Source organism: Emydura macquarii, unplaced genomic scaffold (assembly GCF_026122565.2).
Source record: "Emydura macquarii macquarii isolate MOO-44397 ecotype Brisbane River unplaced genomic scaffold, CSIRO-AGI_Emac_v2 contig_2422, whole genome shotgun sequence".
Classification (NCBI taxonomy): domain Eukaryota; kingdom Metazoa; phylum Chordata; order Testudines; family Chelidae; genus Emydura; species Emydura macquarii.
This window is the reverse complement of record NW_027132559.1, coordinates 36806642-36867589: the sequence shown is the minus strand read 5'-3', so window position 1 is coordinate 36867589 and position 60948 is coordinate 36806642. Positions and strand designations below refer to the sequence as shown.

The window sequence follows — 60948 nt, the reverse complement described above, 5'->3', positions numbered from 1 at the left end:
TAATGTTGTGGGTTGGGTTAAACCTAATTTAAACTGTGATGACCTCTATCCTTCATATAAGGTAGCTATAAGCCACCCAACCTAAAACAAAGGGCATATGCTTGCCTACTCAGTAATTTTGACCATGTGGGCAGAGGGCTCCACAGAGTTTTGTCTTTGGGTAGGGGTGTGTGAGTGTGAGTGGAGAAGCAAGACAGAGATAGACAGACAGACACTGCCTGAACAATCAGCTGGGAGCACAATCCTGGAAAAACCTAGAGAGAGAGATTTGGGGACGTGCCAGCCTGGAAGAGTTTTGGATGCTGGAGGCGAGGACACTGTTTCCTGTTTGGCTCCTCCTGTGTTCAGGGAAACAGGACATTATGCATTCTTTGTAAATAAACAAGACTGCATCAAAGGTACCAGACTCCATCTTTCATTTCTTCTTCCAACCCGCAAGGCTCTGAAATTTGACTAGCTGCTCAGATCAAAAGAGGTAGCAATAATAATAATTTCCATCAAAACACTTGTAACCTTGTGTCCATGAACTTCAGAGAAATTGTTTTTTTTAAATAATCCAAGGGAGAAAAAAATCAGCTGGAAGAATGCACAACATTACTTTTCACTGATGTCAGTGGGAGTTCTGTGCCTCGAGAGGCTACAAGAATCAAGTCCTATCAGAAAGTTTGTCCTAGCTTATTGTAAGGCAGAGCAAGCCTTAAAGGAAAACTCCAATGTAAGAGAGAAACTATTCTAATCACTATGCGATGACTATGATGGATTGGACACCCAGTCAAAAAATATTTGAAATGAAACAGGAAAGGATGACATACTTTTGCAACAATAACAACTGAGCCAGGTAGTACAGACTCACCCAGGGATTGGGGAGGGTTACACGAATCTAAAAGATTCACACTTCATCCTGAGCTAATAACATCTAAATGGACTGTTCCAGAAGGGGAGAAGCCATTTTGGGGGCAAAGCAGGTAATGTTTCTCCAAAAGGTTCAAAGGAACATTTGCATTAATGTGTGTTAGAAGACAGGAGATGGAAACAGAACTATTGACTCAGGAAGGCGAAGATCCATTCAATACTGCAGTATTTCCCAAGGGTTTGAAAGCTACATGTAATGGGGCATATAGGCCCACACTGGCAAGGAGGGGGTTAATGAAGGCTGGGGACTCAACTGACCCTGCCCTGCTACACTTGCAGCAGATATCAGGCATGGAGAGGGGAGTTAAAAGGAGATGGCCCAGCTCATTTTGGGGATGACCAGGAAGGAGATCAGTGCGCTGCTTCTCCCTTGATGAGAGAAGCCTGGTTTCAGCCGAGAGTCTGAGACAGCTTGCTGCCTAGATGAGCCTCCTGGTAGATGGGATGATTGGGCCCAGGCAGACCAACTAAAGGACTGGCTTCATGAAAACAAGCCCTGAGTAGAAGGGTGGGGTCCTGCCGAAGACTCCTTGGTTTACCCTGTTCTGAGTTCTTAGCATGCTTCTGTTTTTGGACTTTGAATACCACAGAAGAGGTAGGACTCAAGTGTGCCTTCGCCAGAGCCTAAAACACCACTACATCAGCCCCCAGGAGAGATGGTAACTGATCATCAGAGGTGCAGTGAGAGTGAGCACTGCCCTGTTGCATCACAGTGGGCTCACTAGAGGCAGGCGCTGTCACACGGCCCCGTTAGGAAAATGGAAACCACCTGCATCCTCCTTCTACAAGCTGGCCATGTCATGTGTCAGGCCTCCACATCTGAACACACACATCCTGTACACTCCTGGCCCCTGAGGTACACTTTCCTCTCCTTCCCTACCTGCTGCGATAAGAAGTGAAATGGTTATTTATATTGACATTTAAAACACTACCAATGGCATTGGAGTAAACAGCCATTGAAATGGATGCAGGCGTCCACACCTCAGAGCTATTGTTTCAGGCTCTTGGTAAACTCAGGCAGACACCCCTGCATTGGCTACGCTCAGGCCTGAGATCCTGGAGAAGGACTGAGAGTCTGTCTGCGTGCTCCTCTCCTCCACGCCTGACCTGGGAAACACTGCAGTACTGAACGAAACTGGAACATGCAGTGGAAAGAGGCTCTAATGTAGACAGGTTCAGAAGTCACTTGGTAATAAGTATTGTTCATGCCAAATACTGCAGAGTGCAATTGGCAGGGCTCCACACACCTCAGAGGGCCTATAACATGGTGACCAAGAGCTCTGGGGTTCTGGTCTGCTGAGTCTGTGTCTTATCGAACCTTTTTGCCTCTAAACATTTCCCATCCTTTCTAACAGAGGGCATACTGGGGTTAGCAATGGTGTGAGCTCTACTGTAAACACAGCTTCCATGGCCACCAGTGTTTTAAGCACTTTGTTAAATAACCCTGTTAAGAGCAGGTCTGTATCATACAGACAGTCCTTGAAACAAGGGGGGGGGGGGGAAGGGGGCGTACTGTGTCTGTGCTAGAGCTCCCCCTGCTGGAGGAACTGAACCAGTGGCAGCAGTGGTTGGAAATAGTAACAAAACTTTCTAGTGCCGGGAAAGTCAGATAGAGAGAGAGGGAGAGCTGCTGTGAGAACTGGAAAATGAAGACAGGATCAATAAGGATGTCCCCATTTTTCTGTGACTTATTTCTCCTGTAATTAAGTGTTAGGCCAAACTGCGTGAGGTTGGATGGAGTCTTACACCTAGATCTGTTTAATATTGTTTAAGGTATTTTTGTTCTGAGGCCTTGGCCTCCTTGGAATATTTACTATAGTTTGATCTTGGAGACAAGGAAAATAAATCTCTTGACTTACGCCGATTGGCAGAATGGGCAAAACAGTTCTTGGAGCACTCGCTCTGAAGCATATAAAAACCCATCACTAAGAGATGTTTGCAAGATACTTGCTGTGGTCAGTAAATTGCATGAGAGGAAAGTGTGATATCAAGTTGGGGTGAGAGGAACAGGAGACCCCACGTACTATTTAGGGGCAGCTGGTGACACAGGCTGCAGTGAACCCCAAATCCAGGCAATCAGAGAAAGAAACATGAGAGGAGGAAAAAGTGAGGAGATCTGCTAATTAGTTTCCTTATTTTTCTTGTTGTGATGAAAAGAAGGTGACATGCTAGCAGACAAGATGAGAGATGAGACCTTAAAGAAGCAGCCACTCCAGAAGCTATGCAAAGAAAGTGATATTAATTATAAGAACCTCAAAGACCAAACTGAGGGAGGTGTTGATGCAACACAGTCAGGCGGAGCAGTTAGTTAATGGGTCACAAGCTGTGTCTAGAAGCAGTGGGGTATATCACATACCTGAGACCCAGACACACATGCTGTGCCTAGGAGCAGAACACAGACAAGAACAGAGAGCCAATCCACAGAGAGGATGAAGCCAGGTAACACTCCGGCAGTGACTGGAAAGGGAACCAGACACAGGCCAGTTTAGAGAGAGCACATAGCAGCATGCTGGGTAAACTGGCAAATGCAGCCTTTCACCCTCCCCCTCTCGTGAATGTGTTTAGCACTTCAGATAACCCAGTCTTATCTTCATATGTTAGTGTAATTTATACTTCACAGACAGACAAGGTGTTAGGAAGGGAAACACTTCACTGAGAAAAAGCTCTTCTGTGTGCCCATTCAGCTACGGCGTTTATTCTCCATATCTGAGCATTTAATTGTACATGTTAACATTTTGGTTTGTCTTTCTTGTTTTGATTTCAAAATATTCTTGGGGGTGGGGGGGTAGGGTCATGAGGGGATTTTCTTTTGTTCTCGTGACGTATATTTTGCAGCTACTTTCTGCTTTTTGTTTTCTTGTTGCTTTTATTTGAAGCAGAGTAACAGTCAGGCTCTGATGGTCTATCTTTGTTGTAAATTGGGCCATGAAATCATGGCTGCAGGTGAAGCACCTTCTCGATAGTTCTGGTCATCTCTTTACATTACACCCCCAATGCTGCCCCTTTATTCTACACATTTAAGAAATGTATATTGTTTAACTCACATCACATAGAAATGTGGGAAGCAAAAGAGCTGCTTAGAAGGGACCAGTGGAAACCAGAGTATATGTATTCCTGGTGTATATATTTCTATTTTAGCTACACACAGGATGCCTGTCTAGGCTCAGCGTTCAAGGGTCCCTGCCATAACAATGAAAGAATATGGCAGCAAATCCCACTCATACAAAGCCACCAGTCAACAAGAAAAGACTCTGCCCAGTGTCAAATTGCCACAAACTGTTTTATCTCCTTGAGTCTCCCCAAATGCCTTACTACAAGCATAGAGATATGCTGGAGGTCTTGCAAGAAAGTACTTATAAACTCAATCATTTGGATATGCCTTATTGGCCATGTCACTGACATGTCTGACAGGTGGCTCCCCCTCCTAGTCACACTGGGCCAGTGATTCCACTTCCAAGTCATCTGCTGTGGCAGGGAATGTTGACTATACTGGAGGTCAATCCGATCTTCTTGGATTACCCATCAGCAGCACTTGACTTTTGCTACAAGTACAAATACATTTGGACTCAGATTTCCCACAATGCTCAGCTCCCATTTAGGCACCTACATGAAGTGGCTAGCTTTGAAATAGTACTGAGCAGCCACCTCTTATTCAGGTGTCAAGACTGGAGCTTTTGGATGCTGAGTAATTTTGTAAATCCAGTCCTGATGTTCTCATTATAACTCAGAGAGGCAGCATGACCCAGAAGCCTCAACACTGGGATGTGAGTCAGGCTTTTCTGAGTTTTAAGCCTAGCTTGTCATATGGCCTTGAAACAAATAACTTCAACACACATCAGTGAAGTGGGGCTCATAATGCTTACATTATGATCCCAGAGGGGTGCTATGAGAGGTAATTAGGTAACATGTATATGACACTGAACATGTAAACTACTAAGTAATGGACTCAATGAATCACCACATTAAGATCTCGCTGTAATTACCCCCAATCAACACCCATCTTCTACTGCTTTCAGTGGGAGTTCCACCACACATAAAGGGCTGCATATGGCTCATATTTTGGCATGACTGACAGCTAAACAGTCCAACACTGAATAGCTATGTTGTTACAGATAAGGATCAAGATTCATGGAGAGAGCTTCATGGTGAAATTTGCAAAGCCCCTTCCTATTCTGTGAATGTTTCTGGCCATTGCTGTCTTCAGAAGCACTAAATTTTGCCATACATTTAAAAAAAAAAGTTAAAAAAATGTACAAACAGATGAATTGTGAATGCTAACTGATGACAAATTAAAAGTTAGTGGGAATATGGGAGGATGTTACTAACTAGCTTAAATGGCAAAAGTTTCCACATATGAAATGATGCCAAAGTGAGTGGGTGACAACGGAGGTCCAAACGCCTGCAGAAAATAGTAATGTTAATATTACTTACCAAACAATTTAAATCATTTTCCCCATTTAACCATAATCCGCCATTAATTGATTTCCACTGCAAATAAATTGACAGAAAGAAATGGATTATTTTCAGCTGTTATTGGACATTAGTGTGTATTATTCGTAGACATGTTTTCTTTACAAGGTAGCTCTAGCTATAGAAGTATTTATATGCCCCCATTACCATAGTATACTCAAATTCAATAAATCACTTTAAGTATTGTTGTCCCCATTTTACAGATGGCGAACTGAGGCACAGAAGTGATTAAGGACCAGATTGAAGTTCAGTGGTAAGCAGATATTCACATTTATAATCCTGGTGACTTCAATGAGAAAACTTGTAGGGGTAACTACTCACTGTTGTGAGTAGGCAGTACACAGGCCACACCTAAATCACACAAGAAGGCTGTGATAAAACTGGTAATAGAACCTGGGAGTTCTAAAGCCACCGCTAGTGGCTTAACCACAAGACCATCCTTTTTCTTGTAAGAGAAATATGTAAGTTGTTAAGGGTTACGTCTCTTCCTTTATATTTATTTAGTAAGAAAGAGTGATTAATAATCAAAGGGGCATAGATCTCAGTGTTATTTGCAAAGTTGAGGCCAGGATCATCCACTGATGAAATGACCATAAAGGATGCACCATGCGTACTGATTGTCCGCTTTCAGTGTAAAAAGGAGGCAGTTTGATTTCTGCTGCACGACCGTCTCTGCTCAGCTTTCCATGTGACATTCCAAGAAGGAGGTAACCTTGCCTTTCCGGGTCTCCTCCAAGCTGCCACTGCCAGATAAAGGCAGCCCCGCTCCTGCAGGAGTAGGGGTAAACAGAGCAGCAGTCATCTCTGGTTCCTGGCTATATGGAAGGCATTCTCTTCCTTGTGACTCACCAAGACCCCCCAGTGTTGGAAGGGGACAAGGTCTACAAAATCCCTGATTCTCCAAATGCCTTCCACTAGAGTAAATAATTTAAAGACAACTCTGAATGGGATTTTACTGTAAGAGGGGGGAGAGCTGAGCCTGAGAAATTAAAATAGCTAGTAAATCCTTGATCATCTCTTCGGAGAATATGTATATAGGCTTTGATCTAGAACTGAGTGTACCACGTCTGAGGATTAATCTGAGGATTAAGATCATGGTTTGTAGTTAAATGGACATTTCAAATTTAGCCGGCTGGAAATCTAGTCAGTTTTAAAAAATTATTTAAAAGTGGCATCTGATATTCGAATGGCCGCTGAATTTCTCTGCCAGTTATCTGGCTTTACATCAAATAGTTCTGGTTTTTAAATCAAAATGTTTGGGAGTTAAATGATTAAAATCCCCTTGTCCCCAGTTTTGACAAGTTTTCTCAACCAAAGTGCTCTCAAAGAGCACAGAGCTCTCAAACGACAGAAAAATTGAAACTATAGAAAAATCTGTGTCTCTAATCTCTATTATAGTTATATGAGGTGTTATTTTAACTAGAGTAAGCACACTGTGCCAAATCCTCGGTTGGTGCAAATTGAATGGAGCTATGGCAATTTTTACCAGTGGAGGATCAGGCCCAATATTTTTAGCCAAAGCTTGATTTTTAACGTAACGGTTCTCCTTTTAATATACGTGCATTAAAATAATATTATTGCACTTTTTTATTGCAAAAGAAAGGCAATTACTGGAGAAGTGGCTTGCTGTTGATTTCTACCTTCTACTTCAAAAGCATGCAAGAATTGCCCATGATGTTGAAAGAGATACTTGGCAAAGCAATGAACTATCTTGTGATCTTTATTATCAGCCATATAGTAGCACAAAAGCAAAACTTTAATGGAAGAAAATACTAAAACAAAAACAAACTCTGGCGATTGTGTGAATAGAAAAGTGTTTTCAGATTCCCTGAACACATTCCGTGTTGGTTGGATGACATGACATTAAAACTGCTGGCACACTTGGAGCTAGGCTGCTTGTTTATAGTGAATTGAAATTCAGAACCATATTGTGTGAGCTGTGATAGCTGCTGAGAATTTGCAGGGTTGTTTTTTTTTCCCCAGACCCATTTCTCTATCCATTTATTTTCCTCTTCTAAAAACAATAGCATCAACCTCTGCTAGCCACACAAAACTGCATCAGAGCCAGCAAATTTGGCAGCACAAGCAAATTCAGTGGCATAAAGCTGTGTTAAAAACATCATGCCATTTTATTTTCCATTCACTGAAGAAAGCCTTCCAAAAGACAGACCGTCTGATCAGGTTGATGGGCCATCAGTTGTGCCAGACCGTATTAAAGACTCAGGACTCCATCTCTTGGTCATTAGCGGCTAAGCAGAGGATGTCTCTTTGAAGTGATACTGTTGGACTCAAGTATGGGGCAAAGAAGGGTTTCTGACTGAGTCACTATCTGCAGCTGATTAGGAGAGAAACTACTGACCTAAATGTCTCATTGTTTTGCATGTCATTTCTTAAAGTAAATTCCATTTTTATTTGTTCAGACTTTTTCTTGTTTTACTTAAATGAGACAGTCTGGAAAAAATAATTAAGTGATTCAGGCTGTATACTGAATGGCTAAAGATTGCTAAACACAAGTACAAATCCGACAACTTTCCATTGCTTTTATAGTCTGAGAGGATGCAATGTTGTTAATCTTAACCAAATTTGAAGGCAAGATTTTTACAATTTAAGATGTTTTTTTCTTTTTGGGATTGTTTTTTTTTTTTTTTTTTTTTTTGCACATTGGAGCTTTCCATTTTTACTAGTATAATACTTGCTGTCCTGGAAAATATGTATATTTATTCTAATTTATTCAAACAACTATACAATATCAGTTTATGCACAGCTATATTTGAGCATGTGTACCAATATCCATGCACGTAGGGTAATGCTATGCAATTCATTATTGAGATCACATATACCTATCAGTGTAGACTGCTCATTTTTCTGAGCTTTCATGCAGAAATGGATTATATGAAGAAACTCTATTGTAAGTAGGCTATTTTTGTGTAGTTTCAAAAAAGCCCAAATTGGAACACGTATAAAACAATTCACAACTAGGTGTTGCATAGTTCATATTTGGAAGTATCAGAAGACACTTTTTTTCTCTCTCTCTCTCTTTCTTGTGAGTGATATAGAAGGAGAGTTGCTGAAGATGTAAATAGATAGGTGCACATTGTATTAGGATACATGAACATTTGAACATCCTAAAGGTAGAAGGCTACAACTTGCGTCCCTTTTTACTTGAGGCAAGCCAAATCTCTCACACAATAAGATGCATGTGTCCTGTATCACTAACGTGAAACACGACTCTTTCGGGCATCATATAGAATCCTATAATAAAAGTATTGTAAACATTTCATACTGATCCCCAAAATCAAAATGCTTGACTTCTCTAGTCAGGAGGTATACTGCCATTGATTTCAGTCCAACTACCCACAGAGTAAAGTGGTATTCCATGTGACTACAGGTTGCAGAACTGGGTCCCCATGTATTTACTCAATCCCTGCTAAAATCAGTGGGAGTTTACCTGTGTGCAGGCTCCAATAAAAACTGAGAACCTCAGTAGTTGGTCCAAACATATCCGTGGCCCCTAATAGGCTTGTTCGAATGGAACTCCTATCTATGTAATTTGCTGAAACCCAACTGACACTCCTCTTTGGATAAAGTTGTACTATCTGGGACAGTTCCTCAGATGGTGTAAATTGCAATTGGTCCACTGAAGTCAATGGAGCCTTAACAGTTTGCACCAGCTGCTATGTATCTGTATAAAATAAAAGCAATAACAACTTTGATATAAGAAAACCCAGAGTGAGCTCCTTGCATTGCTTGTAACTAAAGTCCCATCACTCCTATGAAAGTGAAGAAGTTTAAAAATGGCTGTAAAAAAAGGTTATAACCGTGCCATGTTCTAACATGTTTTATTTGCCTATACATGGGAGAAAACATGTTATTACTATGTTTGGAAGCATGTTTTACTCCAGTCTGGGAGCTTTTGCCAACACATGCTCTGTGGGCTCTCAGCGCTAGTCTTACTGGCCCCCAAAAGAAGTCACACTGAAGTACATGAACATTTTTAATATGGTAGTTCAGCATAAAGCGCTGACTGCAATCTCACAATAGAAGTTGTCATGTTCCCCCTGCCTATTTAACTAACTGGTAATTTACGAGCCTCTTACTTTCATGCCACAGGCTCACAGAACGGTGCATGATCGCCATTGTATTTCTGATTGATTTTTCATGCCTAGGGGTATATATATAAAATCCGCCTCTATTTACACACAGGCTTCCTAGTTTTAGTCATGGATTATATAGTGCAACTATCAGATTGGCAGTTAATATAAACATATATCACGAGTGTGTTTTTAATTCTCTACCTCCTCCATCATCAAACATGGCTTTTATAGTGCTTCCATTACAGCCGTGCGGACTTTAACTCTCCTGACAGAGCACCGGAGACTTGGATGTGCCCAAAACCTAGCTGTAGTCAATGCTACAGTTTTTCACTCTCACAAATACCAACATTTTCAGTTTTCACTCAGAGGCCTTAAGTTTTCAAGTCCTTACGCAGTGCACAGAAGGATTGTTGGGGGGCAGGGTCAGTGCTCCAGGCTGACAGTATCACCTAACGGTGATGGTCCGGGATATAACACCTAACAGTGAGAGTCCAAAAGCCACTCCACCTTGCGACTACAATTCAGGGGTAGCATCTCCTAGTGGCAAGAGTTCCGAGGCTGCTCTGCCTACTGGCTACAGTTTAGGGGTTGCGTTGCCTACTGGTGAGAGTGGGGAGGGTAGGAGAACCTGGGCCTACCCTATTTCACTGGGTCCTGACCCAGGGTTCAAAACAATGGACCCTGATGCAGGGTTCAGGTCCCAATACCCCCAAGTGTGTTCCCTGGGTCACGTCCTACCCTTGTTCCAGTCCCTCTAGCAGCATCTCTAGGCTTGGACGTGTGGCTCCTCTCGTGTTCCCTCTGCTTTGTCTCCAGAGGCTCCTCTGCTGGCAACAGCAAGTCATCCCCTTTGACTCCCACAGTCAGCTGGCTTCTTGCAGCGTGGCTAGGAGGCTTGACCCCAGCACCTTGGAGTCCCAGCAGGCGACTGCTGCATACAGCTGCTCTCCTCCTCAGTCTGCCCAGGCTGAGCTCAGGAGCTGAACTGCTTCCTTTTGACTGCTCCCTCCCCTGGGAGCAGGTCCAGCAGGGGCAAAAGGGTGTGGCCTCATGGGCCCAAAGCAGTTCGTTAACCCTCACCTCTCCAGTGCAGGGTCAGTACACCCCATCACAAGGATGCACGAGACTGTTGTGCTGCAGAACAGCTGTGGCTGGAGGCTAGCATGAGTGTTAGAAATAAAGCCTGCTACTGACTTCACTTCACAATCCTCTGCACTAAGCAATAATAAATCTCAGTTCCTCGATGGGCTGCCTCCAGACTCAGAAGGGCCAACGGTAAAAAAGTAGTGGGACAGGAGTGGAGAATGGCTGTGTCTAAAGAGACATGGGCTTAAGTATCATTGTCATCCTACTAATAAGGAATTTAGCTATGAGGAACTGTTTCCCTTTTAGGTCTTTCTCCTCCTCTGAAAGAGTAATAATTTGACAGCTGCTGTTCATTAATAAATATACTGAATAGCATTGGGTCAAGAACAGATTCCACATTAACAATTACTTTTTGAGATCTATCAACCTATAGCTATTTTAAATCTATTTAATATGTCCTACACTGATTTTGTATAGTTTTACATATTTTAAGACAATGTAATGTGCTAAATCAGGAAGCTTTAGTACATCAATAGTTATCTTTATCATCCAAGCTTCTAATCTCATCAAAAATAGTATCATTTCTTTTGTCAAGACCTAATTTTCATAAAACCAATCTCGGTTGCCATTAATTTTGCTTCCGGCTTTTATTCCTTAATGACTGCATCAGCTTTTCTATGATTTTGCCGATGTCATGCCAACCAGCCTAAAGTTACCCAGGTCAGCCTGTTTACCCATTTTGACTACTTCCCCTATGTTAACATTTCACCTGTGCTTATGTGTGCAGTACTCCACAGCTGCACTGTGCAGAATAAACCCAAAGTACCAGCGTGCAAAGGTAGGTACTGGTCAGAATTACCTGCTTCCGCGTACAGATGCTTTTCGGCATGCCAAAAATGCACATGCACATTTTATAAATATAGCTGAACCAGTGAATTTTGAACATGTAGCTCTTTAGATATTGTTGTACCTACTGGCTTCTCTCTCTTCCTTTATGTTGCCACTGGCACGGGGCAGCACATTCTGATGTATATGTACATTAGTTAATACTGGACAGTGTTTTGGAGATGAAAAAAAGGATGTAAGGACTAAGCATTGTTAAGCCTTAAATAATGTTGATCGTTCAGTACAAGTCAGTTAGAAATGTAGGTCATTTGGGGCAATGTAAAAACTCAGTGACCAAGCATATAATCCTAGTTCAATACCGATAGCTCTGGTTTGACAAGGTGGGTCTTGACTTATAAAAAAAACAAAAACCTAGAGATAAATTGTAGTTAGCTTTTAGTCAATATAGATGCTTTATGAAACACATCCATTTCAATTTTGTAGCATGACGAGACAAAAAGATGATATGCGACGGTGCCCTAAGCAAATTAATCTAATATTGCTACATAGCAACTGTCCTTGAATTGTAAATGTTGTAAACTACTAAAATTGTCTACTTATTGAAGTTTGTACTATAAAATTACAAGCCATCAAATCAGCATATTCTCACTGAATCCAGCCACCCTGATATTTGCATCATTCCCATTCAGTCCATCTGGCCTGCTAATATTGTCATCTTCACCTGTTTATCTTTCTCCATTCACCTTTTTCCACTAACTCCATTTAGCCCATTTCTTCCAATTTAAACATTTTGTCCTAGCCTGAAAGGCACTCCACATTGCTGCTCTGTCTTGCATCTCTCATCACGTGTCCTGATGCATCCTGCCCTGACACTCCACTCTGCCATAGATCCAGTTTTGAGGCCCCATTGTCTCCTCCTAGTCTAGCCTTCAGGTACCTGGAATGCCCTTCCTGTCCCAGTTTGTCAAGCCACAACCCTCTTCTCATTCAAAGTCAGTCCTGATAACATTTCCTGTAAAATAAGTAGTGCCTTTTGTCTCTTCTGTGATTGTGTTTTTAGATTGTAAACTCATTGGGAATTGTAAACTCATGTAAGCTTCTTCCATGACTTTAGTCAAAGAAAAGTTAATAGCTCAATACAGGGGTAACTGGGTGAAATTTATTGGCCTGTGATATATAGGAGGTCAGCCTAGATGATCTAATAGTCCCTTCTGGCCTTAAACTCTATAAATCAATTAATTGTATGAAGTCCCAAAGATTTGCAAATTCTTTCCTCTGCATCATTCAAGCCATTCTCATTAACCCATTTTTGCAGCATCTCCTATGAAAGAGAAAGTACTTTAGAAACAAAGTAATAAAATGTGTTAGTCATTGTCCCTTTTGTACCCCTGTATCTGATTTGTGTCTTTCCTGGAAAAAGGGCCTTCATGTTTGTATAAGAACTAGTACCCTATGGGCACTGCTACAATACATATAATATATATAATTAAGGCCCTACTTGAACTACGGAGTGATTGTCAAATAATTGCAGCTGAGTTGCAGATGACATGGAAAATCACAGAAAAGTAATAATGGACCTTTATTAACTGTGGTAATTAAGAAAAGTCAGAAAAAGCCTATTTGTTTAAAAAATATTTGCTGAAACAATATACACACTCAAGCATTATGTTATGCCGGCTACTTTTTTGGTAATCAGACATTTTGCTGCAACGATATTACAGTCATTAATGTGCAGGGCTGAGAGCAGAAGCCCTGTCATGTGAGGGGCTGACAGCCCGAGCCCCAGCTGTCATCAGTTCAGATAAATGGGGTTCTACTGTACTACTGTACTAATGTATGTGTTGCAAACTTCAAAATGTATGCAGAATTGTGGCGTGTGCAAAGTAAGCTAATTAAAACCAAAACTGCAGTGGAAGCCTAATATTGTGGAATCCGCAATTTCCGCAATATTGCAAATTAATTAGGGCCTTACCTATAATAATAATAATGTGGACAGGGTCTGTTCTTTTGTGATTTGTATGCATCATATTCAAAATTACCCATATATAAAACCTTCTCATATGGATGCTAAAGTAGGGATTGTCATTTTTCAAATAACACTTATCTGTCGTTGTGACACATTTTTATTTTTAAAACTACCTACCTTGTGAACCTAGTCATAGTTCTGGCAGTGACTGCAGTGATTTGACTCAAGTCTCATTAGCAACAATGTTTTGCCATTAAACCTCACTTGCCTTTTTCTCTCCCCAACTTCTCCAAAAGGAATGAGCTGTGGGATATTTTGAAAATGTCAATGCAGTGGGTTGTTGATTTTGAGAACGTCAGTAAAATCTATCTTTATGAGATATGTACAGGGTCCCCATTACTGTAATATCTGAGTGCCTAACAATCTGTACTCTATTCATCCTCACACCACCCCTGTAAGGTAGAGAAATGCTATTATCCACACTCTACAAACGGAGAACTAAGGCACAAGGAGCTCAAGGCCCAGATTTTTTTTTTAGGTATTTAAGTGTTGCTCTGCTCAGCATTGTCATGTCTAAGTGACTTTGGATTCTAAGGGCTTGTCTATTCCAACATTTAGTTTGCGGCAAGCTGGGGTGTGAACGTACCCCGCATTAACCTGCTGCAGGTTAACTGTCCAGGAGGGTCCTGCTGACATGCACTAACAGTTCATCAGTGCTCTTTGACCTACCCTGCTTCAAATGTGAGTAGATTAAAGTGCACTAGCTAGCTTTTAGTGCACATCGGCAAGATCCCCACGGACGGTGCATGGCAGGCTAATAGGAATAGATTCACACCACAGCATGCTGCAAACTAAATGTTGGGGTGCAGTCAAGCCCCAAGTCTGATTTTCAAAAGCGGTGTAGGCACTTAAGAACCTGACTCCCATTGAAAGTCTTAGGCTAAGTACAAACACAGAACAAAAGCAGTCCCTGAATGATGGATCAAATGGAATGGTCTGGAGCATTCAGATGCATGAGGCAAAATAGTAGTGGAAAGGCACAGCTACCAAAGCAGGGCATCTTTTTTTTTTTTTTTTTTTTTTTAATGATGAGGGGAAAACACACAACTGGCCATTTAAACTGCAATAGCTGTTCCTCTACATTGCTCATAGTGCTAACAGATGGCACGGTAACTCCTTTTTTGGTATCGGAAGAATTAATAGTGTCTTTTTTTGCATTTTCTGATCTCTTTTTAAGGATAAGGTGGCATTCGTATATCTATGGCTCCTTTTCATATGTGCCATAATGATATTGTCAGTATATAGCACACATTATCATATGCTATAGGCACTTTCCCCATTTTTGTAGATGATACTGCTTTTCTGCTGGGTGGGGTTTACATTAATCTTCAAAGGCAAGTCTAGGTGAACAGGTAATCATTCCCATGTGGTCGCCAATCAGTGCTAATGGCTAGAGAGTGTAAGTAGCAAAGCAGAGTACAATTTAATACTGCTGCCAGCTCATTCAGATTTCCCCTGTGGACTTGGCTACAGTATAAAATAATCTCTTGTATTCTTCTCCATGAAAGAAGTTTGTCAAAATTATGTCATAGTAGATTTTCTTTTCTGGGTCAGATATTTCTGCCAAAGCAGTAAGTGTTATTTGGAAAAGCCTAGGTAAATTTCAAGCTGTAATACTCTGTATGGAGGCCTTCCATATCAGCTGCATAACTGACCATAATAGGAAAATAGCTTACAGATCCTCTGTGATATATTTAATTGACCTGCTGTGATGTTATTCTTCCTGTAGAATCTAGATGCTCTTTGCAGAATGCTTGCAAGACCTGCCATCCTAGATAAATGCTCATTGCAGAATAAACTTTACTTGCTCTTTGACTGTGCACTGGATGTAAATTGAATTGTTGCTTGGAGCACATACCCTCTGGCTCAGTGGCCATTCTAAAGTAGAGACTTTGCTGTGCAAAGATAATCTAAACTCTTTGCATAAAGTGTACTTGATCATGCAAAAGCTAAGATATAGGTCCCAATTCTGCAAACACTTAACTACATGTGTAATTGGATTCATGCGAGTGTTCCCTTAGGCTTCCATCCAATTTGGAACAAGGCACTGCCTTCTGGCCTTTCTGTTTCTAAGTGATTTTTTTTTTTACAGTCCCAGCCATTGCTCTCAGCAGTAGCTGAATCCACAAAAGTTCTCTTTATAGTAGTTGGAACTAAACACTGCAAAGACATTTTGTTAACATCTGTCTGCTTCAGTTTAAGGAGAGGAAATTGATTCATCAGAGGAAGTGCTGGCAACAGACATATAGGAGAGCTGAATTGCAGCCAGAGTCGAAATCACAAAAATTCACTGTTTTGCTCAGAGGAAAGACTTTTATTGTTATCCATGCCAAAAGCAGCATTCAGTGACAGAAATGGATAAAATGGAAATGGAGCATTATCTTATCCCAACATCTAGTTAGTCATGTCACAGGTTTGCAAACTTTCCTATGTTCGGTCTGATCCTGCAAAGGCTAGAAGACAGAGCTGTGTTCCAAATTCAATGGAAGTGTCCCGGTTGTGGAGTACCTTTGAGAACTTGATATCTGATCATCCCTTCTACTTCCCTGTGTGGAAAGGAGTCAGGCCAGGTACACCTAGGATGGGGCATAAAAAAGAGGGGTGTGCCAGATCTGCGACATCATCCCCTCTTTCCCTTACTCCTGTATAAAGTCTTCTGATGGGTTCAGGCTCCATGGGTCAGGCGATGAGGGCCTCAAGTTTGACAGCCCCACAGTGACAGTGACATCTCAATGAAGTCTCCCTTGGGGTTCACACAAGACTTCATGGAAACCCTGCTCATGAGGTAGCCACTTACCATGGAGGCAGATGAAGCCTAGACATGTGCCTGGAGGCGTCCATGGGTGTCCAAGATCTAGCTGGTTTAGAGGCCTAAGATCTTATGCCTAATTTTGTGGTGGGTGGAGAGAGAGGGCAAACCTTTCCATTTTCCACAATAGAATGATTATAAGGGGACTCTGTGAGTAGAAACTCTGGGATTCCTGCCAACTACGTGGGTTTTTCACACATAAGGGCTAGTCTCATCATAGATTTTTGCTAGGTTTGGAGAGTTTTGTTTTTTGATTCATTGGGATTGAGGTCCTGCTAGCTAACATTATACATACTGAGGTAACCAAAGGGAAAAATAAGTCTGAAAATGCTCTTCTAGATTTCTTTGCATCTCAGGAATTCCTGCAAATGCCAGCTTTCTGTGTGCAGGTTGTTTACAACTCCTGGGGGAGAATTTTAACAAAGCAAAAACAATTAGGAGGCTCTAAGAAATTGCCAGCAGTGGTGTACCGAGGGGGACCATGCCCCCGGGCTCTGGCCTGTGTGGGGCACCAGCCAGGCCCTCCTTGGAGGAGCTGCCTCCTGTCGCAGGCAGCAGAGCACCAGGAGGGAGCTGCGAAGACCAGAGCCGGTCACGGCCCCACCGGCTGCTGGGCAGCCCCTGCCACCCCCACAGTGGGGGAATAGCAGGAAATGGGCCCGCAGATCCCTCCTCCTCCACCTTCCTGTCTGAGGACCCTGGACATTGGTAATCCCCTCTTACTTATCTGATTTGGACTACCACAACAGGGAAAAGCCCTGGACTAAGTTGACTGGGGAGTAATGAGAGCAGGTGGCCCAGGGAGGGCAGCCATAAGCAGGCTTGGTTGCCAGCGCATTGGTAGCCCCAAAAGGTGCTCGGTCAGACCTTGATGGAGTGGGAGGGCCTTGGCTCCCCTCTCCACAAACCCCTGTTGGTCATGGATTGTGACCTTGACCACTAGGCCACGCCTCCCTACCAAATCCTGAGGTAGGACCATTACGAGCACATGCAGTCAAAAATGCAGGACTGTGTCAAATAGGTAGCTGAATTTTCAGCTCAGATAAAGGTGTTTATTAAGAATACAATTGCGATTAAAATATGCTTGAAGATGATAGACAGGCAGCTTCATTCTAGAACTGTGAGAGCTATTGGAATTCTAGCAGCTAAAAAGACTCTGGACATTGATTTTTAGGGGTATGTATTATCTTCAGTTTTTTGAGCTAAATGATAGATTATCCAGTTGATATTTGCCTCTATAACTGGTTAGGTACCAAGAGATCTTTCCAAATCCCAATGAAAAGATTTGGAGGTAAGAGAGGCTTTGGGATCCCATCATCGTTAAAACCTGCTCAGATCACATGGTAAGAATATATCTTGTTTAGCTTATTTTGCAGTGATTCATTATGTATTTGCTTCAGCACGTATGTTATCCCTATACGTATTTTACAGTGGCTTAACAAACCATATTATACTCCACTGCTCATATACTTGACTGAGTCTGTTGTGACACAAAGCGTGAACCAAAACTGGGGTCCTGAAAATGTTTGCATATGCATTTTTGGATATTGTAAGTGATGGAGTGAGGATTTTGGGGATGGCTACTTTTATTTGTTAAATAGTCTCAGTTGGTTTTGGTTTTTTAAATGTATTCTGCTGAGGAAAAAGCATATTAGATCCTCTTAGTGAAGTTAGGAGGACTATCTATCAGTGAAAGTTACCACTGTGAACAAGGTCAGGGCACCTCTGGAGCCATGCTGGAAGACTTTTATGGTGCATGTGTTTGCACTGGCTCTCTGCAGAAGGAAGAATTTCATCCTGTGTTCAGTGTTCTTCTATTTTGTGTTCAAAATGTGAAAATACAGCTTTACATATTTTTAAGTAGACATAAACCTGAAGCTCAAATGGTAAATTTTATTTGTTGTGAAATGTTCTCACACCAAATAGCTTCCACTCCCAGCCTGTGTCAAGTGATATGATATTACAGTGGAGTACAACACACACTACTCTTCATAAAACCCAGTCACTTCCATATGTTTACTGTAAAATTGTTACAATATAAAAACTTTAGCATCTAAACAGTTAGAGCATCTTAACTCTTAGGGTACTTCTGCCCTAGCAACTGTACACATGGCCATGTGTGTGGTTGTGCCATAACCTCCCTGTTGTCCACACCTGTACTCCAGAAGCATGTGTGTGAAAGCAAGTAGAGAACGAGTAACTGGCATGCCTAAAGGGTGTAGGTAAGTACATGTCTCTGGTTGTGGCACAGCCCTGAGCCCAGGCTAGTTTACAGTGTGGACTGGGGTAAGGGGCGTGAATCAGGTCTTGAGTTTAAATGAACCTTTTTCCTGACCCTTACCCAATCTATAAAAGTTCCTGTCCCCCTGTTTTCCCTGGCAGTAGTGTTATGCACTGACCACATGAGAACAGCTTTCCATTCCACTCTTTCCAGCTCAATACAGGTGAACATGGATCCTGCTCCCAGAGCAGTTGCCTGGTCTGCCAACTGCACCCAGCTGCTGATCAGCGTGTGGTCAGAGTACACCATCCTCCATGATTTCTCCTGGAGCAGCAGGAATATAGACTGGTATTGAGAAATTTCACAGAGGCTGGAGCAGACAGGCACTCAGTGGGCTCTGGGTCAGCGCCAAGAACACACACCACACTTGAGGCTCCTGTACAGGAGGGTAAAAGACTCCAACAGTTATTCTGGCTCATTGTACATGCGCCATCTCTGAGAAGCTTTGCCAGGTGCTGCCAATGGCCTGCAGCACCGAGTCTGAAATGGGTCATGATCCCCTTCTCAACCCTACGAGTCTCATCGTCCCATGGGATGCCAATGAAGGCCAGGGTGAGGAGGCAGCAGAGATGGTGGAGGATGCTCCAGAAGATCCAGAGGATGAAGAGCATGTGAATCTACACTTCTATGCAGAGGTAGCACGCTGATGAACCTGAGCCACGGCCGGAAACAAAACTGAGGCTGGTAAGTTACAGTGGACCCCCCAGCTTCCCATCCAATATCACCTCTTGCTCTGGTGCTACAGTCCTGATTTTAAGTTCAAGGGCTTTGAAATACTGTGCACTGACTCTTTCTCTATGGATAATAAGCCCTGCATTGCTACGTCTCTGTGAGTTTGAATGCCTGGTGCTGAAGCCATAGGATTGCCACGCCCCACCCCCTTACCAAACTCCTCCAACTTCCCCCACTTCATCCAGCCCCCACTCCACCCCTCAATGGTCTCCAAGCAAACCACTCCTGTAAATCAGTGAGTTTATTGATTTCTGATGAACTCCTATTATACACTTGGCTAAAGCTAGATCTTAAAAACAGATTAACAAAAACTCTTTGTGCCCCTGTGTCTGTGCACATCTCAGCCAGCAGTCAGGCAGTGATGATCCTGGGGCCATGCAAAATCAGGGAAGAGAGGAGGTGGGTAGTAAGGTCCAGGTTGGGGACAGAACAATTGTAGAAAACTTATAGTTGGCTGTCAAAAGTTAATAATAGCTGCCTTTTGCCCCTTGATTACCCAGTTTCAGTGTTCCCACTTCTCTGGTATTCCTGTCCCCTTACAAACAGGAGCTATGTGGGATGGGGGAAAGCAGGTCTAGGAAGGGAAAAGGAACAGAACACATGAGTGGGATGTGGGCAGTTATGCCCAATGGTCAGAGCAGGAGTTGGTTGCCAGGAATCGAAGCCCAAGGTCAGAACATGGTTACCTGGAGTGAGGCAAGGCAGGAAATACACAGCCAGCCATGGGCAAATGCTTTGAGCAGCCACTGAACAGTTGCTTGGTTTAAGAGCCAGTCTGCTGTCTTTCCAAACCAATCTGGAGGTGGAGCCAATTAAGCAGCCTGCCACAGGCCAGCTGTGCTCGTTAGGTTGCCCCAAGATTGGCTCTGCTGCAGGCCCTGCTTCCTGACAGACTTTTGTTGTCTGAGGAACAGTTAGTTACAACAGTTCTTTCTCCCTTGGAAGACTACCACAGTTTTACCATCCTTCTTCCTGGTGTCTGACTTCTCCCTGCCTGAGCCAGGCTACACAAGCCGGAGAAGCAGGCGTGGGAGAAGGATTGGGTCTGGTGGTTGGATAAATACAGTGCAGTGTCCCTTTGCTGTGGAGAGGCAAGTGGCTTGTGGTACTGATCTGAAACTACAAAGGATGAAATAAAGTAGTGGTGTCTCTTTCTTTCCCTGTCCATATGTCCGCTGTTAGGTGGGAGGGAGATAGGATTTTCTGGTGCTGCCAGTACGGTGGGGAATGTTTGTGGTTCACTCCTCCCTTTGCATGGAAACTCCATATGCTAGCTGAGTGGTCAATTTCCAGTTGAATGGTCTTCCAGTCCTGCAAGCATATCTCAGCAAACTCCAGCTGACTCTGAGGTTCAATGGCAGTGCAGATCTGTTTGATCTAATTTTGTAACTGACCAAACCCCTCCATTCAGCAATAAGTAGCAGTGTGCCCATTAGCAGAAATGTCTTTCTGGAATATGTTGTTGCATCTCCTCTTCAGGACTGGAAAGCCAACTTTTTTCCATTCTGGTAACTTGAAAAAGAAAACCTTTTGAAAGAAGACATTGCAAACTGGTAATGTAGCCCTTGAAAGGAACTGCACCCCCTTCTCCCCTGCCTTGAGACACTGAACATTTTACATTTTTGAAAACATTAGTACTTTTGTTCTGTTAGTATCTTCTGCTCCTTCTTCATGGCTGCAAAACTGCATGAAAACAAAGGATAGTCTAACATCCGCATTCCTGGAATGTTGAAAATGATCAAAATTGTGATTTTCTACAGCAAAGTTATGTTATGTGGAGGGGATTTCTTGACTTCTCACAAAAAGAAAAAAAATGCTACCCTTGTCTGTGAATTGGCAGGACCTTTGGCTCCAGCAAGGGAAACTGTCCCAGCAAGAGCAGCACTGCAGAGGCAGTCAGAGAAGAACCCTGGAAGAACTTCTCATAGGGATGGACAGGAGAAACCAGATGCAGTTTGGGTTCCTCAGGGCACGGAGGAGTGGGCTCTTCAACAGGAAGAGACACTGATGAACTGATTCATGGAGGAGCAGGCATGCCATAGGAAATGGGAGAGGCACACTGAATTGGTGGCCGAACAAGTTCAGGATCTTCCTGCTCCCAAGGCTATTCAACCTGTGTGTGATCTGTCCATGCCTAGGGTAGCCACCTGAAAATGCCAAGGTCAGGTCAGGCTGCAAAAGGAGAGCAGATTCTCCCAGCAGTGGTGGGTGATACTGAAGTCAGACTTCCCAGCCAGCCGCAAACCATGCTTCTGATTCCCCACACTGGTTATCAGGAAGCCAAAACAAAAATATACACAGCCCCCTTCACTGCATTTCAGTCTCTGGCTCCCAATCAGCCACTAGGTACAGTAAAGAGATCAGTTTTCCTGACCCAAGAGGGTCAGCCACAGTACCAGATCAATATGTTTGGATCTTACCCAAAATACCACGCTGCCAGCCACTCCTTTAGTACATAAAACTAAAGGTTTATTATAAAAAGAAAGAAACAAACTATAAGAGAAATGTTTAAGGATTAAAACAATCAGACACCTACAATTGATTTGAAAGTCCATATATATCAGGTTTCTAATAGAATTGTGGAGTTTGCAGGCTTGTATAGTCCCTCTGGTATACATCCAGTACCTGGATGGGTCTCAGTCCTTTGTTTCACAGCTTCAGTTCAGTTGTAGATGAGTTGATCCGGAGGCAGGCTGAAGACTGAAGACCGAAAACAAAATGGATGTGGTGCAGCTGCCTTTTATGTCCTTTGGCCTTTGCCATGCTGCTTGTGGAAATTTACAGGAATAAGATGGAGTCCAGAATCACATGAGTAAGTCCTGGTGATTCATCAGGTATATCCCTGGCTTCTCCCCCTGGGCCCCTTGTACCTGTGAATTTCTTAATGGGCCATTAAGGAGGCTAGTGCTACAGCCATGCTGTCTGGGGTGTCGCCCAGACACAGCACAAGTTGAAATACAGATATATCAAACATATCCATAACTTCCATTACACATATAACACATGAACATAAACATCATCAGCTTACTTAGCACATTATAGCCTTTCTAACAGTACCTGACATGGCATATCTCACATCAATTACTATGATTTTGACATATTGATGTTAAGCAACATAATAAATGCGCCTCCCCAATCCAGCCAGCATGACACTGTGCATGAACTGCCATCTCCTCCTCCTCCCACTGCTGCCCAGGGTGTTGCTGTGCTGGAGGATCGTCTATGAAGGACCTTTGCCCCCTTATCTGAGTGACCAGGAGGAGAACATGGAGCCTGAAGGTAGCGGTGTGCACAGGAGGGGGGACAAACAGGGGGCACAGAGATCTTCTGGCCCCCAGTGGGGGGGAGGAAAGGGAGCACAGAACATGCCCCTCCAAAAGTGGCCATTTTAAATTCCTACACATGCCCCTGCCTGCAGGACTCCCAGGACCTCACCTCCACAGCAACTGAAACCCCTAATAGGAGGACCCCCTAGCATCTAGGAGAGGAACAGTGATCCTGAGGGAGTCCCAGAACCCCAGCCCAGCCCAGCCTTCAAACTCTTCACCGGAGTTGTCTCTGGTTTTCCCAAGAGTGATTTCCCCCATCCCTTCCATTATCCCTTTTGTCAGGAGGAGGACAAGGAGACTGGTGCAGAGCCAGTAACATTTGGTTGGTGTTCCTGGATGCATTCCCTTAATATTTTAAAGATTTTTGGTTGACCTCTTATTAAAAAAAAAAAAAAAATTCCATTACACATTCCATCTAGTACTTTTAATAAATGTTATTGTTTCCTTGATCTGTGTGTGGCCCCTCTTTCCTAAGCGTGCTGAAGTGAAGATGGTTTCAGGTTTGGGATTAAGCAGGCCATGATTTACAGCGAATGGTGTATGGTACTGCAAAACACTTTTCTGTCTGTCCCTCACCAAGAAATATCCCAGCTCCCACAGGAGAGATGGGGAAAGTGCCATTTGTGTTACATTTGTGCAATTTGTGTTACATGCTAGCAGAAAACACTACTAGTTTTCAATGCAGCAGAATTCTCCAACACAGAAAAGGGGTAGATGAACATGAACATATTTGTGGTTAGGTTCAGATGCTGAAAATTGAAACAATTCCAGCAACAATATGGGCAATTGCTGCATCTGCCACTTCCCAATGCATAAGCTGCCCCTCCTTCCCCCCGAAAAACCTTAACCAGTTTCAACTATAGTAGAAGTGCTGGAATCATTTTGTATAGCGGGGGGTACTGAGAGCCATTGAACCAAACCATCCTGTGTGATGGAAACAACTTCAAGTTAGAGGGTCTGGTTTTATGAGCCAAGTTAGGAGCAGGTGGGCAGGGTTCCCCCAAAAAAGCAGGGACCACAGACACACTCTACAGAATTCCATAGTTTCTAGGAAATAAAATCTCTTCTTCCCCATTCAAGTACAATCCTGATCTCCTCAGCACCCTGGTGTCACAAATCTTTGCAGTGTTTCTCACATTTGTATTAATACAAATATTAATACATCTCTCTCTGTGGTCCATTAAGGCTTGAAGAACAAGATAAATTTGTGCTTATTTATGTGTTTTATAGTCACTTTGAAAACCTGTGGGCTCATTTGGCATGTTGTAAGTAAGTGCCAGTGTGGAAGTGTATGGCTCAAGATTGGGTTTTCTTTTGTGATGTAAAGTGGATGAAGGGTTTTAATTTAAAAAAAAAAAAAAATCAGGCCCACGTTAACCATTTACACCAACTGTGTGGGGTAAACACCATCACATCTTGGGTCTCTTTCCCCCCCCCCCTTTTTCTTTTCTAAGGACTCAAGGGAGAGTCATGTCTCACACACACACACACACACACACAAGGGAGAAAGGGAAAGTGTGAGATTCTGTGCTTCACCTGTAACACTACGGTGTGCAAACTGGAGTGCTGTGTCATGTACATCTCATGCCTGCACCCCCTACCTATGCTGAGTGTCCACATACGCTGGCAGGACTCTGGTATAATGCTGTGGCTGTGGTTATATGTCTCCCATCCTAAGCGAACGCATAGAACCAGGAAGGGATAGGGGAACTGTACTTATCTCCCCTGTGCCAAAACCTTGCCTGGAGCTAGCTCAGCCGGATGGCTCTAACTGCTCTTCCACCCACTATTTCATACCTATGAAGCTTGGAGTTGCCCTCCTGATTCGTTGCCTCAGTAATAGACTTTGCAGCATTGGCATCCATAGATACCTTAGCTGCCTCTTGGGCCTCTATTTCCTCTGCCATCTGTGTGTGGAGCAAATCTATTTCCCAAAGATAGATGAGCAGAGCGGACAGAAGCTACAAAGGAAGGAAGGGCCAACTGAACCACGTCAGAGTCCTGCAAGGCAGATGCTGTCCCACTGGCTCACTGCCAAGCGTTGGTCATAGAGAGGGCTCCATCCCTTTCCCCCCCATTCTCTATCCTGTACCAAAGCACAAGAGGCTTTAGGAACCCTGTCCTCACCCACCATAACTACCTCAGAGGCTACACACCCAGGGTATGACTTGCATGCTGTTAGGCTGTTTGTGAGAGGCCCAGGTTGGGAGTCACCTCACCAAAGCAGGCTCTGACACAACTTGTGAGTGATCTAGATTGCACCCCGGAATGTGACAGACTATTTTACCATTTCCCTCCAGTAGAGCTTGCTCTGTCTGCTCCATATCAACCCCTCCTGACCTTGCGCTTGGGGCAGTGGCTATGCTGCTCCAAGCAGCTGACTCTGTATCACCTCTCTCTGTTTGGCTGCCTCTGTTACTGCCAGCAATACACGACATCAGTGTCTCCACGGGCCGGTTGTGGGACATCCCAGGGTATGTCCAACCGTCAGCTGTTGCTGCCCACTCCAGGTGTCAGCCACCAGTAGGCAAGTCGCCTTCCCAGCTGACCCCTACCCGACAGCAGTTCCCACAACTACCAGTGCATGCTCCTGCTTTACCAGGGGGTTCCCCACGTGTCCATCTCATGTCTGAATTACTTACAGTCACCAACCCATGGTCCTTTGTGGCTGGCAAAAGAGTTGCAGCCCCTTTGGCTACTTCCAATGCTCCTGCCACAGCTGTTTCCACTTCTCATCCTCCCTTAGTACTGTTCTCCCAGCAGTCATTACTGGAGCTCTCTCTGGTTGCTCAGGCCCCCCCAACCTCTTGATGGTCCTGGCCTAGGGACATTCTAGGGTGGCCAACTCTGGTTGGCTGTATTCTGGGATGTTTCATCACATGACGTAATGGCTTTAAGGACTCAGCTATTCCGAAACTCATTTACTGTGGAGTAAGCAGTTTGCCCACAGTTCATCCCCAGTGGCAAATAAGGACCAGTGTGTGTGACAGATTTTTCAGGTGCACAAAAATTTCAAAGCACGTTCAATAACAAAAAAATTAAGAAATCACTCGCTGTGATCACATGAATCTAATTTTTAAAAAGGTGTTGGGGTTTAGGCAACTTTACTTTTAATGAACGTTTAAATAGTTGTGTGTGCATGCATGAGAATTCCGTTATTTAAAAATGATTAAAGAAAATAGCAAACCATAACCAAATGACTGAGACAGCAAAAATTCATTCATTAGATTTTAAAAAAATAAATAAATGTTATTACATGGACCTTATAAAAGTAAGGTCTCCTGTAGTTGAGGGTCTTTGTGTGTTGTTTTTTTCTTCTTAAACCTGTGCGTAAGCTGGCTTCTTGCTGCTTTCAACCATCTGAAGACTTTTTGATCTATTCATAAAAGTTAGTGCAGGACATTCTGTAGTATAGCTGCACCTCTAACTCTGCTTGCTCAACACTTTCACTTAATCGGTTTCTTTCTTTGTTCCAAAGCTGACTCAAGCTGAAAATCCTTTCACAGTATGTGTTTGCAACTGGAATTGGAAGTGTGAAAGTTATGAAATAAAAATTTGTCTCTTTTTACTTTGTTTGAAAGTTTCCCCCCATTTGTCCTCTTTTTTTGCTATAAAATGCCATGATCATCATGTAGCTCATCAAAAATCAACCTCAAGGCAAAGAATTTTAGCCAACTTCTCAATAGCAAACCATTCCATTTCCTTGTCCAGTGAGAGGATTGACATTTGTCTGCAAACTGGTGTCTTGAAATCATACCATTTCTCAAAGTATGCGATCCCTCTTGACAATGCCTTATCTGCTTCCTCCTCAAATTTTCTCCTAGTACACAGAGAGATTTTGTGCAAAATAGCCTGACCGTAATGCCCATAGAACTTGTCCTTAAAGGAAATAGGGAGGCCAAAAGAAACACTTTAAAGACACCCTCAAAACAAACATCAAGAGATGTGGCATTGACATCACACACTAGGAGAGACTGTAGCCCAAGATAGGGCTATATAGCGAAGATTTGTCAGAGAAAGAACAACCACTTCTGAGGAAGATCGCCTTGGCCTGGTTGCAGAAAAACACCAGAAAAGAAAGGATAGACAGCTTGCCTTCCAACATCACCTGTAACATCTGCCAATGAGTCTGAAGCTCAAGGATTGGACTCCTCAGTCACCAAAGAACCCATATAAATAAAACCCATGAAAGAGATCATCCTCGACCACCAATGGGATTGCCAACACAACATCTTTAGTATAAAATGAAAACCTTCCATGACTCAGTTTAGTTCTGTGCGGTTGACATCATTGCATTCTATGTTTTTGAGTGCCTAATAAAATGTCACCATTAGCTTATGTAGGAAGTAAATGTAACAAAGGGGAAGAGACTACTTGTCATCTTTTCTGAATGCTTCCCATTGAATCATGACACATTCTTCCCCCCTTCTCCAATCAATATATACCTTTAATGAAGGCCAGGACTCCAAGACTCATTCTATTGAAGCAGATGGGACAGCCACCTTGTTGGCACATGACACAGATGTTCCTTATTCTCAATTTCTACAAAGTCAAAAAATGAACAAAGAGATGCTCTCTTTTGGAGGAAGAGAACTGTCTATATAATTTCACAATAAGACATTCTCCATCAAAACTCAAAGCTTTCATTCCGTTTTTAACAATTACGAATTACATGGCATTTGTATCCAATCCGAATCTTTCTTCTCATTCAGTTGTTTCAGCTTCTGATAAATTGGCCTGCATTTCCCAAAATTATCAAAGGTGTTATCAGCTACATAAAACAACTCACAGTTTATACTAAAGCCATTTTCATCTATAATGTTTGACATATGTGCAGCAATGGCTTTACTTGTCTCATCATTACAATGGTAAAAATCAAATAAGTCATTTTTAATCCCTTCAGTCTTTGAAAAATAATGAACAGTTACTGGGAAAATCTTATTTCCCTCATTTGAGGCATCTGTTCCAATTAAGAAAAAAAACCTTAATTCAAGATCATTAACTAAAAGTGCTGGTGATTTCAGCACCAGAGCATTCTCAGTAATGCTAGTTGCTTTTGCACTTTCACAGACATTTTTGTTTGCAATTTCTGAATCCAGTAGAAACTTTGGAAGCAATTTGTTACCACAGTCTTGACTAGAATAACTTTAATGATGAATCACACCATGGTAAATTTCTCCTGCTTCCGCTACAGTCACTAGATTTTCCAGAGATGTGTCCTTTTTTGAAAAAAGAGAAGGTAATAGGAAGTATTTATTTCTGATTTTTCACATCTTTATGGTTTGTACATTCCACATGAATGCCAATGGGTTTTCTCCCTTCATATTTAATGGAAAATGCTTGATGACACAAAATGCATTCAGCCATAAATTCATCAACTTTTCAAAGCCAATTTTTATACATCTTACACCAGTTGTCATGGTAAATACAGTAGTACATTTTCCTTTTCAAAATACCTTCACAGCTGAAGGTTTGAAGATCCACTGCCAAAATCATCCAGTTTGAAAAGTGGATCTGTTCCTTTTGTAAATGAAAAAATGCTGTATTGCTTGTGAGTGTGATGGGTGGTGCTTGCTGGTGGTGTTGCCTAGTGGTTAGGGGTTTAAGAATCCTCCTATCACAACTCTAGTCTTTCTCCTGGGCCACCATCATGCCCTGTGGCAATCTGTCTTTTGATAGATGTTCTCCTATCTGTCTTCTCTCCCTGGTGTCACAGGGTTCCAAGGAAGAAAAAAGGTCATATATTGACCCTCACTGATTTCCAGTCCCAGGCAGAGGTTTCCAAAGGTCTTTATCCTTTCCTTCCTGCCCTCAGAGACAATCTAGACATGAGGGTTATGCCCCTCTTAAAAAGGTAGGGGATCCTGAGCCCTCCCACTCCACCAACCTCCAGCCCAGGGCCCCATAAGGAGTACCAATGTCCAGCACCTTAAGGCTCTCTCCCTGGGCCATTTCCTACTAGCCAATCTCTTGCCAAAGTCTTAGAGTTTGCCTCAAAGTAGCAAAAGAAAAGATAATAACTGAACCTTCAGCCCCTCTGGGCTCAGCAAGGAGGTTCTTTTGCTCCAGAAGGTGGTTTATGCAGCATCTTTCTCTAGGACTCTTTCTTGCCGCCCTGTCAGGCCCCTTCCAAGCTGTCTGGCTCCCTTTTAAGCTCTACCTCTAGCAGAAGCATGCTCTGATTGTGTCCAAGCAAGGTTAAGTTGCTTCTTAACCCCTTCAATTCCAGTACAGGGTTTATGCGCCCCATCACAATGAGGCACAGTTATGTTTGGTCGCTATGAGTCAGTTCTGACTTTGTTAGCTACATATCATAAATCGTAGCAACTGTACACCCATAAGATGGTAGGGAGAGGGCAAGTGGTGTGTTGTCTTGGCATGTAAAACAGTGGCTGGACTATATCATCTCCAGAAAACTATAAAACTAACCAACAATTGATGAGCTTGCCTGGCAAGGTCAGTTGGTAATGCATGAACCTTGGAGTTGTGGGTTCAAGCCCCCTGTTGGGTGAACTGCTTTTTAATTCAAGATTGGGGATTCTTCTACAAGATCTATGCTAGTTATTATCTGGGGGAAGTTCTATGGCCTGCATTATACAGGAGGTCAGATTAGATTATCACAATGGTGCTTTCTGGCCTTAGAATCTATGGATCCCTGTAAGATAAATCTGATTCACCAATCAATGTTCATTTTGAGAATCCCCCATGATTTCTCTCCCAGGGTGCTCACAGCACAGCCCAGGAAATTAATCTTTAATTCCTGGAGTGTTGGCAACTCCCATTTCCTGCTAAAAGCTTTACCTGCCATGTCCCAATTCCAGCAACTGCTGTGCTAGCATCTTGCTCTCCTTTACTTCCCAGACTCCTCTCTCACAGCTGCATCCCCTGCAGGGTTTCAGAGATTCCCCCGTGAACCACCATCCAGGGTCCCCTCCTGCTCCAAACCATTGGAAGACCTGTAAGGAGGCACAGTGCTGTCTCCACCCCCTCAAATTCCCTTGGGCTTCCTCCAGCCCCCTTCTCTCAGTAGCCTTTCTTAGCTCCCTCTGAACATCACCTGGGCCATGCTGTGGCACTGACACCCACATGTGGAGCAGAAGGTGCAGCAAAAGCAGCACCAGCACATAAGTGCCTGGTTGCCGACACCACAGATTCCTCCCCATCAACTTCCTCCCAGCAAAAGGAGGCAGGTGCCTGAGAGGCCAATTAACATATCTGCTTGCAAGTGGATAGTGGTCCAGGCCCAATTAAAGTCAAGTTTCAGATATGGAAGGAGCTGGATGGTCTCTGCAAAGAGAGGAAGTCCAGAGTAGGAGAAGAAACTCCGTAACTCCTCTCTAGGCAGTAGAGAGCAGAGGAGTTTCAGGAGGAAGTTTACATACTGGCCCTGGTGGAAGAAGGCATCAGGGTGGGAGACTCCTAAAGGGGGCCTGAGAGAAGGCCAGCCCAGAAGCAGAAACCCTTGTGGTTAGACTGGAGCCGAAGATCCAGATGAGGACAAGACACCAGGGAGGTAACAGCTGAAAGTCAGCATTCTTCAGAAGAGCAGAGAGCTGGGGAGGATCCAGGATGATTTAAAAGCCCACACGTGGGGAAGGGTCAGAAGTTGCTTTTGACATGTCTTATCTCACTTTGGATTTGAATTAAAACACTCCAGGAAGAAGGCTTGGGGCCACCATTCTGACAGAAGAGTTGAATGGAAGAGAAGCCAGGGCAGAGGATGTCACCTTGATGCCCGGCGTCAAGCGGGACACTGTCCATTTGGGACATTGATATCCCAGAAGGGGACAGTCTTTAAAGTGACCTTGCTGGAGGGCTGAGTCACAAGAAGAGAGACAACTGCAGGGCTGGAGCAGCTGTCAGAGAGTGTGCTAGGTGATGATTGAGCTGCTAGGCTACACCCTGCCATGAGGGGGAATACCTGCAGTGAGTGCACTCTTTTACTCTAGGAAAATCCAAATTAGCTGAGATGGGATTGTTAAATGATGAGAATATTTTCTGTGGTGAAATGCCTAGACAGAGAGAGAACTGTGTGCTGTAGTACGTCACTCATCTACATGTAACTAAACAACTATTCTTATAATCTCCAAAGAAAAAGTTTCCCTCCCCCACCTCTCATTACTAGGATTTCTAAACATACCACAGAATATCTGCTATACTATGAATATTCTCTTCTATTATCTTAAATCACTGAAACTGACTAGATTGCCATAGGAAGACTCCACTCTTGCTTTTTGTCAAATGCTTTCTACAAGGTACCTCATACCTTCAAGTCCCACTGAAGTCAAAGGAAATCCAAGGTGCCCAGCACATCACAGAAGACTCCCAGCATTTAACAGAATCCAGTTCAAAATGAACAGATTACCTCTTGGGGCTGCATTCTACTTGCATTATTATTCTAATTGTTTATTTAATCACTAACTTGCAAAATTCAGTCATTCCTGCTTAGCTGGGAATGAATGTGTTTCCTCTGTAATTAAGAAGAGATTGGATAAATAGAAGGGGCACAGTGTAAAGTGAGTGAATGATCAAATATCACCTGTTTAAAGATCTCATCTCAGAAAGTAGGGTCAGATCCACAGCTGTTATAAATCATGTTGCTCCAGTGCTTCCAGGTTGATGATCTTAAGTTATGTTGCAATGTGCCTATGACAGCCCTTTGAATGATGCCATGTGACAATATTCTTTCATTGTTCAGCAGTTAACAGTTTTATTACTATAAGGAATAAATTCATAAGATTAGGTGGGGGATTGGTCTATGAAAAAATAATGTTTGAATAAATATTTGATAAACAGACAATTTTGGATCTCAGAAAGGGGATTTGGAAAATCTAATACAGAGGTAACAGAACAGTATTGGACCAGATTCAATCCTGGAAAAAATGGATACAAGTCCATTGAAGATTCCATGGTGATGAGTCATCTTATAAAAATCCAGATAGATATACCTAAGTGGTGTTTCCAAAGCTGAATTTTACCCATTGTTTTCTTTTAGCTTCAGCCTCCTTTCAAATAACAATAACTTGTCCATTCAACAAAAACAATGAGAGTCCTGTAGCACTTTAAAGACTAACACATTTCTTAGTCTTTAAAGTGCTACAGGACTCTCGTTGTTTTTGCTGTATGCAGACTAACACGGCTACCCCTCTGGAACTTTTGTCCATTCAAGGACAGCAAGTCACTCATAGTTTACTCACATTTATAGTGCTGCAATAGTTGGGCAACACATGAATTTTATGACTTTCAGTCTAGGTGCTAGAACTTACCCAGAGGGTGCATTTACTACACCTCAAATATACTTTTGTTTCTTCCCCAGTACAAAAGAATACAATTTGATTGGCTGGCTGTCCTTACTTGTGTTCTGTATCAACATGCAGGTCAACGTTTTCTCTCTTTGAGACCTAAAGTTGGATATCTAAATCCATAATTAGTCATCTAAGCAAGTGGCCTGTTTTTTAGAGGTGAAGTTGATGGAAGCTGTGAGTGCTCATTATTTTCAAATAATAAGTAAGGCCAATCATCAGGCTTGGGCTGAATGATCCTTTTTTTTATATGATCTCCCACTCAGTCCGTCCCAGAGGACAGCAGCTGGGGCTGCTTATCAGGAGGTGCTGCCTGGGAACCATGGCTCCAGTGAAGCTGTGCTACTGTGAAACCAGGAGAGGGCCTGACTGAGAACCGTCGTAGTGGAAAGATACAAGGGCACCATGCAGAAGACTCTGCCCTCCCACAGATCCTGATTTGATGTGAGCCCAGCAATCATTTCCATGAAGGAGACAAACCCTGCTTCTGCAACAAGAGGATGTGGTGAATCTCTGCAAGGAGATGACCTTGAACATTTCCTTCCTCAGAAGCTCCCCATGCCCATAGGCTTTCCCACAGGAGAGAATGATCTGGCTCTAAGAAGCAGATTAAGGTAAGAGGCATTGAGCAATGCATAGAGAAGGGACTGACTTAGGCTTGGTCTACACTATCAGTGGCGGAGATACACAAGCTACATGACGTATCTTCCGCCAACGTACTTATGTTTACATAGTGTGGTATCTTCACTGCACTGCATCGACGGGAGTCGCCCTCCTGTCGACACAGCCTTACTCCTTTCAGGGAGGTGGATTAATGAAGTCGACCGGAGAGCGCTCTCCAATCGACTGAGTGCTCATTCGACGCAGCTGCATTGATCCCTGCTGCTGCAGCAGTGAAGATGTATCCTAAAAGATTGTCAATTGGTAACAGTAACACTACTACTAACTCACTTTTTGTGGGCATTGTAGCAATGAGTCTCGAGGAGGGATTTGAAGAAGAGGGTGGTGGCAGAGTAAACTGAGACTGGTTGGATATTCTGTGCAGTTTGGCCTTAGGTTTATTTCTGGTTTTGGAAAGTCAAAGGTTAAATCTGAATTATTACGATTATAGGGGAGCACCAGCTCCACCGGAGTTAAGGTTGAGCAGAGCTTTCTGTGTAAAGGTCGACTCTTCTAAGGGTACATCTACATTGCAGCCAGGGGTGTGAATGGCAGTTCATATAGACTTACCTTGCTAGCTCTATTCTAACTGGGCCACTAAAAATAGAAGTGAGGATGCCACGTTGTAGGCTTCAGTGCTAACTGCACAAGCCAGTACATACCCGGGGGGATCAGGCAGGCTTGCGCAGCCTGCACTGAAGCCCACACCACAGCATCTTTGCTTTTATTTTTAGCTAGCTAGCTAGAGTCCAGGTAATGCAGATACATCTGCACAAGCTGTCATTCACACCCCTGGCTAATATGTAGACGTACCCAAAATGCTCTAAATATGCATGCTGACTCCGATTGTTTTGAAATCTGTGGTGTCTTATGGGCTGCTGGGTAGTGATGGTGGCCCACATTTGATGTCATCTGAGAAAGGAATTCCAGAGATACAGGACACTCTCTACCCCTTCCCACTGCCCAGCATTTTACAAAATCAACAGCTTCTTGCAACTTTTTTTGTGCACAGCTGGGGCTCAAACCATGTCTCTAATTGTCCCCCGAATGAGCTCGGTCAGCGAACATTTACCTCCATTAGTGCATGACACCCACTGCTCATTTGGCGAAGCAATACTGAAAATGCTATTAAAGGAAGAATTTGGGTGTCTAGGCCACTATGTGCCATATGTTCTCTGGCCAGAGAGGTTGAAATGTGCATGTGAAGCAAGAGTAGGCAAGAGGGTTCCCAGGCAGACCCCTTTCAAATTACATGGGTGGCTCAAGAGGACATGCTATGGCTTTTGAACTTGATTTACACACATGCATTGTAAATGCAAATCCTATTGTTGGCAGGAAGCTGAGAATGATGTGTTAGCATTTTGCAACTATCTGCTTGAAATAATCACCATGTGTGAACTGCCTCTGTAGGTCTCAGTAGGGTGTTAATTCTAAAGCCTGACAACTATTTAAATGTCAGTGTTGTCAGCTATTTCACAGCAGGTGGGAAAGCATGCAAGAAAGGAGGTCTTTAATATGCAAATCATCACATCTCCTGAATGATATATAATTATAGTGTCACCTCTGGGTGGAGTATGGGTTGTAGACAAAATCTTGGAGAGGAGCACCACTTATTTCCAATTTGACTTCCCAACTAGTATAGGAGTGGTAGAATCAAAGTCTGTCTTGAAGAAAGTGGAAACTCCAAAGAGATGCTGTATTATCAGAAATAAGTTAAAGGATCTCAGTTCTAGTCATGTGAACCATGAAGTTCCAGTTTGTCCAATACATCTGTCAAACATGGAGTGATATAGGAATAAATGTTAGCTTCAAAACTGGAACCAGAAGATAGCTGGCCAAAATCAGCATAGATAGATTGCTCCAACTGTAGATCTAGTCCACTGAGTGGAAAGAGGGACACAGAAAATAATTAAGGACTCAGAGCTGAGGTCTGAGACACACTTGCCATTATATCAAAAAGCGAAACCAAGGTGTGTGGCCCTACCATGTTTAGTGTTGCTGTCAGTCTGGTTCACCCTCTCCTGCTGAAAGACCTTTAAACATCAGCAAGGGAGCAGAAAAATACTTCTAACCAAGAAAGTGTGCGACCCTCTAGTAATCTACTGCCCGTGATGGATACACAACAACAGAGTGCACCAGATAGCAAGAAAAATCTTTTTACATCCTCTGGAAAAGGGTAAGCAGTGAGGTGGCAAAATTTGCAGATGATACAAAACTTCTCAAGGTACTTAAGTCCAAAACAGACTGCAAAGTGTTACAAAGGGATCTCACAAAACTGGGTGACTGAGCAACAAAATGGGAGATGAAATTCATTGTTGATAAATGCGAAGTAATGCACATTGGAAAACATAATTCTAACTATACATACAAAATGTTGGGGTCTAAATTATCTGTTACCACTCAAGAAAGAGATCTTGGAGTTATTGTGGATAGTTCTCTGAAAAAATCTACTCAATGTGCAGTGGCAGTCAAACAAATTAACAGAATGTTAAGAACCATTAGGAAGAGGATAGATAAGACAGAAAATATCATGTCACTATATAAATCCATGGTAAGCCCACACTTCGAATACTGCATGCAGTTCTAGTCAGATATTTTAGAATTGGAAGAGGTACAAAGAAGAATAAAAATAATTAAGGATATATAAGAAGACATTAAAAAGACTTGGACTTTTCAGCGGGGAAAAGTGATGACTAAGAGGGAATATGATAGAGGTTCATAAAATTGTGACTGTATGGAGAAAGTGAATAAGGAAGTGTTATCTATTCCGCCTCATAACACAAGAACCAGGGATCACCCAATGAAATTAATAGGCAGCAGGTTTAAAACAAACAAAGGAAGTACTTCTTCACACAGTGCACAGTTAACCTGTGGAGCTCGTTGCCAAGGGATGTTGTGAAAGCCAAAACTGTAACGGGGTTCAAAAAAGAATTAGATACGTTCATGGAGGATAGGTCCATCGATGGCCAGGGATGCAACCCTATGCTCTGAGTGTCCCTAGTCTTTGATTGCCAGAAACTGGGAGTGGATGACAGGGATTGATTACTCAATGATTGCCTGTTTTGTTCATTCCATCTGAAGCATCTGGCATTGCCCACTGTCAGAAGATAGGATACTGGGCTGGATGGTCTGACGCAGTATGGCTGTTATTATGTATGATATATTTATACTGGAGGGTGTAATTTCCAGCTCAAGGAGACATACTCATGCTAGCTCTGATTGAGCTAGGATGCTAACAATAGAAGTGTGACAGTGTGGATGGTGGCAGTGGTTCACCCCACTTCAGCTACATTTTTATTTTTAGCATGTTACCCACACTAGCTCTGACTGATCTATGTCTCCTCGAGCTGGAAATTACATCTCCACCTCAAAGTGTAGACTTACCCCTAATGGCTTCTAAAATGATAATGGCTTAATGAGAGGGGAAAGGGAGAGTTAGCTGGAAATGGCTGTGGGCACGGCCTATATGTTACAGGGAGTAGAGAAGGAGAGAGAGAAAAACGCCATTTTCTCTCACATGCTTAAAGTTATTGTAACCAACACGGAATAAAACTATCAAGATTTTGGGCCAAAAACCACATCTGTGATTTCTGTCTCTGGCCTGTCAGAACTCTATCCTCCAAACAGTTCAAAGCAAAACTATTATCACTATTCCACTATAACAAAGTATACAGGAGGAAGGAAGAGCACTTAGAAATCACATAGCATCCCTCACCTTCATCTAGTGCCTCAGCCACAAACCTATGTGATAATTACAACTGTCTAAATGAACTCTAATTCCTACAAAAAAGTGTCTGTCTCTGTTTAAAACAAAAACACCTAGGAAATTCACTGACAAAAAACTTTATTTCTTGAACCCTTCCAGAATGTTGAGTCCAGAAAAACTCAGACCTCTGAAAATCAGGAAATAACATTAAGGTAAATTCAGACTTATACTTCTAAAGTAGGAAATACAGTGCTGAAGTACAGGCCAATACAATCTTAACTCTGCCCTTTTAGACCAAGGAGCCAACATGCCTGTGACATACACTCACACTCAGCCTTGGCAGATAGTCCACATCGCTAAGGGAATAGGGAACATGACAACCATAGGACAGATTCTAATGCCCTCTCTTTGCTAAGGCAAAACTTGTATTTTGGTGCATTGTACCGGAGCTACCTATACTTCCTGTATACTCAAACACAAAAATTAGCCCATACCTGCTATATTTTATAACCACCTATACGCACAGGTTCCATCAAACACAACACTTTCATTTATGCATCTCAGCACCCACACACCACTCTCATATCCCATCTCACTGCTGACAGTCCTCATGGAAAGAAGAGTCCTGGGCACCACTATTGACACATGCTGCACAACTCAGCACTCAAATTAGACAAACTTCATCCCCAAGGTTACACATGTACCTATTTCTTTTCATCACACACATAGGGTGAGGGGCAGGCAGAGGCACTTAGACCCCCACATCCCTGAAGGGCAGGATATCCCCCAGACCAACTCATATCACAGTCACAGCTCTGCCAAGCTTCCTCAGCTTTCAATACCATTCAATACATCTACATCTAATTCAGTGGACACAACTGGAGTGCATACAGTGGCCTTTGCCAGCACTGGAGGGCAGAGTTAAGGTTCTGCTGGCATTTACAGTAACTCTGTATTTCCTGGTTGTCAGCAGTTTGAGTTTTGATGAACTAAGCATTTCAGATAGGCATGAGATACCATTGGGCAACCTTAACTATGTGTTAACAAAGTTTATTGTCAGTGGATTTATTGTTTGGAGGGTCTTTATTGAGCAAGCTTAATTCACAAGGTCAAAAGCTGTTTTGCCAAGTAATGGCATTCTCATTTGCATAAGCAACATGCCTGCACAGTCCTTTCTCTGTGAATTTTGAGAGTATTATGTAAGAGGTAATTAAAGCAGTCTGTTTCTACAGCACGTTCTGTCTGTTTCTTCTTTTCATTATTAGATGTGATGACACATTTGCCAGTGTGGCTTCCCACAGATGGCACTGAAGTTTTGCTATCAAATGGTAAGAGTAAACCAACTGTCATCTCTGATCACAGCTTTCCATATTGCTCCCCTGGTGTAAGAATCTTGTTTTAATAAAGGACTCTTTCTTTTTAAAGTGACACTGTACATAGCAAGAATTGAATCTGAGAATCAAGTTTATAAATTTTAATTGGCAGATTTAAAGACACTATTAAGAAGTTTTATGCCCAAAGAACAGATTTTATTTTCATAAAAGGGCTTTACAACAAACTAATGCAATTGGAAATATTAACATGATTTCATATTTTCCTTCAAGACAACAGGACTTTTTAAAATATAAACATTTCCCTGTAATCCTGAAAAACCTAAACTAAAGGGGAGAGCTCATTGAAACACTTTTGATACATACACAAAAAAGCTCTTTTAATTAAGTAGAAATTTTTGTGAGAATTTTCATTTTTGTCTAAATGTTTCAAAACAAAAGTCTATGAAAATGTTGACACTACCAAAAAGGTTTCATTTTCAGTTAATTTTTTTGTGAAAAATAAAATCCAATTTTGAACCAGCTCTACTGAAGAGTATTATGCTAGTATTATGCTATCAGAGAGGAAGAATATAAGTATATTGAAATTCACCAGTCTAATTTTCATGGCCAAACTAAATCAAATGCAAAATAAATAATGTAAATAGCAAAAAATACTTTTAAAAATATTTCCTTTATAATGATCAAAAGTGGTAGCATTAGTAACCCACATAAGGACATTTAAAAATGAAATTTGTGGCCTGATTCTGATCTCACACTGGTTTAAATGAGAAAACTGGAATAAACTGAGATCAGATTCAGGCCAATGATACCAAATTCCATCCTGAGGAAAGTGGGCTCAACGCCACTGATTATATCAAACTAATCTTGGAGACTGATGAGTTTTGATCTGGTATTTAGGGATCAATCTAGGATTCCTGCTTGCTAATTCAGGTACAGAGCAGAATTGAGCAATTTACTCAGAATAAATAATTTATTTGCAGATTAGCCCTTTTTTCCATTTGAAATTGACAGTTTTGTCTGATATTCAAAATTGTTCAAACATATTTCAGCTTATGGTTTCCTAGAAAATTGTTTTAGCAGCAATTGGTCACCTTAATCATATGGTATTGTTTCTACTACCCAATTGGACGAGTGAGGACCTCATAAGAAAGGGGAAATTCAAGAAATATCAAAAGCCCTCTGGTACCAACCTTTGTTTGACATACAGCTGCATGAATACCTATGAGACTTTTGCTTTCTGATAGGAATCTGATTTTTATTCCAGAAAGTATTTGTCAATACTCCACTTACCCCAGTATTCTCCAAGTTCTTGTAAAGGGAGAGCAGACTTACTTCACTAGAGCAGCTGTCAAAAAGCAACCAATGGAGGCCATCTATGACTTGTAATCCAGTTTTAAAATGAAGAGTGGAAATCCTTCAATATGATAATTCTGGTACATAATAGTTCCATGCTGACACTCACTACAGTGACCTGATACTCTTCTTTCTAGCTAGAGGTCTCAAGAGACTGATTAAAAGGGGAGATCAATCCAGGGCTTCACAGTAATTTCACACTTAAATAGGATTCCTTCCACCCCTTCTCATAATTAGAATAACAGTGGCATTTTTCTATGTTAATGAGCTACTTTATATCTTGGTGCGGGTTTCTTGGGGCATAACGAGCTTCAACATGAACTGGTTTGTTAATGCATATTTCTCTTGCTAGTTGTATAGCTGCAGATGGTCTCTCGATCACATTTGAAAGGCCAACCTGACTAAGACACTATTTGGCACTGTATTTTCCCATGTGCAAATGAAATATTTCTATGATGGTGGTCTTTAAAAAATTTATCACTTTTACTTTAGATGTAACTGATAAGGTTACCTTGTGCGTGCCCAGGACTTACTTCAAGAAGTGTGTTTAAAGGCCACCATCCAGTAGTGAGGAAAAGCAGAGAAACCAGTTCATCTTCTGCTATAGAAATCCAGCAGGCAGTTGTAGGATGTCACAGACAGGACCAGAGGGGGTAGAGTAAAGCTGTACTCTGAGCTGGGGCATAGTGTTAGGTACTGATTGCAGCTTACATGCGAGGTAGCTGGGGGAAGAAAAGGACATGCATGCCCCCTAACTCAGACACCATGTTGGTGCACAGACTGCCATGTGCGCCAGCAAGAGTAGTGTTCCTTTGAATATTATGAAGGAATTCTGCCCTACTCCTTGCCCAGAGAAGAGGCTATTTATATATAGCATAATCCAGCACAGCCAGGCAGAGGGCAGGAACTAGCCCTTTCAGTGCTTAAAAAAAAACTGTTTAAAAACATGACACAATAATCTTGTTTCTACAGCACAGAAATAAACAGCTTGTTTTAAAAATCAAATACACTTCCTCAGGGTCTTGTTAAATTGCTGAATGTAAATTGTAGTTAGAACTGACTATTAAAGATCTTAGTAGGGTAGGTTCAACATCTGCTCAATTTATTACACTTTTATTTGTACTTCAGCTATAACTGGTACAATTAAGCCAATCAGAGCAAGCGAATCAAATCTAATTTACAATCTAATGGACTAAAAAGGAATGAATAAACACAGCAGTACTGGATTCAAATGATTAAACATGTCTCTGAAGAGACTTTTTCTATTTCAGCCATAGAAAAATGATTCTATAATTAACCACTTAGAAGTGATGTAAACCAGTTTGAACATTCATTCATTTTTCATATGTTTTCATAAAAATGCTAAGCAAAGTGTGTGAATTTAATGAATTAGATTCTATCAGAACTAGATACATTTACTTATAAAAGCATTTACTTTATATCCAATTTTGTGATCACATTGATATGAAAATAAGAGACATTAATAGAGATCCCAATTTTAAAACTAGAAGAAAGTTAATTATGTGAATTTTTTTCATTTCTTCCCCTTATAACCAGACAAATTAAGGTCAACATTCAGTGGTGATGTAAACAGTTGTTTGATACACACATCATATTCAAATTGGTTTAGAAAATGAGTTTAAGTGTGTATAGAAGGTAAAGTAACATAACCCACAATAAATTGACATTCAATAAGTATGCAAAATGAAATTAGGGAACTGTCTACACTACATTACATCCATGAGTCAAATTCTTCTATCTGAGGTTCTGTGTTTGATGTTACTTTTCACTTTCCTACTTATGACCTTGTGACCCTCACACTCATTCTTGTTTTTCTCATTTGTTGTCCCCTGCAATTATTTGAATCCTGGGTTTAGTAACTCCTCCCTTTAGGCTGAGGGAGGAGCCTTTATCTGTGCGCGGGTGCATGTCCTGGAATCCAATAGGTGCTGTCACAGATCTCTCCCTGATTTTGAACCTATAGCACTCATGGCCATTCCTGTTTTATCATGTATTGTTTTCCACTTTCATTTGAACCTTGGTCCTAGTAGCTCCTCCCCTGAGGCTGGGGGAGGGCTCTCAGATGCAGGTGGGCTTGTGCCTGCCCACCCCTGGGATTTAATAGGTAAATCTCTATAAATCCAGAGTAACTCCTTTGTTCCATGGATCATGAAGAAATTATTAGCATAGAGGTTATTTAGACAAGTGTTGGAATGGAAGGGGATTTAGCCTAATTAAAAACCAAACAAACAAAATCCCCTTTAAATCATTAATGAACTGAATACCTAGCATGATAGAGTGGTGCTATACAGACGCACTACTCTTTCCCCAGAACCACCTTTTTTTGTGACCATGTTGTTCTTATTTACCCTTTTTACTGTAGGGACATCCTTCTGAATGGACTTTTTCCCATGATACCCTTTTGGAGGTGGGAATGGGAGATTACAAGGAAGAGGGAAGCAGCTGTGTGGCCCCACCATTTTGTAGCTGCCTATTCCTTGTTGCATCTCTGTCTCTTCTGCCTTGTAAGTATTCTTAGCTCAAGTTAAGTTTTCCATTTCTTGTTCTGAGGAAGATGACATACTCTCATATGTAGGTAGACTTAAAATGACATAACTTTAAATGTGAATGTTTTTATTACCTGTCAAGACCTGACTGCAGTTTTCTGGGGTTTTTTCTGCAACAGTTCCTGCTTTCACAAATACCTTGTAAGAAATACTGCCTTAGGGGCTGTCAGGGCACTAAATCCTACAGGAGAGAAAAGAACCAATTTTCTGTCAAATCCAGGAAAATAGGAAATGATTTCAAAAATCAATTAAAAATTGCATTTGTTTATAATCTTTACAGCTACTTGGCAAATAAGTTAGGATTTTTAAAACTTGTATTTTAAAAGCAATCTAGTGCTCTTTTGAGCAATGCTCATTTTATTTGGCTTGTTGATTTAGATTGTAAGCTCATGGGGCAGGGACTGTCTTCTAGCTCTGTGTTAGTACAGCATCTTTCACAATGGGGTCCTGGAATCCATGATGGGGTTCCTATGCGCTATTACAAATAATAAATAAGGATGTGTTACTTACAGCACCAACACCAATTGCCTGGAGTAGAGAATAAGTCATGTTTTTATTAGTCCTTTACATTCACAAAGTATTTTGCACATACTGTAAGGTCAGAGGCCTTGGTTTTGGCTGAGCTTTGGTTTGCTACTTGGGCTAAGCAGTAGCAGCCATATTAGAGGAGACAGCAGCCATAAGCTAAGTAGCAGTTAGTCACATCTTCACATTCCTGAAATTACTTCAAAGCAATGTAATATCAGGCTGTTGAGAAGGTGCTTCAGCCTTAATAGTACCCACCATCACCACCAGATAAAGAAACAGATCTTAAGATACTTAAAGAAAACTTTGTTTGATAGCATTCTGTCTGAAAAGAAATCACTTATCAACAGTTGTGGTTGTAAAATCTACACTTCTTATTGTTTTGCCTTTATGGTACCCAATTCTCTATTGTTTATCTGAAAGATTTCTGTCTGGTTCTTTGATTTTGTCTCTCTGTTGCATAACTAAGTGTGCACTATTTTACTCAATTAAGGTGGAGGGATATGATTGATTAAAGAACTGTTTCGTAATGGGCTATGATTGGTGTTTTGTAGTACTTTAGTTTAAAATGATTGGTTAAGGTACAACTAAGTAGGATTCAAGTTTCACTATATAAAGTGAGGTCCAAAAGGAAGTTCTTTGGAACCTAATGCCAGGACACAGCCCAAGAAGATCAGAGCTGCCAGACTTCAACACTCTGCCAACCATACTGTGCAGAAGCTGGAGTCCCCAGATCTAATCCTGATTGGCCACCAGGAGAAATTTGCTTTATTGGGAGTGGTGAGCATTGTATGCTTAGTGTATTCTGTTTTCATAGTTAATAAATAGAGAATAAGGATATTACTGTGTAAGGCTTCTTCACTGGATAAAGATCCTGCAAACCCACAGAGAATTACACCTATGAATTGGGAAAGGGTGGATACTTCAATTAATCAGGTTACACCTGGAGCCCTATGGACTGGGAATGGGTGACCCTGAGCTCTAGAGTGTGAATTGGGTAAGGGTAGGTGCCTTTCCCCTGGAGCCCTATGGATTGGGAAAGGGTGGGGGTACCTTATGTGAGTAACAATACGGCCACTAAGATGAGGGACTAATTCCCAGGTCCCATGCAGATTTTCTTTTGATACCTTTAGGAGGTGATTTGCACCAGAATGAGTACAGTATTGGAACTTCTCCATGCTGCATTGTTACCAGCTTTATGTCTGAAGTGCTCCTTGTAATCTACAGTCTGTTCCCTCCTGTACCTAGAGTATATATTGGCTTTTAAAAAACAAATGTAAAATTTTAAATTGAACAGATGACTGGGGGGTGGGAAAGGTGAGGGGAAAAAAGGGTCAGAGGGATTGGGCAGGAAAAAACAGAGCACAGGTGGGAGACCAGGACTTCTCTTAGCAATCCTGATTGAACATACTTGGTTTGTTGTCCACAGAGACTGGGAGAAGGTCCTTTATATTGGCTTAGGACATTATGTTTGAAAGCCTGAAGAGGACAGAATTCTAATAGAGTATTCTCACTAGGCACATTTGGCTTAAGAGGAGAGATTGGTGATGCAAGCCTGTCTTTGCTGGGTAGGGGACCTTTTGAATTACTTCTTTCATGGCACTACTTTATTTAAGCAATAATGTCAATTAACCTGTTCCTGATGTTTTCACTTAGTCAAAACACCTGTTACCTTCAGCAAGAGGCTTTCTTGATTAAGGATTTGTGGAGCTGGTCCAAAGGATTTATACACTGCGGCTTTGCTGCTGAAGGATAAATGCCAATGAAAAATTGAGACACTGGTTGGAACCTAACTCACACCAATAAAAAGTGAATTCTGCAGACAAGTATTTCAGCTTTAAGTGCTGGAGCAGACATTTAACTGCAACATTTGCCTATGGATTTTTGTTCCTTTGGTTTTATGCAGACTTATAGCTGGGTGTTAAGCAATGCACTTCTAGAAAACACATGTCAAGGCAAAACTAAAATGTTTATTTTCTAAGTAGCAGACTGATCTGAAGTCACGATGAATAATTTAGTTATCATGATTACTGATTTATTTATCTTTTTAAAAAATGAGTGCAGCTTTGATAGGGTGGATTAACTCCGTGCTTTACGTGACAAACATGGGTTTTAAAAAACCTACTTTAAAATATCTTAGATAATCAGACAGGAAAGTAACCATGTAACAACTGCTGGGATTGCAATGGACAGCAGCCACCTGAGGCTCTGGCTTCCAGCAGTCAAGAAGTTAGTTTTAATTAGCAACAAGTGAGTGGGGAATAAAGGCTTCATAGTTAAAGTTCAAAGGTACATGTCACTGTGGCATCTAAGTGCTATCCAACAAATCTGCAGTCAAGGCTCAGTTTCAAGCCCTGTTTTTAGTTCCCCATAAGTTTGGTTAGGAAAATCGGGTATGAGTGGAAAGTGCCAGGTTTCCTCAGAATAAAAATTACCATGGGAACGTACAAAACAGATGCTTTGGGGATTGAGCTTGGTAAGGAAAGGAGTGAAAGACGAGACAGGGTGGGTAAGAGAAAAACACCGATGCGGGAGTGATTTAGATGTTTTTTTGTTTGTAGTGGTGTGAGCTATATATTTGGATATTTTCTAGATCAGTGTTTCTCAATTGGGGTTCCGCGGGAACTCTGTTAGGGTTCTGCGAGAAAGTGACATCGCGCTGCCGGAAAAGGGAAGATGTCCCGGATTTTTTGGCGGAGGGTATTGAGTATGAGTGTAACTTCTCCGCGGAGCCTAAAGGGTTCCACGGGGAAATTTAATTGAGAAACGCTGACCTAGTTGTTTGTATATAATTTGCTTATTTCAACTTTTTTTTTGGCCCCATATGTAAAAATACTGTTAAGAGTTTGGGGGGGGGGTTCTGCAATTATTTATCGAGTTCAAAAGGGTTCCGTGGCCAAATTTAACTGAGAAACACTGTTCTAGATATGTATGAAATTATGATCTTTGTGAAGAACATAAGGGTTTGTTGAATCAATCTGTGCTAAGGCAAGGGTGGACAGATGTTACAGTGCTGATTTGGTATAATGCATGCCATTCACCTTCATAAAAGTTGTGAATTTGTGAGATGCAAGGTAAGGTCTATTGTCATTTACTAGCTATTGGGTATTTAGTTGCTGTTTTGGCAAACTACAATGACAATATTTCACACAATTTCTGGATAGTACAACCAAAAGAATCATCACAGCGGTGAAGGAAGAGCAAACACAGCAGTCTCAAGATATAAAGAGGTAATAACTAAGTGGTAGCATTAACACAGTTGGGTGTCCATATTCAGATAAAGGGGTCCCTTTGACCTTTAGAGGGATAAAGACCTGGTGATCTGCTGCTCTAGAATCGAAGCGCTCTTCAACACAGGGACGTAGATATCGTTCTTTATTTTACACTGGATTTACCGTTACTTTGTGGGTATTTCAAATCCTAATAGCGCTATCCTTCTTTAAACACGACAGCAATTATTTGCCCATTCACAGTATACAACACGTGATAGAATTCCTGCCATGACTAGTTCTAAATCCATTTCAAGCTTTGGCAATATGGTACTATCTTTGCCTTGCAGTATTTGGGCTGGCTGCCCAACTTCATGACTACTTGTACAGTGATGTCTTTCATGCTGTTCAAGTTCTCCTTGAAAACAGACATGTGTTGCTGTAACTCTGTTGTTTAGACATGTTTCACCTTTCACTGTCATGAATTTCTGGGCAGTTCCACCAGAACTTTTCACGCCACACTCAGTGCAGTAAGGATAGTCCTCTCTTTTCACCACAAACAGTGGCTATCTAGTTTCTTTTCCATGGAGCTTCAATCTGTAAATCCAATAGCTGCATCATAGTGTCTGAGTCTCCCATGAATAACTGCAGCACAGTTTTGGGAGGAAGTCAGGGGAGGTGACTGTATTAGCTATGTTTCAAGTGGAACTGCAGCTACTTCATCCAAAGTGATTGTCCTTCACAGAATGGAATTATCCACAATCCAAGGGAAGGCCTGTACGTGGTGAGGATTTACAAGGTTCGGTCCAGAGTTACCATCTCTGTGCCCTCCATGGTTCTGCTGAAGGGGATGCAAGTTATTTTATTGCCACACATCATTGGCCCCTCTTACCTCCTCATTTCCTGCATCCCTGCTCTTCTGTCTGCTGGAGTGTTTCATGTATCCTCTTTTACCATAGTACTATCATACCAAGACTTTACACCAATACAGTCCATCTGAATGGCCCTTTGAGTCACATTGGTAACATCCTAGACTGACACTTCGCTTGAAAATTCCACTCTTCTTCATAACAGAAGTGAACATGCAGCTAAGACTTTAACCACTTTCTATAGACAAGAGCAAGGGATTATTCAATGAAATTAAAAGGTGGCAATGAAACAGTAGATAGTCTGGACATTCACGCTGCAAATTCTAGTGCCAAAAAAAGTAATGACTCCATAAGTGGATTAAAGATGTGAGGGCCTATTCAAAGGGAGCTTGAGGAAGGCTGCAATAGGATAATGAGGAAGAAGCAGCTTCAGTGATTCAAGAGTTCAGGATAAGCTTCCCAATGCCTTCTTGACCGAAACAGCAAAGCATTTCAGGTTAGCCCATCACTTCTCAAAGCACACGCCTGTTTAATCTGTAGCTTTTCTATGCATTTTTGATCTGGCTACCACGTAAAATATCTCTGAAAGAACGGAATGTACACACCTTAGTGAGTAATTATAGAGACAGCATATTAATGGTTTAAAATATCCATTTTGATGAGACAGAGTGGATAAATTTGGACTACATATGGCTCCTTATGTAAAAGAGACATTCTTCTTCTTTTAGTAACACATTGTCTGCTGCATTTGCCTAGCACTCCCTACCATATGCTCCCTAAAACAAGCTGTTGCATTTCAAGAATTGTCCCTAGTAATTAGTATGAAAAGATTTTTTTTTTCTCCTAACTAAGCTAAATGACTTGGCATCAACATAGACATATTTACTTCTGGTTAATGATTTCCATTACTCTTGTTCTGCCCTCCTCCTTCAGTCAGCCCCTTCCCTCCACCTTTCAGCACAACAATGCCCCCTATTTTTACAAAAATAATCTTCCTTCCCATCCACCTTCTCCTCTCTCGTTTCCCATCATCTGTAAACTCCTTGAACATGCCATTTTCAACCAATGCCTCAATAGATTCCCTCTGAGATCCCCTTCAGTTTGGATTCTGCTGCCTTCCCTCTCACCCCAAGCTGTGTGTGAAGCCAAACAGGACCTGGAGGCTTCATACCACTGTGACGACTGGAGGCTGTATGCCTTTGGTGGAGGAGGCAGACAACATCTTGGCCAGCTCTTTTTGTAGTTTCCCCTACATTTCTAGTCCTTGTGAGTTGTGGAGAAAAGTTTGAAAATGTAAATCCTAACCAGAAGGCAAATCAAAAGAACCCTTACTGTAGTATTGGCTTAACAATTAGATTTCAAATCTGATTTTGGTGTGTGGTTGACTGATTTTTGAACACAGTAGGGTTGGCAATACTGTAATAACCTACACAGTTATGCAAGTACTGGAGGAGAGAGTCTTAAACATTTTTGTAATTAGTTGGCAGTTGTATGAAATTTGTGCAATTATTTTATGCTTCATGTGGATCTTCTTCTTAGTTATTATTACTTAAATCCTGCCATAACTCTTGTTTTAAAAAAATCACACGCTTTGGAGTGTTTATAAATGGAGATAAGAAGCCTGATTTGCTCTGTCCTCAAGCACATTCTATTGGAAAAAAGAGGGTCTGGAGGGATATCCAGGAATGCCATCCGGCTCAGAAGAGCTGTAACCAAAACAGAATAGTGGCAGTGTAATGGACTGACTGTGTGTGATATCGCCATGGGTGACACATGACTCCTGCCTCTGGGAAGGTTAGGTGGAGGGGGAGCCACTGGAACTTGGAACATGGCCCCGCCACCTGCTCCTCCCTCTCCCCAAGCCCTTTATACCTTCCACCCATGTATATCACCCACTTGTAATTATCCCATCTATGACTTCATTCAGCAAGAAAAGGTCTCTTGAACTAATTTAAGGTCAGGAAGGAATTTCTCTCCAGGTCATATTAGCAGGGACCTTGGGTTTTTTGTTTGTTTGTTTGTTTTTGTTTGTTTGTTGTTTTTTTTTAACCTTCTTCTGCATCATGGTTCACATGCTATGATCATCTGAGTATATCTCACCAAATCAATTTGCTGCTATGTCAGGGGCCGTTGACGTTGGTGCAGATCAATTCCTCCTGTTCTCTGCTTGTGGCACACAATGAGGGGTGTGATACCTGGTTGCTGGGCTTGATGTGGGGGGTGGCCAGGTAGTGGTTAGTGGTATACAGGAGGTCAGAGATGATTTGATGGTCCTTTCTGGTCTTAAACTGTGTGACTGGGACTCTCTGTCCTGTCTTTTTTTGGCACAGAATTATGAAGATTCTAGTCCAGGTTCATCAATGTGAGAGTTTTGTTTCAGTTTTCTTGGACTGTAAATTTCTAGGGACAGCTGCGTCTCTTACTATGTTTGTAGAGCATGTAACACAATGGGACCCTGGTCTGGGATTTGGCTTTTAGGCATCACTGCACTACACAAATAATTAATAAAAGAGGAACAACCACTGACTTTTTACAAACCCATAGGATTTAATTGCTTCAGTTTAAACAATGGCTTTACCACAGAGAGAAGGCACATGCAGAAAAAATGCACTGAAAGACTAGCAACTGTTTGCTATTAATACTAATGGATTAATTAGACGATAAATTTGAGACATCACTGCCTGGAAAATTTTCCTTCCTGAACCTACGCACTGAAACTCAACAGGATGAACGAAAGCCTGGTTGTCAATGGTTACACTCTTTGAAGGAAGAAGTCACCAAAAAAAAAAAAAGTATTTAGATGAAAGCATGTTAAATATTAGTGAAACTTAAATTGCAAGTTTTAATGTATTGAAGCGTTTAACTCAATAGGTGTAATATTTTAAAACAGTCCAGGTGGATAATGCTATTTTTTTTATTGGAGCAATAAGTTATAGCATACAGGTCTTCTGGATTAAAAGGTCCCGTTCAGCCTTTCTTGAGCTATATTACCTAAAATCAAGGATCTGGGGAGTGTTTAACTCCTGTGGTTTTTTTTTTTTTTTAAATAGATGCACATTTTGTTACTTGTCTAGAATAGTCAAAATCTGTGAACGTATGAAAAGTTTGAACAAAAGCATCTGAGCTACAAAAATAATGGCTATTGGAAAATGGACACAAGACAGGCAAAGGAAACAACATAAAAATGCTCTGTAAAGGTATTTAAAGCTATGTAGTATTGACTCAGTGCATATGGGAACTTTATCTGTCGGTCAGGCTAATTGGCGACAGTGAATGATGGAGTGAAGAAGTCATTTGAAAATACTCTCGGGGTGATTGCAAAACAAAGCATCAACAATGTCTATAAGAGCAGTTACATTCCACTTATCAGATGCGGCAGACTGTCTGTCCAAGCTATGGCAGAATGTGTCTGTCGCAAACTGGGCTTGATTGTCAGGAATGGATTCATAAGTTGTAAACCTAAAATTTTAGCTTCTGAGGGCCCAATCCTGCTGCCACTGAAGTCTCCAATGGGACTAAAATTCAATGGGAGCAGGATTCCTTACACCCACATGGTTCTTTGCAAGATCAGGGCCATGGATTGTAAACTCAATGAAGCCTAGACCATGCCTTCTTACCTGTCTGCAAAGCCCCTAGCATGCTGGTGTTTATCAATAATGAATATAATACCATGTTATACCTAGTATTAAAAAGTAATGGAAGGAATTGGTTTGTACTGGAGTGAGTTTGTATTGAAAATACTCCTGAAAAACTTTATACTGGGCTTTCCTTGAATAGCAAAGCAGCCAAAAACTTCCCCCATAGAATTGGGACACCAGATCACCTGCCTTCCCCCAGTGTTAAGCTGCTGTTTTGCTAACAAAATGCTTGCTAGCCTACATCCATTCAGCATTGCATTAAAAAGGGAACCAGATGAAGAGAGAAACACCTATGCAGATGTTTGAGGTGGCGGTGAAAAGTTCAGAATTTTGGCTCTGATTGCTAGCTCGTTAGTTTTTATTAACTTAAGGGTAGCAGCAGAACAGATGAGCAGGAAGGAAGAAATAAAATGATTGAAAGTGCTTGTGTTCTAAAAAAGAACCAGTATATTCCCTTGATGATTGCAGGAGTTACTTGCATATGTCTTTGCAAATTGTGATAAAGCTGCAGGTCTCAATTTCAAACACAGACAAGCCATTTAAATATGATGTTTGGATGTCCAGATCGGCACAAAGCCAGTTTGTTGTGCATAGGAAGGATGGTCTCATAGCTAAGGATGGTCTCATGAGAGACAGGGTTTGATTTCTGGGTAGGCCACAGATGTCCTGTGTAACCTTGCACAAGTCACTTAATCTATCCTGTACCTCAGCTCCCCATCTGCAAAATGGGGAAATAATATATCCCTCCCTCACTCACAGGGGTGTTGTGAGGACAAAATCAGGGCTGCAGTGTTCAGATATATTGATGATGAAGTGCTGAAGGTCCAAATGGGGGATCTGGATGTCCTATAAAAATGCCTATATTTGAATAATGGGCCCTCTCCTCCTTTCTGTTTTGCCTTATTTAGAGTAGAGCTAGCGTGACAATTAGAGAGAACAAAAAAGGTTGCACCCAGACAAGAGAAACTGCTGGATTAGAGAGGACGTCAGGTACACGCCCAGTGCTGATGTGAAGGGGGTGTGTTCTTCTCTGGCTTCAAGAGTTCTCATCCATTCCTGTGCCTTCTCTGTCTCTCCCCTCCTCACGTGCTGCTCCTCACACAGGCCAGGATGCTGTGAGGCACTGAATACCATCCACTTCCTTGGACCCAAAGGAGCAGAGGGCACTCACAAAAAGGGGGCCCACGTTTACTGTGCTGTCATGACAAAGCCCTTCTGTGACCTTTCCCTAGTGGATGTAGATGCTCAACTGCTTCATAATTTCTAAATACCCATCATGACGTGATGATTGACTCCTATATGCGGTAGTGGCTTGTCACATAAAAATGGATAAGTCTTTAATCAGTACCAAGGGGACTGTCCCGAGCAGTATGGAGCACCCAATAGCGCCCCCTGGAACATCAGTGGGAGCAGGACCACCACCATTTAAATTGTCTTGTTTAAAACTAATGGAATGCTGGGGAAGGAATCCCTGCTCCATGGCAGGTTACTGCATTGGTCTGTAGAGGCGGTGCTAGCTCCAGGGAGGCCCTAAGCAAGAATATTTTTGGGCCTCCCCCACCACACATACTAAAAAGCAAATAGGGGGCCTCCTAGAGTGGCTCAGGGCTCTAAGCAATGGCTTAGTCTACTTAAGCCTAGCACCGGCTCTGTTGGCTTGCGAGGTGCTTTTAAATGTATACTGTCTGGGGACCCAGAGCCATCGTGGCTCTTGGATACCATGGTGATGACTGTGTGGCATAAATGCCTGGGTGGATAAACTGAAAAATAAACTACTAAGGCATGACCAGTCCTGCAAAAATAGCACTGTAGCCATGGCAATGTGCAATTCATCTTTTAAATGTAAATTAAGGTCATTAATATTTGTTCCTTCTCTTGTCTCTGGTTTGTCAACTCTTTGGGACAGGGACTATTTCTTTTATTATTAGGAAAAACTTTTTCACTAGGAAGGTGGTGAAGCACTGGAATGGGTTATCTAGGGAAGTGGTGGAATCTCCATCCTTAAAGGCTTTTAAGGTGTGCTTGACAAAGCCCTGGCTGGGACGATTTAGTTGGGGTTGGCCCTGCTTTGAGAAAAGGGTTGAATTAGATGACCTCCTGACCTCCCTGACCCATGCCTGGGGTTCCTAGCCACTACAATCATGCCAATATTTAATGAGGGTGATATAAATTCAAGTTTTTACAATAGCAAGGATTACACCTGTTCGTGTCAGTAAACAGGCTGGATGAAAGGCCTGAGGAGAATTGTCAGCTATTCCTCCAGCCTGTCACAAAATGCCTGAAAATTGCCTTCTCACTGGCCATTGTCAGATTCATTACATTTTACAAAAAGCGAGTGTGAGAGTGAGTGTGAGAATACTTTTCCAAAGTCTTTGGGCCCTCTCCTTCATTTTACCTGTAGGGACAGAGATCACAACACTAAAATCCTTTTTAATCAATCTAAATGACTTAAGCAAGGGGGAAAATAATCAGAGTCTCACATTATGTTGTCAATATCCTTGTGTACCTCGGGCAAAATTCCAATTCATTTTGATGGGAGTAGGCTCAAGAACTTAATGACTGCGCCTTTCAGATTTGCCCATGAATTTATGTATTTTCATTTAGGAGCACGAAAGGTTCTTTGTGTCTTGGTGACACATGTGCTAGTGCCATTGCATGCCCAGTTGTGTGGGAAGAGTAGGACTTGTCAGATATCTGACACAGGCGCATGGTTTTTCTGCTGATGGAGACTACTGAATTATCACAGTAGTCCTTTGCCCTCTGGAGATCCAAGTTCAGATTCTACTTAACTCACATGTGAGAATCAATTTCATGCTCTTATCCTCATCCTCCTGGAAAATGGTCCATGCTTTAAAACTCGAGTTCAGTTTGACACTGTTTCTTGTAGATTTAGTACTGGGAAAGCAGGTGAGATTTAGATTAGGGCTGAAGTCTGTTAGGGATATCTGCATAGCACTTGCCTTTCCATGCCTGACTCCAGTCCTTCACTTTTATGAGCACCAAATTTATACACTTTAGAAAAGGAAGTTAACATAAGGTCTCTGTCAACCAATTGTAATAAGCGTTAGTATTTTGATACATGAAGCAGCTGGTATCTCTTACTAATATTTCATTAATATGAATACCAATTATAAATATTATTTCTGTGCACTTTGTGAATTCACAAGGGGAAGAGTTGAGCTAAGAGAGAATTATAAATGCTAGCATTTCCTGAAAGTCACATACTGTGTCTTTTGATATGACAGTTAGGTGGGATGCTACATACATACTACGTGTATATATTACAGGCTAGGCTGAAAGCGCTGTCTATCACTAAGCTTGCTCAATACTTCCCTTTATAAGACTCTATTTTCAATTGCTCATAATTTTGTCAAACTTTAACTGTTTTGGCTGAAACTTTCCGTGCTGGGCATTTGCCTCAGGCTAAATTTCTCTGGAAAATTTCAGCCAAAAGGGCTCAGCTATTTCCAAGAACAAAGCTAAGGAAAAATACATCATTTTATCCATGTTAAATTGCAGTGGACTTTTCTTTGAACACCTCTAGCACCCCAAGCTATGGAAAGGCATGTGAAATTTGGCAGTGGATGGTTTTTGTGTCAGGACTATGCCTTTTGCTGACACTGTGAAAATCTGTCCAAATGTGGCCAAGTTATAAGCCTTTGAAAAATTGCAGTTCACACATGCTTGGTAGAGAAGTGTTGGATTTTAGCAGCTCAGTTCCCTCAAGAAATCCATCCGCGCCTGGTATGTTCCAGCCTGGGGCTTAGCAGGACGTTCCTTGCAGTTGCAGCTCTGAGCTGCTGCAGGCTGTGCTGTGTCTGGAAACCTGAACCAAAATCAGGAAACTTGCCTCTCTTTTGCTCTCAGTGACCCCTGGTGGGCCCAGGAAGTGTGGAGGAGAAACGGTCTGATCCAGATGCAGAGGTGACAAGAGCTGGACCTTGGGAGGGGGAGTGGGGATAGAAATAGTAGATTGGAACAAGTACCCTGAGGTGAGGGGCCGGTGAGGGGGCAGAAACTAGGACTGGAGGATGGGAGGGGGAATGGGAGCTTGAGGGGGAAAGGGGACCAGCTGGGCAAGGAGACTGGGAACCAGGGAGGAAAATGGGCGGGGTCAGAGAGTCAATAGATGTGGGGAGACAGTCTGGCTGGGCAAAGAGACTGGGACTGAGGACCAATAGGACTGGGGGGTAGATCTAGGGCACAAGCATAATTTTTTCAGGCCCAGTGCAAACTTGTAACACTGGCCCCCACTCCCACACATACCACAATCCCTGATCCCATACATACAACCTCATGAGCCATGAAACTTTTTTTCCTCATGATAATGGGGGTTTCAGCCTGGGCCGGGTCCCCTGGGGCCCTGGTAAAGTGTACCCTTGATCTGATAAGAAGCCAGGGGGCAGGGAAGAACTGGGATTGGCTGGGCAAAAAGACAGGCAAGGAGCTGGGAGGGAAGGAAACTGAGAGTTTGAGGAGCCCAGGGAAGGATATTGGGACTGGAAGCCAGGGGGAGGGCTGGGGGCAGGAGAGAGAGAGAGAGATCTGATGAGGAGCTGGGTGGTGGAGAACTAGGACTGTGTGAGCAAAGACATTGGGTCTGGGATGAGAATCCTGAGGAGTAGAGACTGGGAATGGCTAGGTGAGGAGAATGGGACTGGGATGAGGAGTGAGGGATGGACAAGAGCCAGGACTGGGATATGGACACATGGTGGCAGAAAGGATTATGCTTGTGGGCAATGGGTAGATGATCCTGTGGCACAAGAGCATGCTCCCCTTTAGAGACTGGCATGGAACTCAAGATTCCTGAGTCTGTCCATTCTTCTACTGCCAACATATATGTGCGCACCCCACTGGCAAAAGTGTATGTCTCATCTCTTCCTCATGCTGGTCTACATAGAGAATGACAACCTACTACAGCTATTAGTTAATCCATTAGCTCAAATGACAGAGGTCTCTGTGATGGGTCTGAGGGTTCTAAGCCTGCTCATGACCATGTGAGTGTCAGTTTGATGATACATGATGGAATTTGACACCCTTTTGCATATGCATAATCCCATACTTTTTCCCTGCAGGACCCCTTCCTCATTCAGTGAAACTTTAATTATGTACATTTAATGTGTTTTAGTGTAAAATATGTATATAATATTAAAACATTGCTGTTAGCTTTGGTAGACCATGAAATTAGTGTTCTGATAGCACCTACACTTCTCCTTTAAATTTTATTAATATGGTTGTGTAAATATTTCATTTTATTCTAAGAGGAGAACCAAAAAGAAAAGATCACTTTCTCTTTATTGTAGCTCTTCTCAGCAGTGGACCTCTTAAATGGAAAAATGCAACCCTCTGTTCAAAGGATCTGCATGTTCCCCTCCCAGATTTGCAATTTATCTACTGTAAAGGTACATGCTGCTGTTTGTGGCCACTTGAAAAACAAATGCAGAGGTGTTAGAAATATTGTCACAGTTGTCTGAGGAAGGCTATGTCAGCATTTCCAGAAGGAGAGGGGAACAGCAGGAGTTCTTCAAATGTAACTTTAATTGCAATAGCCAAGTAACTCAGCATAAGCAGAGCATAAGTTACTGCTCCCTGTGTATGATGCACCTGCCAAGAGGAATTTCAAATTCTTTTAGATATGTGTCTAATAACTAATGTCATTCCCTAAAGGCACAAACCTTCTGCTCCATCTCCTCCTCCTCTTCTTCACTCCTGATTGGACTACTAAAACACATAACAAATGCTCTAAAATTAAAAATGTATACGATGAAATAAGATTAATGAAATGCTTTATAAAACAGCTTAATCAGTGACCAGGCTAAATGCTGCAGTTCATAAGTTTTGAACTTGGAAATTCACAAAATAAATCATTTCTGTTTACTCATGCTGGGTTTATGTAACTCACATAGTTACAATAACCTTGAAGAGAGGCGGATTCAGTGTAACTAGAACAAAGGAACCAGCAGGTGGCATTGCCTGCAATTCTTCATCAATGTTCAATACTTTTTCTATTTAATAGTGTAGGTTTTCAAGGCTATTCCTGAGTGCACCAAAAAATATAGAGTTGGAAGAATATTTCACTCGAAATACAAAGTTGCTTCTTGCCTCTGGGTAGCATGTCTTATAATTTTCAAGGCCAGTTTTAGCGCAGCTATAATAGCCTGAACTCAGTCTCAAAATATTTTATATCTGGGAGTTTTTCCCCTCTACTCCATTTTCACTGATTGTTGAGACTATTCCAGGAACACCTCCCAGGCATGTTATTGTAGAATTTCCTGTGGGTGTGTGATAGTCTTCCTCTGTCACTGTTATTACTGTAGGAGTGTTGGGCAGCAGTTTCAGATCATGTGGCTGATAGTATGCCAGTCTTAAAATCTGATTCTAATCCTAGATGCATGTTATCAATGGGACTGCTTTTCTGAGTAAGGTTGGCAAGATTAGGTCCTAGGCAGTGGGGTATTAATTTAGATGAAATATATGGTCTAAAGATGTTAACATAATCCTGTCACTGTCCATCATTAAACAGTGTTAAACAAGATCTGAGGTTTGGTATAGAGAGACTTCAGCCTGCTTAGTATCATGGCAAACATGCCATTTAAAAAGCTTTTATTTAAGATACAGAAAAGAAGTTAAAACAGTTTAAGCAGTTGCAACGTAAAGTATTAAATAAAGCTTTCATTGTAACAGCATCCCGTGTTTCCGTTCCCTTTCCTTTTAGTTGGAGAGAGTTTTAAGAAGGAAAACCCCCTGTCGTCTGGCAGTCTTATTACTGGCAGTGATGGTCGATGGGAGATATGCAAGCTACATAATGTAGCTTGCACATCTCCCATTGATGTAGCGCAGCTCTTTACGGCACTGTGTAGATGGGAGACGCCCTCCTGTTGATGAAGCGTTACTCCTTTTGGGGAGGTGGACTAGTTGAGAGCGCTCTCTGATTGATTGACTGAGTGGGTCTACACCAGTGTTTCTCAATTGGGGTTCCGCAGAACCCTGGGGTTCCGTGGGAACACTGTTAGGGTTCCACGAGCAGCTGTTCTTCGCGCCGCCGAGAGCAGCTGTTCTCCGTGTCGCCAAAAAAGGGAAGATGTCCCGGATTTTTCGGCGGAGGGTATCGAGTGTAAGTGTAATTTAATTGAGAAACGCTGACCTAGTTGTTTGTATATAATTTGCTTATTTCGACATTTTTTTTTGGCCCCATATGTAAAAATACTGTTAAGAGTTTGGGGGGTTCCGCAATTATTTATCGAGTTCAAAAGCGTTCCGATTAATTGAGAAGCGTTAATTGAGAAACACTGGTCTACACAGACACGCTCAATCGATGCTGCTGAATTGATGCCTGCTGCAGCGGCAGTGAAGACATACCCAAAAGGACAGTTATTAATATCTTTGATGCTATCTTTTAAGGGTAAGAGAGAAGAAGTTGAGATGGCTGGAGCTGCTGCTGTTGTTGCTTGTTGTTAAAATCCACACCTGTTTCATCTCAGGTGGAGCTGGTAGGTGGGGCGGTGCCATGTGAATCCCCCTTTTTGGTCCGATCTGGTCAGGACATCCTTCAGGAATAGGGACAAAGAAGATCTGAGGTCCCAGGAGATGGTGGGAGTATAGCCATGATAGTGAAGCTTGCTCCAGTAGTTCCTGTCTGTTCCTCTTATTTTCCCCCCCAAAGTCACTTGCTGTAAGAACCCAAAAAGAGAGTGATGGGTGAAATAGCCCTTCCCCTATTTTGTTCACCAATTAAGCCTATATCTGACACACCAATTCTGGTTCATTAATTTCTGGTTCCACATATTCTGTTTTTACCAAGCATGATTTCAACATAGTCCTTGAATCATATCAGCATGGCCTTTTTTAAGTGGACTAATTTAGTCCTTCTGTCTTCTTTTTGTACCTTTTCCCATCAACATTTGTTGTTATAGGTTATCGTGACAACTGATGAACTTACACTCACTTACAGTTGAGCTCACAGTTAGGGTAAAGTTCTAGGCCCAATTATCATGACAGTGTGATTTGCCATATAACTTCAGAAATATGCACTGGATGCTATTAAAAAGTTGACATTTCCTAACAGGTCCCACACTGGGTTATGAGATACTTAGAATAGGAAAAACTGGGGTAATGGTGATGTAAGTCTGATAGAAGATTTGCCATGAGACAAGGTGATACAAGCTATAGCTTGGAATTCAATCAGCAGGGAAGCTGGGCAAAATACCAAATGGTGATTGTATGGCACCTTCATTTTCGATGGGCAAAAATTGGATTTAGATTTGATAACCCTTTTTGGCCAAACTGATTCTCATAGAGCATACAATGTATGTGCAAAGGGTGGAGTAGCAGACTGTTGCTTTTCCTGATTTTACATCCATTGCTGCTTAGTTGTATAATTCTTCTGTTCTGTTTCCTGTGTCATTTGCTTCTGCTTTCCTTTCCAAGCATGGAACATTTTGTTGATTTGCCTTGAAATTAGGTGAAAACAAAAGGCAACAAACATTTTTCTTGCTCAGTGGAAAAACAATGGGAGGCTTTCCCCAGAGAAACTCTGGATAACGTCCAATATCAATTAAGGGCTCAATTTGCTCATTGTACGCTCAGCCCCATGGGGGTGGAGGGTCAATAATGAACCTCATCAACACAGGGAGAGCTCTGGCATGAATTCTGAAGATCTTCTTTGCTACCTCATTGTCCTGCAAAATCAAATCCAGTCATTTCTACTGACTATGATCCTCACCTGCCCACAACAATGATTGCTGAGACAAAAGGAAAACTTTCTCCTTTGTATTCTATTTCATTTGATGCTTATGTACCCAGTCCAATTTCCAATGAAGTCAATAGAAAGACTTCAACTACAGTGGGATTTGACTGGGTCTTTTATCTCCTGGGCTTCATTGACATCCTTTTGCTTCTTGGATACTTGCACCAAACTTCTGTTCTAAAATAAGTCACCATGTTAGATTTTAACCCCCAATACCATTAAGTATAATGGGAACTGAAATCAGACTATATCCAATGGGAGCTTCCCCACCAAAACCACTTCTAAAATATTTTCTGAGGAAGTTTTTCTGCTGTGTAGGAGGAAGTTGTGGGATGAGGAATCTGCACAGAGACCTGTGTGCCATTGAGCCTGACTCCTTGTACATTGTTCTGCAGCAGAGAGTTAAGCAGGAGTGCCAGAGAATCTGCCAGACTCATTAGCTATTTCCCTCTACTGTGTGAAGGGGAGGGGAGAAGAAGGACAAAGTACCCTAAGTGGTGTGGTAGCTTCTAGTATCCTGTTGATAGAATGGCAGCCATAGGGCAGCTTTACTGTCATTCCACAGCAGTGTAACTCCTGAGGCTTTGTGCCTATATCAAAAAGCACTTACAATTAGAGCTCAGTAGGAAACAGCTAACCCATCCCACAAGAATTTGAGATTTTTGAAAGCTTTTCCTTTCCTGAACTGAAAATTAAAAAAGAAGTCTATTACATTTGAAACAAAAGTAATTTTGACCTAAAAAAAGGTAATATTTTGCTTAGAAAAATGTCAAAACAGCACACTCTGAAAAGAGTTTTGAAATTGTCAATTTTTTTTTAAATGGGAAATTCAGGAAATTATTTTTCTGTTCCCCAACACTCTGCAAATTCCATGCTGGACCTGAGAAATTCACTTTTTTGCACTCTCTTTCTCCCCCCTTCATCCTGCCCTAGATCTGAGAAACCTTCTGATTAAACTTACATCTAAACCTATATGCTTCCTGTGACCCTTCCGTGCCCAGGGTAGCCAACTGATAATGCCAAGGTCAGGGCAGGCTGCAAAAGGAGAGCAGATTCTCCCCGCACTGGTGGCTGACATTGAAGCCCGGCTTCCCAAACCAGCCACGAACTGCTTCTGATTTCCCCACGCTGGATATCAAGAAGCCAGTGCACAGATGCCCACAGCCCCCTTTACTGCATTCCAGGTCCTGGCTCCCAAGTCAGCACTAGGTCCAGGAAAGAGACCAGTTACTAAAAAACTATGCTTTTTAATAAAAAGGTTCCCTCTGACCCCAAGGGGTCAGCCACAGTACTAGTTCAATATAAGTTTGGATCTTACCTAAAATATCACGCTGCCAGCCAATCCTTTAGTAACTAAACTAAAGGTTTATTGTAAAAAGAAAGAAAGAAACCATGAGAGAAGTGTTAGAGAATTAGAGCAATCACAGATATACAAATGATTAAAAGTCCCTATACATCAGGTTTCTGGAAGAAATGTGGAGTTGCAGGCTTGTATAGTTCCCTCTGGTTCACATCCAGTATCCAGATGAGTCTAGGTCCTTCGGTTCAGTTGCGAGATGAATTGATCCAGAGGTAGGTGTGTGTCTGCAGACTGGACAAGAGCATAGACAAAATGGATCCTGTGGTTTTGATCTTCTAGACCCCCTCCCCTGGCCATGTGGCCTGTGGACAGTCACAAGACCGAAACTGGAGTCCAGAGTCACATGGGCCAATCCTGATGACTCTTCAGGTGTGTTTGGGCCCCTCCCATCTGTGAGTGCCTCAATGGGCCATTAAGCAGGCTATTGTCTTGCAGCCTCTCTGTCTGAGGTGTGTCCCAGCCAGCCCAAATTGACATACAGAAATATCAAATACATCCATAACTTTCATTTTACATATAATACATGAACATAAGCATTAGTATCTTTACTCAGCATAATATATTATTTCTAACAGTACCTGACATGATGCATCTCACACGCATTATCATGATTCTGCCATCCTGATGTCACACAATATACTAAATACCACCCCCCACTCAAGTCAGCCCGCGTAACACTTCCATTAATCATTTCTGTTTTGATGGAAAAAGTTTTGTCGTTTATTTTGGCCAGCTGTATTTGAGTGCTATGAAAGCAAGCAAAAATACCTGTAAACAAAATGTGACCCTTTTAAATAAGAGGCAAACACTGGGCAACAAGTAAACAGATCAGTTAGGAATACCACAGTCTACAATGGAAAAGTGAACACACATTTATAGTGATAATCCCTACATTTATTACTCTTTCCAGGTACAGATGTCTCAGGCCTCAGGGTCTAGAATTAATTATGAGAGTTCAGTTACTTCTTTGAGCGATTTGATCTGTTTCTAGCTAGTGTGATTATTCTTTCTAAAGCCATTTGCAATGTCTAACACAGTGAAGATGCAGTAAGAATGATCAAGGCCGGAAAGGGCGACTGATGGGTCAGCTACAA

At 42.0% G+C, this 60948-nt stretch overlaps 2 long non-coding RNA genes across 3 annotated transcripts; both read right to left on the bottom strand.

The window, feature by feature from the left end:
- Window positions 1–18247: 18247 nt before the first annotated feature.
- Window positions 18248–19993, bottom strand: LOC137162152 (uncharacterized). Its single transcript, XR_010922308.1, has 2 exons — window positions 19943–19993; window positions 18248–19176 (listed from the first exon to the last, which is right to left on the bottom strand). It is a non-coding gene; the product is annotated as an uncharacterized lncRNA (long non-coding RNA).
- Window positions 19994–25800: 5807 nt separating this feature from the next.
- Window positions 25801–30927, bottom strand: LOC137162151 (uncharacterized). Of its 2 annotated transcripts, none has more exons than XR_010922306.1 (3): window positions 30852–30927; window positions 27031–27127; window positions 25801–26104 (listed from the first exon to the last, which is right to left on the bottom strand). It is a non-coding gene; the product is annotated as an uncharacterized lncRNA (long non-coding RNA). The 2 variants fall into 2 exon arrangements; XR_010922307.1 differs by lacking the exon at window positions 30852–30927 and adding an exon at window positions 27750–27807.
- Window positions 30928–60948: the final 30021 nt, after the last annotated feature.